Genomic DNA, 72,089 nt, shown 5'->3' with positions numbered 1-72,089 from the left:
AAATGAGTCAATGATCAGACGGTTGAAATATTCCAATGTAATTTTTACAAAAAAAATTAATAATAATTATTAGCAATTCCGGATCCAAAGCAAGGCCATGGCATAAACAGTATGCATCATTAAAAGATGACACTACATTCAAAGGAAAAGTCTAAAATAGATGTATGCCATAAAACTTCCTCCCCCTGGAATATACCAGCGAATCAAACAGATACAATTACTTTTTTCTCTTAAAAGGAGTTTTGAGTGTGGGAACCTTGCCAATCCACACACGTGCCAATAAAAGATGCGGACACCAGATCAGATATTTCTGTATGAGTTTTACTTCATCCAGATGAAATCAGATTGCGTACCGAGTAACTCTACGCTTTCATTGTGGTGAGTAAATTCCGTTGGGCCCACTATTAATATATGTCATTGATCCAAGCCGTCCATCCAATTTTCCTGCTTATTTTAGAGCTGATTGCAAATTTTGAAGCATATTCAAAGTTCAACTGGACCATATCACAAGAAATAGTGGAATAATGATTTCCACCGTTGAAACATTTCTAGGGCCTACAGTGACGATTATTTGTCATCGAACCTATTCATAAGATCACACTGACATGGATGAAAGTAAAAAAAACAAATATCAGCTTGATCCAAAACTTTTATGGCTCCCAAGAATTTTTCATTGGTAGACATTCAATTCAAACTTTTCCCGTGGTGTGGTCCAGTTGCTCTTATTTTTGGGCTCAAACCAAAAAACAGATAAGCCACCGTAAGCCCAATAGAGTTTAGTCTGTATGCTCAGACAAGCAGTACCGAGTTACTCGTTATGAAATCCGCTTCCATTTAGATATTCCGTGTTAAGAATCTAGCTATTTCACAAATCAGGTGGTTACATCATTTAAAACAACTAGGAAGCTAAAAAAATGTTTGTAGCTGTACCCTTTCATTAACTCGGATTGCGCAGTGTAGTACACGTCACCTACCTATGTGGTGTGTTGATGTGGCAAAGTTCTGTGGTTCCCACCGTTATGTATGTATTATATCTACTTCATCCATCGTCTTGCCATATCATTTTAGGGCATGGGCCAAAAAAAAAAAAAGCATATCCAAAGAGCAAATGGGCCACACCACCTAAAGCAGTGGAGAAAATGACACCCACCCTGATTGTATTTTCCATATTCATGAGGTCACACGGACTTAGATGAATTAAAAACACAGATATCAACTTGATCAAAAACTTTCATGGCTCCTAATAAGTTTTCAATGACACACATTTAATCTCTACCATGATGTCCCCTTCGACTTTGATCTTCTTTATTTTTTAGTTCATACTCTAAAATGATCTGTAAAAAAAAAAAAAAGAAAAAGGATGGATGGTTTGGATATATAACACATACAGCATGGTAAGGCTCACCGGACAATGCCACATAAACACACCACCGAGGTGGGGGTTTATGCCTAGAGGTGTACATGAGTCAATCTGAGTCGACTCGGCTCGGCCACTAGGTGACCTCAGTCCGAATTTAGCTCGGCTCGGTCCTCGAGCCTGACTGGCCAGCTCAGCTCGGTTCGGTCAACAGCTCGGGCCAATTCGAACTGAGTTCGCCTGTGCAGCATTTTCACATACACATGTACAGCATCTTTAAATTCTCACTATATATAAAAGAGCAGCAGCGATTTTATAGGTATTTCATCAAACACCACGTAGGCAACATCAAAATTAAGAAAAAATGGTATTAGTTTGATGAAACATACCTTCCTTGCTACCAACCGACACTTCATTGAGTCAATTCATCAAACACTTGATGAGCAGCATCAATACCAAAGTAACCGAGTCACCGAATTAGTTCGATCCGAGTTTGATTTGAGTTAGGTTCAATCTAAGTTGGGTCGAGATCGAGCAAGCTCAAAATTGCTTCGAAATTTTTTTCGAGCTCAAAAAATCAACTCGACTCGGCTCGAACTCAGTTTCGAACTAAGTTAAACCGAGCTTTTTGGAGTCGACTAGGGCAAGCTAACCTAGCTAACTTGGTTAGTTTAGAGCCCTATTTCTGCTACACAAGCTCCAGCCTCCCTCGGAGTGTGCAGCCCTTACCATGGGACCCACTTTATATTCGATATCCACACTGTCCATCCTTTTTGGCAGATTATTTTAATGCGTGAGCCTAAAAAGAAATCAGATCCATATCTTGTGGGCTATACTATACCAAACAGCGGTGAATGAAAAGACTACTGTTAAAAATTTCCTAGAATCCACCGTAATGTTTTAATAATATTTATTTTTCATCTAATCTCTTGATAAGGCAAGACGAACCTGGATGAAGGCAAAAAAACAAATATCAGCTTGATCCAAAACTTTTGTGGCTTACAAGAAGTTAATCACCACTATTTCGTATGATATGGTCTAAGTGAGATTTGGATTCTTTTTCATTTTTGGGCTCATACGGGTGAATGATCTCGAAAAACGGATGAACCGCAGGGATACAGAATACATAATCAATGTGGATAGGTAGGGATCACAAGCGTGTGGATAGGTAAGGGCCGCACCGAATCCGATCCCGTACGTTCTCGCCTAGCGAGGAGTTGAACCGACTTTTTTTTTTTTTTTTTTGTAAGCAGAAGATCTAAACAATATTCCAACTAGATGTGAAAGCTTCAACCTTTCACATATGTTTGACACGTGTGCGCATGTCTGGATAGGTAGGGATCACAAGCGTGTGGAACAAAGAAACCTTTTATCTCATGCATCGCGGTGCACCGTGAAATGGACATGCGCATCCATTGCTAGATGATTGATGAATTTATCCCAACAGGTCTCCGTACATACAGATATTTTGAAGGATCGTTCTCGCCTGACCACAAAAATGAGGTCGATATAAAACTACGGGGAGACGCGCCAAAAGCAATGGTCCAAAATCATACCTACAATCTCTAGATTTACTGTGGATGTGCGGCTCACCCGAGTTTTAAAAGGGCCTATTTACGGAGCTTCATGTCATTTAGCGTAAGCCTCAATGAATTGATTGGACCTAGCGTTCTCATTCCAACTGTTTCTTGAAGTCTGGCCCACCGAATGTCATTTAGTGTAAGCCTCGATGGATTGATTGGACCTAGCGTTCTCATCCTTCCTGAAGTCTGGCCCACCTAATGTTTTTTTGGAATCTGCATGAATTTTAGGCTGTGGGTAAACACGCAGTGAATCCAATGTACGACAGTCGTTCCCTTCTTGCTGCCACAGGTCACCTCAGAAAGACACCTTATTCTGATTAGGATGAGAACCTACCAGCGTAATAGAAATGAATGATAGATTAGGACTCATTTTCGTGTCTCCGTGTCATTCTGACGGAATAGTCTACACCACGAGAAACAGAAAATCTATGTACGGCCCACGATGGTTTACATGATCTCTCTATTCCCTCAATCAACTGAGATTTACTTATTTTAAGCATCCAATATATATATATATATATATATATATATATATATATATATATATATGTGTGTGTGTGTGTGTGTGTGTGTGTGTGTGTGTGTGTTTGTGTCTATGTGGGCTCCACCGTGATGTGTGTCAAACATTTACACCGTGCATTTGATGGGTCCCTTTTAAATTATGGGATATCCCAAAAATCAGCCGTATATGGAACTCAGGTGGGCCATACCATCTAAAATCATATAAAGACATGCCTAAAACATATAAAAGCACTTGTTGGGGCCCACCTGAAATTTAGATGCGTCTGAAACTTGGTCTGACCCCTCATCCAAGGGGGACACACATAATGGATGGGCTGGATTGTTGAACCACATCTCGGTGGGCCCAAAATATGATTATGAATGTTTTAATGGAAGGGTAACCCCTCTCGACTTTTGTATGTGGTGTGGCCTACACAAGTCATGGATTGACTTGATTTTTCAGAACATGGCTCACTATGGAATGTTGCATCTGACTGATGGGATAGATGATCGACTCCCATCATGATGGGGCCCACAATCTCGACCTCATGAGAAGTTCCCATGAGGTGTATATATATATATATCAGCCCGGTAAGAAACTCCCATGGGACACTGATGGCAACAATGTAAAATTTTTCTGAATTTTCCTAAAACTGCTAAATCCACCAAGTGTGCCTTTATACCTTATGGATTAGAGGAATGATAAACATCATGGTGGCTCCCACGCACAAACCTGTGATTGACGGATAGGTGTTGTAATGGATTCCGGTCCATATCATTCTAAACACATGGCATCAATCTAAATGATCGGTATTTTTAAAATTGAATGGACCATGCTAAGCAAAGGACAACAATTTGGACAATTTTAGCCCTTCACATGGATGACAAAATTAAGAATAAGAGATGAAAACTTCAAGAGATACCATGATGGAAGAAAGATTATTATTTTTTATGATTAAGATAATAAACTAGAGAAAGATTTGGTTTGGTTCCACTCATCCCACCGAATGCCTGGTTTGAATCATCGACCACACTGTTGAGGTGGTGATAAAATGCATATGCTTATATAGGAAACAGCTCTCCTCTTATGCAAAAACCATACAGCATTATTTCCTCAAGTTTTGACCAGTTCTCTCTTAGTGTGTTGTCTAAAGAGAATACAATTTTTCATTTCTCTCTTTTCTTAAGGCTTACTTAGATTTGTAAAAAAATAATAATAATAAGAAAGGCCTAATAGTTATTGATATATGTCAAATTAGTACATTTAGCATATATGGAACACAAGAAAATCAACAACTGCATATGTGGCATACACAACATGTGGGGCACTTGAAGTTAAATTTTAGCATATGTGAGGTTCTTAAAGTTATATGGTGTTGAGACCTAAATATTGTATATTTATCCATTTAATTACATTAGATTTCCTAGCATTTAAGTGTTTACCTAATATAATTATGTATATTTTCATCATGCGATGTGGTTTTGGACCTAAAGATGAATATGTGCTTAAAATGATAAATTTAGATATTAGATTGAATAGATTTGGATTTTATTTTAAAGTCTTTGTGTTGTTTCATCTTTGATCCGTTATCAACTCTGGGCACATTGGATGCTTGGAAGTGCGATTACAATGCTTGATCAGGGAAGGAATCAATCTGTAAACTTTTTTGATCAATTATAGACTCCGGGCACAGTAGATGTTTGAATTCCCTGTGATTGATGTCTAAGTGCTTCATGAGAGAATTGTTCAATTAAATTCATATTCTAATATTGTTTATGATTGGTTTAATTGCTTTATTTTTTGATTGGACAGATTAGGACTTCGATTCGAAATGAATTATAATCATTAAATCAGTAAAATAGATATTGTTATTGTTATAAGTGGATTTCTTGATCCTTAGTCATTTTTCTTCTTATTTAAAACTATTTTTATCTCGTTGGATTAAAAATATAGAAAAATCATTAGACTTAGATTAGTTCTAGGCCGTCTTTCTCATTCCTTGTGAATTGGACATTAGTCTCACTGAGTTATTACTATATCGCAACCCTGCACTTGGAATTCGTGAAGAAGATTTTGGCGTCGTTGCAGGGGAGTGGCATTGAACACAATTAGTTTTAGGTTTTCTATGTTTAATTTTTGTCTTAGGTTAGATTTTTCTATTTTCTGAATTTTTCTAACATAGGTTTTGTAATGCCCCGTGTTTTCAGGACCCGAGTATATGACTCGTTTCCCAAAAATCCGAGTGTTAATCTTAAAGGATGGTCAAATTCACGTATTTTTTTTTCTTTTCTTTATCAGAGTAAGCAGATGAGCGTAGAATGGACAAGTAAGCTAAAAGGGAAGTTTAAATTTTCATTTAGAATATACAAGTGGTTACCCATAATGACTTATACAAACCAATGTCCCCATCCTCACGAATACAAAATGAAATAATATTACATGTGAAATAAGTTAAACTACAACAATCTTGAACTGTAAAATCCTATAACAACCCTTAGCAAATAGATCATGTACCCTTGTCAACCATAGCCTGCTCCTCACCAATATACGGGGCCACCTACACTACCTGTACGGTTGTATATTGGATGGATGAGTGGCCAGCTCAGTGTGAATTCCCCTCAAGATTACACACCGCCACATTAGATAAGCATAGTTATAAAACAACAAGGCAATCAAAACAATACATGATGCAATCTTTTTAAATACATGGATGCATGAATGCACATCGGCCTGGGGATGCACATCCAGCCGGACTTGGGCTCGTCACCCATGCAAATCATCGACCTGGAAAAATCATCTAGTCAGACAGGGGTCGATAGTTGGTGGTCTGGGAGCTAGCGAAACAATACCTCGAATATCCTAAGGGCACGTGCTACAGCATCCAGATTAGCCACCCGTCATCGCCAACATGCTATGGATGCATGATTAGCCAAGCCGTTATTAGTCCAGTTACAATCAGCCAATTTAGGTAAGCTCAAGGTCACTATGGGGAGCTCAGAGCCCAGCGTAGGCCGACAGCTCGGGCATAGTGTCCCATTACCACCATCCCCGGCTCATGAGGCTACCACCTTAGGATGTTTAATGGAAAACCGTCGACTAGTGGTCAATCATATTACAACATATGGGGCTTACCATCGCATGGTTACACAGTATAAAATATCGAGCCCATATAGGAAAAATATCAAAACGAAACCAGGCAGGGCGAGTATTAAAACGAGCCACATAGGGCAAATATCAAAATCATGCGATAAAAGACCATCCTTTAAAAAAACCATTGGACACAACAACCTCGGATGGTAGGCCCACATCAATGATCCATCTAGACCACCACTCAATAACCACGAAGTCGAAGGTCCATTACGATCACAACTAGTCAAGTTACATCCCAAGTATGGGTGTACATTCATATGTGGGAATTTCCCACTAATGTACCAGTTTAAGTTCCATAAGCAATCCACAAAAAGGAAGCCACAAGCATGAGCAATTATATAGGATAATCATAAAGCATGTAATACAACAATTCAATTTTCACCAGCTAACACATGTGATTATAAAGGGAGATATCAATTATGAATTTAAATAAAAACTATAACTTAAGGTAATGAGAAGATGGAAAGCTCAAGGGGAAGAATCATCACCTTATACTTTGAATCGCCTACCAGTATTGCTAGAGAATGCATATTTCCTTAGAATCAATCCCTATCATAAATCAGGAACTTATACAATTAGATCCAAGTTCTGCATACTACCTAGGGTTTAAGATCATCGCCTAGGGTTTGAGTTGTCTATGTTAGGGCTTTAATTCTAGGAGTATAACTAAGATGTATGAGCATTTTAAATAATCTAATAGTAATATGGTTAGTTATACTTTAATATTAATAATATAACTAATACTTGACCATGGTAAGTATTACAATTGTAATACATAGTATAACCTATATTAGAGATGGTATTTTCAAGTGATGGACACCAAGCTAATGTCATCAATGGTAATATCGTCCATAATAATTAATATCAGCGTAACATGTTAATAGTAATCATCCTGATGATAGTTAATAATAGAAGTATAACTGACAACACTAACTAATACAATATAGTACTTATTTGAAATTTCTAGTTACTATAATTGAAATATTAGATAGAAAATAATAGTGATACTAATAATGATGACAAATCTGATTAATGAAAAGAGGTGGAAACCCTCACCTGGCTGACTCGGTGAGTTGACTTGGTTTGGAATCGAGTTAATCCGATTTCCCTCCTCTCTCTCATCTTCCTTTCTCCTTCTTCTTCTCTATCTCTTGTTCTCCTATCTCTCACCCTTTCTTTTCTTCTCACAACCCCAGTCCAGCAATATCTGGACCAGACCAGAGCCTGAGTTGAGCTCGAGTCGGCTAGGTCGAGTTGGTGCAGCGGCACCACCCATACTCTTTCTCTCTTTCTCCTTGTCTTCTCTGCTTCTCTATTTCCTCTATCTCTGTCTTCCCTCTCTTTTTCCCTTCTTCTCTGGTCAGCAAGAACACTAACCTAAACCGAACTCGGTCGGGTCAGTGCAGTGTGGCAGCCAGCAACTAGGTGCGGTGCAACAGCCGCACCTACTCTCCTTCTTCTTCCTTCTTTCTGACATCTATCTCATCTTCTCCCACTACCCTTGATCTGCTATAAATCAGGTAGTAGCAATGGACCCTACTTGACTCAGCCCAAACTCGGCCTATAGCAAAATAGGAACCGTGGTTCGCCGAGGAAGAAGACTGGCCATTAATGGTAGATCTCAATGCGGGGCATTTTTCTCAGATCCGACTGCATTGGATGGTCTGATTTGGTGGGATAAAGCTAGGGGATGCTTCAAGTTGAAGCTCCAATGGAGTTTCATTGATGGGTTGGAAGGAAGAAGCTTTCAAATGGGTTTTCTCCCGTAGCCGCAAGAAAGGTGGAGGTGCTGCTTGAACACGGTTTCTAGGGTATATGTATGAAAGAAAGGGATGGGAATGGACGGTCGGGATCGACTGAATGTTCGGGTTTCTGTTGATGAGGGGTATTCATAAACCGTGGGCGCTGCTAAAACCGGTCCGGGTTTCTGGTTTGCTTAAGTGAGGAAAACCTAAACCGCCATTAGAATGGACAGCTGAGATTTCCTTGTCTTGAATGGTGGAGATGCAAAGTTGGGACGTTACATGGATCGCCCTGCCTGTAACACAGCAGGTTTCTATTTATGGGAACTTTGTGTTTTTGGGACTATTTGCGTCAGTTCTCGTGTGTACACGTGTACCGAAAAACTAGATGCAACAGTGGGGTTTTGGTTGTGCTTGTGTCCTCTGTCAGATGGACGGTTCGGATCATCCCAATGGGGTTAGATGGTGGGCCACCAATTCAAACGAACGGACGTCTGCCCGTCCGCTGGCTGCTGCAAACGAGGAGAGAAGGAGACTTTTCTCGTTTTTCTTGGAAAAACACAAGTCAGAGCTCGTCTGACGGTGCAGGGAGTCTGGTGCACCTCGTGTGTAGACCAGTTCTGCATATGTGCACCACTATGTGGGGTCCGCCATGATGTTTGTGATAAATCCACCCTGTCTACCCCACTTAGAGGGCCCAATCAGAGTCTTTTACCAAAGAGGGGGCAGATCCAAGGTCCAGGTGGGCTATACACCAAATTTTCATTTGTTTTTAACTCTAATTGAAGATTCCAGTTAGTTTGATCGTTGGATCACCTCGAAATTAAACATCGATGGTCAAAAGGATTCTAATGATCCTAAGATGTGTTCGGGTGTGTTAGAGGGGTCGATCTGTAACTCAGGTGGGCCACCCTTTAATCACCGTGGGACTGTGTTCACGTTGAACCAGGAATTCATTTACGACAATAAATTTGGACTTGCATGCACGGCTAGGAAAAAAAATCAAGTGGGGCCCACAGTGATGCTTGTTAAGAAATCCACTCCGTCCACCATCTTTGGCACACCGTGCTAACCCATGGTCCAAATTTTGAAATAGATCCAAACTTCAGGTGTGCCGCACGATCTGTTAATGCATTAAATGGTATTTACCGTAAAACCCCATGCACGTCAAAATTTGAATAAATTGAGATATTTTGTGAGAAGTTCACTTTACTACTTGTAGTTGTATGATCCGCTCTGTTCATTGTGTTTAGCATGCCCTGCTAGGGGTGTACACGGGTTGGGCTGAGTCGAACTGGCCTCAGCCCGTCCAGGCCCGTTCAACAGCCGCACCAGGCCCGAACCCAGCCCAGCCTGGTCACCAATCGGGCGAGTTCGGGCCGAGTTCGGGCCAGTTTCGAACCCTCGAGTTCGGGCCAGTTTCGAACCTTATGGCAAGTTTATGGGAAGGGCTTTGGTAGGTAATCCGCGTCCCATTATAATTTATAAGTTCATGAGAGAGAGGATATATTATAATTTTACTACATTTACATACATTTGACAAAGCATAAAATAAAACATTTCATACAAACTGAATACAGTCATACACTACTAACTACTGTCGAGGAGATTTATCTGAGCCCGAGCTGCTACATAAATCTTCGTATACGTACTCATTCACCTCTCCCTCTTCAGAAGGTGGAGATAGCTTTTTATCGCCCTCCTCTTGTATAGTTTGAATTAGATTTTTCAAACTATGTTTGTGAGAAGATTTATACGTAGTTCCCAACGTCCTGTAAAACGCACCCAGACTGGAGAGAAACTTAGCTGAATTCTTACTATTTTTCTCTTTACCCGTGCAGCTTGAACCTGCTTCGACATCATGTGGTCTTGGAGGACATTGCTGATGTGTAGAAGCTTCTTCCATACTGCGCTTTAAGGCGAGTTGAAATTGTTCTTCTTCCAATGTTAATAGTTTAGCTTCCTTCTCTGCCTCAAAAAGTTTGGATTGAGGAGTGGAAGCTTTTTTGTTTGAATCAAGAACTGCTTGGAAAATAACTTGGATTTCTTTTGAGGCTTTAGGACATGGTCTCCACCCCGATAGGATAAGTGTAATCTAAGCCGATTAGTTTTATTAACAAACTTGGCTCCACACAAATTATACAAAATCTTAAACTTTCCAGACTTTGGAGAATGGACTAAGGAACCATAGTCCCAAACGTTAATCGATGGTTCGTTTGAAGACATATCTACATATTGTGTTGAAAAAGTATTTTAGGCTTTTTAACAATAATGAAATATCGACATAAGATAAAAGCAATTTATGGATTAAAAAATAATAAAAGTCAACATAACTGATAAATAAAAATAAAAGTCAGTAAACAGATGTAAAAATGCATTGCGCAGCTTGCATAACATGCATCAATATAACAGATAAATAAAAATAAAAGTCAGCAGACAGATGTAGAAATGCATTGCGCAACTTGCATAATATCCTTCAACATAACAGATAAATAAAAATAAAAGTCAAAAGAGTACCCATTACAACATTTGCAAATTCAAATAAACTAAGAAGATCATAACATCCATCCCAAACATCCATCATATTACTGTTGTTTCATGTGTTGCGGCTTCATTCACATTCTCCTCATCTTCTTCATCAAGAACACCTCCTAGACTCGGACGCAACCAATCTTGTGTACAAATTAATGCTTCTACTGTATCTGGTGCAAGGGAACTTCTAGTCTTACTCACGACCCTGCTCCCTGTGCTAAATGCAGATTTCGATGCCATTGTTGAAATAGGAATTGATAAAATATCTCGTGCCATCGTCGATAGTGTAAGATATTTTCCTTCACTAACTCGCAATTTTCACCATTTCAAAACATCAAACTCTGAATCCTTCCGTAGTATGACCGACTCTTTGAGATACATGTCTAACTCTGATTCTTTCGTGCTTGTGTCTGTATTTTCTTTTTCTAAGAAAGACATGAAATCATCATCGTCAAATCTTGAAGCAACTTGCGATCTAACTTCAGAAACGCTTGGTGTGGACACTGTGATTATGTACGCATTGTACAATGCTTCAATTGCGTCACGAACCTTCGAGGTTTCAGATATTGCCTTTTCAGTAGGATAAATCCTCGTGAAGATATACTTAACATAACTCATCTTGCGCCGAGGATCAAGAACAACAACTAAAGACATTATCAGGTGACAATCATCCCAGTACTTATCAAACTTCATTTGCATACCACCTGTCATGATTTGGAGAAAAAATAGACCGTCATCAGCAGCTTTCTTCAAGGCATCCTTGATCCTCCACACAGATGGAAGAAACATATTTGCTGTAGGAAACTTATTGCCAGAAAATATTTTCGTACAATCATAAAAAACCTTCAAAAATTTGTGAACTTCTTTTACTTTGCTCCAATCATCATCAGTAGGCAACCAAGCATATGTTCTATCACGCGCTGCATATTCTGGAAAGGCATGTTTCAATTCCAGAGCTGAATCCAACATCTCAAAAGTGGAATTCCAACGCGTGCATACATCTAGCTTCAACGTTTTTGGAGACATCAAATTCAAACGTTGGACGATGTCATTCCATATACTCAATCTTGACGGCGAGCCTCTTATGTACTTCACACTCTCCCTCACATTCTCTATAGTTTGGTCAATTGATCTCAACCCTTCTTGTACAATTAAGTTGAGAATGTGTGCACAACACCGAACATGAAATATATTTTCCTCAAAAAATAAACTGTCGGTTGCCTTGAACTAGTTACGTAAGAATTGTATGACACTGTCATTTGTCGAAGCATTATCTAAAGTTAATGAACTGACTTTTTTTCAATGCCCCAATCTCGTAGACAGTTGTAAATGCAATCTGAAATAACCAGACCAGAATGGGGAGGTGGAAGGTGGCGAAAGTTCAATATTCTCTTACAGAGTTTCCAATTTTCATCAACATAGTGTGCAGTCAATGAAATGTAACCCTTTCTTTGATTTTGCGCCGTCCACATATCAGACGTCAAGCTTACCCTTGAAACCGAATCTAAAACTGCTTTCAGCTTCATTTTCTCACTGGCATACATCTTCATGCACTCCCTCTTCACAGTAACACGGGAGACCTTCTCAAACTGAGGATTAAGGTATTTACTGTATCCCATAAATATTTCACTCTCTACCATCTTAAATGGCTGCTCATCAATGATAATAAGCTTTGCAAACCACTCCTTTAGTTTCTCTTTTTCAAACTTATGAGTGGTAAGCGTACCTTCAGAAGCAGATCCTTCGGACTTTGTAAATGATAGCAATTGTTGGCCTGAACGTGGAAGTCTAGGTCTCCTTGCACAGCTTTGTCTATGTCTGTTTAAATGAGACGTCGACCCCGATACTTTTGGTATATAGACTTTTGCAGTGCATACATCTAATCTTGGGGACATTGTTAACTACTACTTCTTCAAAATCATCCCAGACAGCTGACCGTTTCTTTCCTTTGTTTGCAGCTGAAGACCCCTCTCCCTCAACAACAAGTGGTGAAGTGGCTGACGCACCGGCACCGGCACTAGGGTTAGGTTGGACTTCATCCTCACTAGCCATATCTAAAGATATGAAATAATTTCATTTATCCTTATACCTTAGTAAAGAATTTCCTAAGCTGATAAATCAGTTATTCAATGCTGGATAGATAGTAATGTTTTCATTATTTAATTTAAATGCTACACCAAAATTTCGACACCATCTCCCCTTATCTCTCTAGAATATATTAATCTTGTATTTGATTCACACGTCAACTATCCACACAAAGTGTGGATATTTGATGAGGAAGTAAATGCAAGAAATATATCCAAAGAGAATTAGGAGAGACGAACCGAAACAAGCATGTGCATTTAAATTAGAATAAATGAAAATATTAATATCTATCTAATATTGAACTGTCCAAAAAGGGACAATTACGTAAGAATTTCTATGCATCCATGAACACACTCAATCTATGTCTGGCAACATAGAAATCCTCAAATGGGTAACTGATTATCCTATATTACAACAAAAATATAAAAAATAATTAAATTAGTTACCCATTCAATGTTGAATAGATAGTAATACTTTCATTATTTAATTTAAATGCCACGCCAAAATTTCGGCAGCATCTCCCCTTATCTCTCCAGAATATATTAATCTTGGATTTGATTCACACGTCAACTATCTACATAAAGTATGGATATTTGATGAGGAAGTAAATACAAGAAATATATCCAGAGAGAATTAGGAGAGACGAACCGAAACAAGCATGTGCATTTAAATTAGAATAAATGAAAACATTACTATCTATCCAACATTGAACTGTCCAAAAAGGGACAATTTGAGAATTTCTATGCATCCATGAACACACTCAATCTATGTCTGGCAACATAGAAATCCTCAAATGGGCAACTGATTATCCTATACTACAACAACAAGAACAAAAAAAATAAAAATGTATCTAATAGGTAATTAGTATAAGCATAGATTAAGACTAACTAACAAAAACAGAAAACATTTGTGATAAAAGATTTCATGTGGAGCTTTCTAGTATATACTATATACTCATACATGAAGTCCTATTTAAAAGTAAAAGAAAGTCAAGCTACATTCCATCCAGCGTAGATCCAATTTTTTAGACGGTTTAGATTTAGGTACATGTGTGATGCATACAGAAGCTGAGTGCGTACCAAGGCAATATCCATACCGCTCATTTTGAATGTTAGATGGGCCACACGACACCAATGACACACATCAGGGATCCCCCAGTCCATAGAAGGGTGACTTCAAAACAGTTGGCAGGAAAATCAGTAGAATTTCTCCTTTACCAGGAGGAAAATTTAAAGGAAAAATAATTTTTTACCACGAAATTTCTTGGGAGTTGTCATTTCATTCTATAATGCTATCAGGGTAGTGTTTTTTGGGAGAGAAACGGCCAAAATGCCTTCATTATTATTATTATTATTTATTTATTTTAAATAGGGAAAAATTAAAATTTGTAGGGCCCATGTGGCATGTATATGACTTCCAACCCGTTCATCATATGAGTTACATGTGAATTTTGAATAGATAGGGTGGTGTATATTTTTGTGGACCCACCTTATGATTAAATCACACATATTTTCAGTTCATCTAATTGTCTTGGTGGATTGTATTTGTTGGACGGATTAGATGTCATACATATACCATACAGCCCACAATTCTCGATTTTACTACTTTGTTAAAATAAGAATTACTATAGGATTTTAAGGTAAAACTGCCAAGGAGTTATGCAGGATACTCTCTTGGTTGCTGGAGAGTATAATGATTCATATACATGCACTAAGAACTTAAATATTGCCATGTGCATAACTCAAGTTAAATTGTCCAAATCTACATACCAACTGTAGATTGGTCATAATTTCAAAATTAGATTGATCAAAGAGTTCTAAACTCTGATTAATGGACCATTTGTTCAGTGAATAAGGACCATTGGTTATGTTTCATTTTAACCATATTAAATTCACAGCAATAAGCCGTTCAGGTGAGGATGTAATTTCTTTATTTTATGTGACATGTGTCATGATCAGTCATCAATTTCAACCGTTTATTCATTCTTTCACCTGGGACAAATGTTAGATTGTAAAAATCATGCTATACAATAGTCCTAGCGTCATGAAAAAATGGAGTCACTAGCAAGTAAAGAAACGAAATAGTTCAAATCATCATCTTGAAATGTCTATTCTATATATCAAAAGAAGCAAGATTTGATCATGCCATGCATCCGATCTATAACACCTAAAAATGGATGGTTGTAAAAGATGGCCCACTTCAAAAGGGTTAAGCTCATCCAATCAAGGTGATGTTTTACCATGGGCTTTCAATGAACGGCCATGCCGTGTTTGGCATCTTGGATTCAGAATCTCCTATTATTATGAAATAAACACAAAAAAGAGAGAGATTTGAAATTCACACTGAGAGAGAGAGAGAGAAATCATACTCGTTGCAGTTAGACGGAAAGATGAGCGAGCTTTGCTGGACGGATGGTGAGAAGAGTAGAGAGGCGGAGGTCCTCTGACGGTTGGACGGACGGACGAGCAGAGAGAGGCGGAGGTCCTCTGGTGGTTGGACGGACGGACGAGCAGAGAGAGGCGGACGGCCTCTGGTGGTCGGACGAGTAGAGACTGAGAGAGGCGGACGGCCTCTGGTGGTCGGACGAGTAGAGACTGAGAGAGGCGGACGGCCTCTGGTGGTCGGACAAGCAGAGAGAGGCGGACGGCCTCTGCTGGTTGGACGAGCAGAGAGAGGCGGACGGCCTCTGCAGGTCGGACGATTAGAGAGAGCGGACGGCCTCGCACGGCGGACGACTTCTAATGGTCGGACGAGCAAAGAGATGTGGACGGCCTCTGCTGGTCGGACGATCAGAGAGAGGCGGACGACTTCTGGTGGTCGGAAGAGCAGAGAGATGCGGACGGCCTCTGCTGGTCGGACGATCAGAGAGAGGCGGACGGCCTCTACTGGTCGGACGAGAGAGAGAGAGAGAGAGAGCTGAGAGAGAGAGAGAGATTTGGTGGGGTCGGGCAGGGAGAGAGCGAGCAGGGGAGAGGGTTTGGTGGGGATGGCTGGGGTCGGGCGTTTTCTCAAAAGGGAAAGGGAAAGCGACCTAGGGATTTTCTTAAAGGGGTATATATATACACGTATAGCGAGTCGGGACGGGCCGGGCCGAGTCGGGACAAGTCGAGTCGGGCCGAACTTGGACGTATCCGAACTCAGCCCGAACTCAGTTTCGGGCTGCAGAAACTAGCCCGTCCTGACCTGAACTCAGTTCCGGGTCGGGCCGAGTCGAGTTTTTTCGGGCCGGGTCGAGCAAGTTAACCGGGCTAGCACGGTTTGTGTATACCTCTATGCCCTGCTAGGATTATGGTCCAAAAATGGGGCAAATCTGTTGATCGGGTGGGCCGTACGGTATGTTTTAGCTTCAACGGTAGTATGTAATGACATTCATGAATATTTACAATCTTGCCATTCATTTCTCAATCACCTTCCGACGTCCATTACGTCGAAGTACGCCGTCCGAATTTCTTGAATTTTGGCGGACATTATTAATTTTTCGTGCTCTTTCTCTTGGTCCAATTTGGGCCCCAATCTCCCAAGGATGTCCAAGATGCTCCTTTAGTGGTTTGTATACTTCGTAATTCAAAATAACATTTGTACACCTCCGATTGACAAGTTACCAGGTAGTTGGGACTAAAACCCGAAGATCTTCACAATGACCGATTCATCCTGATATTCGGATGGCTCATTTGGCGGATCCAAACCTGATGGACGGTCAGGTGACTTGTTAAAAATAAGAAAGTTTTATGGTTAGCACTCTAACCATGCATATGAGTGGATGTATGGTCAGTTTTGTGAATAAGTAAACACAAAGTGGGTTTCCAAAGTGATTAGGAGTAAGACTTATATAACGTTAGATTCAAGTGACTTTCTTATACACGAAAGTTTCTCAGATTGTGATTCTAATTGTCGGCTAAGCATATTCATATGGTGTGAATAAGATGGACGGATCAAAATCTTGATCTGATAAGTGTACGAACGGATGTAGAGGTCAAGTAGTTGATTTACTGTGATCTAAGGCCTGAAATTCGACGTGTACGGTTAATTTTTAGTAATTAGGCATGGTATAAAATTTTGCATTAAACAGATAGTGAAAACCACGTGATCTAGAATCAAGTGGCCTTGGCAATGGCATTTTCGTAATTATTATTGATACGAGAGTTTTGTGAGATCTAATGGCTCCACATGGTTTTAGGCATACTTCTAAGCACTTCTTAGAAAAGAATGTATATCTAAATTGTTATGGATAGGAAGTTGTTTGTCAATTCCTTTAAGGGAAGACACATACTTTAGATCTCATGACAGAGAGTCTTACCTTGAAGTCTATGGTCAGATGACTTGATCTATGAAAGAAGATCATTCCCAATGCTTCAATTTTTATTTTTTTTGTTGGGGAATGGATGTAGGGTTAGGTTGACTAGATTGGTACCGTACACGTGTATATATATAATAGGTTAAATTTATGATAACACTCGAGGACTTTCAACACTCGGTATAGAAAAGTTCGGGGTGTTATAGGTTTTTTAGGATTTTCTAAATTACAGATTTTTTTTAAAGGTTTATTATTGTGTTTTATATTTTGTTAACATTACTAACATTATTTATTGTTTTTGTTTTATAAGATCTTCACTTTAGTTTCTCTCTTCGGGTAACATCCTTCTTTACTCTATCTACTTGCTTTCCTTATTGCTATACGAATTTTTTTAGTAGGGTTTTATCATGTTCATGCAAGAGTGGACACGTGAATACTCTAATCAACTTCTAGATAACGAGAGATTCATTGAAGGGCTATCAAATGACTATGTTAGGAAACGCCACGTGTTTCGTAAATTAATTAAATTTATGATCGAGAATCGACCGAGGTATGATGCTCCACCGGTTAAAAAATCATTACGTGAATATACGAAGGAGTACAATTATCATCCACGGGTTAAGAAGATAATGTGCGATTATTATATGGATGGTAACGCTTACCAACAACCATAAAATACTCCCGCATATGACCCATATGACTACAATTGGTGGAAAAAATCAAAGCTTAAATTAGAGAGGTGAACCAACCATGGACTCTAATAACTATCCCTTTGGATCACCTACTTATGAGATCGAACTAGAAACAATCCAAGAAAAGTCACGTCAAAAATTCATAAGTGCTCCAGAACAATTCAACCAATTCATCATGCAATCATTCGTAGAGATTAGAACATCATTAGAGTTATTTAAATCCTCCATTCAAAGAATTCAGTCAAAGGCCATTGATGAGGAAGAGGCTTGTCTAACCCAACCTCAATCCAATTCAAAAGTACAATGCGAGGAGAGTCATCCTTCTTCGTTTGTTGAGCAAATTGAATTTGAGAATGAGGAAGAGTTCGAATATGCTTAAGAGCATACGGTTCAACTTTCTTAAGAGTCAATCTCAATTACTATCTAAGTTAATGATCGAGAGGTATAGGGAATTTCCAAACATAGTGATGTTAATCCACTCCACCTACATGACTAGCTTGATTCCAATGTGGAGAATGAGCCCCTCTTAATTGAATTTTCCGACTCTATAGAAGTTTGCTTGGCACACTTGGAGGATTTTAATGATAATATGATTAAAGATATAATGGATGCCTTGCAAAAATGTACCTCGGTAGTTGACATTGACCAGGGGAATCATTATTTTGAAGAGCTCCCTTCCACAGATTCTGAATGTTTGCCATTAATGGTCGAGGAGCTAGAATTTGTACTGATGTCTGAAACTTCGGAATATGTTAAGACTACAATACCTTTTTTAAAAAAAAAATCTCTAATTTATAATTAATTGTAGTCTCTGATTCACCGTGATGTACTAACATTGATAATTTTTCTATCACAGGTGAATATTAGACAATTTGGAAACCTCAAAATATTAATCAAAGATTTTTCGCTAAGGTTCATAAATTTCTCTGGACATTCAAGCTCCAGGACATCCAAGCCTACTACAAAAAGAGCTTTTGGATTATCTTTTTTAAAAAGTTTGCTGAGAAATATGTTGAGATACTACTCATGAGAGGAAAACATCTATCAAGAATGAGTAGTTTTCCCTTGCATTCTTAGTTTAGGATTATGAATTTATTGTTTTCTTAGGATTATTTTGATTTATATTAGTTTTAGTTTAGTTGTTAATATATCTTTTGATAGGAAGTTCACACTTGCTTATCTATATGTCGCCTTTTAGGTAGTTTTCATCTACTCTTCTTTATTTTCGTTACTCTCAATATTGCTCTAATTGCAAATGTTTAAACATTGAGGACAATGTAGATTTTGGGCTAGGGGATAGGTTTCCTTCGGATATTCTACGGATTTGTGCTGAGTTGTTGAATTTTTAAGCTATAAAATTTTTTTTTTATGAATATAAGTGATTTTAAAGATAATCCAGAGATTAGAATGACAAAATACTTATTGTTGAGGATTTTTAAAATCTGAATTTTAGTTATTTGATAGATTTCAAAAGTTAAGTTTGAGTTATTAATATTTAATTAGAAGTTTTTAAACATTAATTGATTCATGTAATTCACATGTCACATTTAGCTTACACATTAAAGTTTAAGTTTGATATTGAATTGTTAACTCGATGATTATTAACAATGATAGGAACCAAACCTAGGGAATTTGTCCATCATGTTCAATGAGAAGAATTGGAAAAAGAAATAAGAAAAAAAAATACCCAGCTAAAAAAATGGTTGTCGTTGAAAATGACTACCTATTAAAGTTATGTGAAAGGACTATAAAGAATAAGAAAAAATAAAAGTGAAAATATTATGAAAGCCATCGATGGAAAAATCAAAAGCTAGATGAGTAGAAGGTTGAACTATAAGGCAAGTTTTGGTTTAGGTTTTGATTATCCTAAATGTTCTTTTAGATCATCAATATTATCATGAAAGAAGAAAACTGAACCTTTAGTTGTGACAAGTCTAAACTTCACTATGCACCCATGAAACTCAATGTTTAAAATTGTTTTAATTATAGGATTAACTATTTGAATTTATTTAGGATATTTACAAAGTGCTAGATTTTAGGAGAAAGTAGTGCTTAACATTAATGTATTTTAGATTTCTATAATCTCAATAATTTTTAAAACTACTTGAGTTTATGGAAAAAATTTTATTTAGTTTCAAAATATATTTCGCATGTCTTGCTCGAGACTAGCAAAATGCTCGTTGAGGGGGTGTTGAGACCAAAATATTATGTATTTACTCATTCAATTACATTAGCTTTCCTAGCATTTAAGTGTTAATATAATATAATTATGTATGTTTTAATCATGCAAGGTGGTTTTGGATATAAAGATGATTATGCACTTAAAGGATGAATTTACAGCTCAAAAGAAGATAATGAAGATTTGAAGATTTGGAAGTTATTAATGAAAAATTCACATGCCAACGATCCAAGAAAACTAAGTACAAATGATGGAAAAAAGACTAGCAAAATCATAAGTCCAACAAGAGAATAAACAGACTGTTTGGTCCCACCTAAGGTCGGTTTGGTCTGACCGAAAGTATACAAAATAGTCTAGCAAGAAATTGTAATTTCACAATTAATTCAGCTCAACCTTCGGTTCGACCTTCGGTCCGACCAAAAATAACTTCGATCCCACCTAAGACAGCTTAGATGGAACATAAGTTAGACAAACTTTGCACAGATTTTTCAGATGAAATTCGATACAACCGAAGGCAACTTTGGTGCAAACGAAGTGTAACAAAAGTGCAGAAATTAAAGTCAGTTTCAAGTCGGTGCGGACTTTTACTATTAAAGGATTTTTCTTAGTTGTTTTATATATAAATTAGAGCTTGGAAAAGAAACCAAGGGGTGGCGGAGTCTGTAAGGCCCGTATCCTAGTCTGTACCATTTCTTCCACTTCAGCGATCCTCCCCATCAAATTCCAGCAACCCGCGACTTGTAGTCAGCGTTTGCGCACGACCTTAAGTCGCATCCCGAAGATCTGAGTCAACTCGAACCAAGACTTGTACCATTACGACCACGCCGTCACCATGGTTCCAATGCCGCGACTTGCACACCTATGCGATACCTAGGCTAAGAGATGTGGTCCCGTGCATATCTCGAGAAAACGCCGCACGTTCCGAATTCCAGAAAATCTCTATCATCTATCACATCAATCAATCAAGTACAAGTCAAGTACAACCCATCATTCCACCCATCCCTCTCTTAATCCCCAAAGGCAACTCTCTCTCACTCCACCCATCCCTTTCATACACACACTCATCCCTTTCTTACACACAACCCATCCCTCTTCATCCCATCACATCTCTTCTCCCTCTCATTTTCTCTACTATTTCCAAGCAACCAAGGGAGTGGACATCCAAGCATTTCCCAAAGAGAGCCAAGTGTGGCCCACTTCCTACCACCAAACCTCTCATCCTAGCCCTTCAATCTTCATCATCATCCATCAAAGTAGAAGCCAAGGAGCCAAGAAGGAGATCTAACGGTGGGTGATCTTGGGATTTCCACCCCTGATTTCTATTTAAGGGCCCACTTGTAGTGGGACCCATTTGATGTATGTTGTATCTTGTAAAGGGAGCTCATAGTGGTGGAGCTCCCTTTGCCACTCGATTCTCTCTCTTCCTCTCTCTCTTTCTTTCATGATTGATGACCCACATGATAAGTGTATAAGATTTCTCCACGCTGTCCAAATGGTGGACCACATGGCTGTCCAAATAGTGAGACCGACCCACCTTCCAACCCACCGTCCAGCAGCTTTGCTGCCTGAATTTTTTGGGCCGACCTGGCTGAGGAAAAACCTCAAATATCAGCCTGATCTAGGGCCATGTGGCCCACCATATGGACTCCACTATAATGTATCTGATGTATATCCACCTGACCATCATCTGGTCACTCAACAGCGGGCCAGATGGGCTATGACCGACCAGGACGGATGTTATCCTGACCGTCCAGTAGGTCTGAACACAAGAAATACAACTACCATCCTGCTTCAAAGCAGTGGGCCACGTACACGTGGACCCCACCTGATACATGCGTTCTATCCATGCTATCCATCGTCCAGCAAGGGACAGTGGAGTCTACTGTAAGTGCTATAGTATATATCCCTGTCTGTTGTCAAATTTGTGATGACAAAATCACTGTTATGTTATATATAACTTGCTTAAGTGAAGCTCTTTCAAGGATCAACATTCATGAACAAGCTAAGCTCACAACAAGCAAAGCTCTCAAGTACAAAGGATCAATCTTGAATGAAAGAACTGCTCACAAGACAAGACTCAAGATCTTGAATGAAAGAACTGCTCACAAGACAAGACTCAAGCTGCAAGACTTCAAGAAGAAGTTCAAGGCAGTTTGTACACTTTCAAGATTGAGCTACATCAAGGTTTGATCTACATCAAGACTTCAAGGCTCATACTTCAAGGTCTCTTGTTCCTAATGTTTCAATGTCCATACTTCATGGTTGAGGTTTGATTGACCATAGGTTGACCTTAGAAGTAGGTCATTTCGGATACATAAACCGAATGTTTATTTTACATGTGATTGGTCTGTTCTTCGACTAGTCCTAGGCCTTCTTCGACTAGTCCTAGACTTACTTTGACCAGTCTAAGAAATTCCTCAACCAGTCGTGAGTTTGTTACAAATTCCGGATAAAATCTGTTAGCCTTCGACTAGTCCAGGAATCTGTTCGACCAGTCGTAGGAACAGTGTCGACTGCTCTTCGACCAGTCGTACAATCTTCGACTCGAAGTCCAGCGAAGATTTTCAGGACCTACGACCAGTCGAAGGAAACCTACGACCAGTCGTAGGAAAGCTTCGACCAGTCGTAGAACGGTCAGAGCATATCCCGCTGGATTTTTCAAATATCTATTGTTGCTTCGACTAGTCGAAGAGCACTCTAGACCAGTCGAAGACCCGATCTTCTCACCTATAAATAGTGCACGAATCTCAGAAGAAATCATCGAATTAATTAAAGTATTCAAGCCAATCTTCGTCGAACTTCTGAGAGATAATTCTGTGCTTCATCTAAGCTAAGTGTGCTTATTTAATATTCTCTTTCCTTAGCTTTATTTAATTGATTTTGTTTCTGCTATTCCAATCTGATTTGATAAGAGGAATTGTTATTCCCTTTCTTTGGAATCAAAATCAATTAAGGCAAGCCCTATTTGGTTTAATTTAAAATCTATTAGAATTAGAACCATTGTAATCGAGTACTGGACATTGAACTTGGACATTCAATCATCTACTTTGATTTGGTTCTACCGGGCTGCTACAACGAAGGAGATATCCAGGTATTTTACATCTTATTGTAAATCCCTTTCTATTTTGGTTTCTTTCAAGATTTGCCAGAAAAATCTTGTTGTATTGGTTTTCTGAGGAGAGCTAGGAAAACTCAGAAGTGGGGTTTTTTAATTGTGTAAGCCCACAGACAAAGACACAATTGTAAAGGTTTTGGGTGAACCTGGGAAAACCTATTTTTAATGAACGCTAATATCCCCTGTGTGAGGATATTAGGAGTGGAGTAGCTTTTTGTGTGGCTGTTGTAACAGTTGGTGAACACACAGGCGAACCACTATAAACCCTTGTGTTTGATTGATTTATTCTTCTAATTTTTAATTATTCTTTTGTGGGATGTATGTATGGTGGTGAATGTTGTAATTATTTAATTCAAGCTTTGTGAGAATGTTGTAATAGCTTAGAATTTATTTTCTGCTATTCCTTTATCGCTTGATTTTCAATTTCATTTGAAAGTTGTTCCAGCAAGGTTGCCCTGCCATTTTTATGGTGTATGGCTGTCCCTAGAACAATACATTTTTAATTACAAGTTATTTCAATTCAGTTTATATTTATTATTGTATTCCTCTTCGGTTTGAGACTTGATACAAAGATCTTTCTAGGAATAAGGTTGTCCTACCATAAACTCTGTTTTTGGTGTAAGGTTGTCCTTAGAACAACGTTTGTATCAACCTCTCAAGATCTGAATTTTGAGGTTATTTTAATTTACTGCATTGTGATTTACTTTGGCTATCATATTCATTTTAATTCCGCTGTTATAAGTTTTAATTTGGCACTGTCCTATTCACCCCCCCTCTAGGACATATAACCTGGCCTTTTCAAATGGTATCAAAGCCTAATAGCTCTTTTTTATTCTTGGATTTAATTCCTGAGCTAACGATTTAAGCTATTTAAGATATCAAATTTTGATAGCCTTTCAGTCACTAGGCCTCCACCCTTTGATGGCTCCAACTATGCCTATTGGAAAGCCAGAATGAGGATCTTCCTCAAATCAATGGATGAAAATGTGTGGCAAGCCACAGTGACTGAATGGAATCCTCCTATCAAAGAAGTAACTGGGGTTGATGGTTCAAAATCAATGAAAGTAACACCATATTACCAATGGACCACTCTTCAGAAAAGTGAGAGTAGTGCAAATGCTAAAGCACTAAATGCAATTACTTGCGCACTATCACCAGATGAGTTCAAAAGAATCATTTCCTGTGATACTGCAAAGCAAGCTTGGGATATATTAGAAATGACACACGAGGGTACTACAATTGTCAAAAAATCTAAAGTCCAACTCCTCACAACTAGATTTGAAGAAATTCATATGGAGGAAAATGAAATGTTTATGGACTTTTACACTAGATTGAATGACATTGTAAACTCAATGTGGGGTCTTGGCGATAAAATCCCAGAAAGTAAAGTATGTGCAAAAATACTACGCTCACTTCCTGAACGGTTCAATTCTAAAGTAACCGCGATCCAGGAACTTCGTGATACGGATAATATGAGGGTAGAAGAACTAGTTGGTTCACTACAAACCTACGAGTTAAACTTTAAAGCTCCTAAAGGAAAATCTATCGCACTAAAATCTTCTAAATGTAATTCAGAAGAAAATTCTGATTCAGAAGATGATATGGCTCTTTTAGCTAAAAAATTTTACAAGATTTTCAAAAGCAAGAAAAGGGTTGATTTTCAAAAATCAAATGACAAAAAGAAGTTTAGACCCAAATCTCGAAAATCTTTGAAAGATAATTAATGTTACAACTGTCTAGAATATGGGCACTTAGCAAATAGATGTCCTAAAAGGGACAAACCCAAGAAGAAGGGTATGTTGGCTACATGGGATGAATCATCTGATTCTGAACGTTCTTCTGAATCAGAAGATTCTGAAACTGAGTCGGGCAATGAGGTTAAAGCTCTTATGACTCTAGCCAAATTCACATTTTCAGATAATGACTCTACAAGTGAAGAAAATCTGGATAGTGAATGTGAAAATGAAGATGATCTTCAAGACGCTTACAATGCCCTATATAAGGAAAGTTGTATAATTGCTGTCAAACTTAAAATTCAAAAAGAAAAGTTTTCTAAACTCAAAAATTGTTTTGAATCACTTGTCTTAGAAAAATCACAAATTTCAGATTGTTTTGAAAAATCAAAATGCGATTTGGAATTCAAAAACTCACTAATTGTTGATTTAAAATCTAAAATTGAGAATCTTAAAACTGAAGTATCTTCTCTTCTGAGTCTAAAGGACACATGGAAATATGCCCAAGGTGATCCAAAGTTAGAGAAACTTTTATCCGGATCAAGAAAATGTGGCGATCGATCCGGGTTGGGCTATGATAAAAATTTACCTCCTAAACAAAAGTATACTCCTCCTATGTTTGTTAAAGGAGAGTCCTCAAACTCAAAAGGGAAAAGTACTTATCAAGATTTTTCTAAAAATTCAAAAACTTTTCAAAAACCTAGAAACAGCCATGTCAACTTTAATCAGAAACGAAATCCACTAGCTGAAAAGATAGTTGATTTACTCAAGGAGCTCTTAAAATCTAACTCTATAGGTCATTCCTACAAGTATACACAAAAGAAGACCAACTATGTTCCTAAACCCAAAACAGTTATGAAATGGGTTCCTAAAGTCACCTGCTTGGTTGCCCACACTGCTTTGAAAGCAAGTCATTCAAAGTAGTACCTAAACAGTGGATGCTCCAGGCATATGACAGGTGACAAAGCTTTATTCACCGATCTGAAAGATATGACTGATGGTTCAGTCACATTTGGTGATGGTAGCAACTGCAAGATTATAGGCCAAGGTACGGTTCAACTTTTTAATCTTCCTGTGTTTAAAAATGTTTTATACGTTGAAGGCCTAAAGCACAACTTGCTTAGTATATCACAAATATGTGATAATAACCATAATGTTCGGTTTTCTAATCAAAGCTGCGAAATACTAAACAATAAGGGTTCTGTAATATTAACTGGACGTAGAACGTCTGAAAATTGCTATATTATTAGTGAATCCAGCTCATCTAATCAAACATGTTACATGGTCCATACAGACGAGACTGATTTATGGCACAAACGTCTTGGACATGTACATTATCAAAATTTATATCGATTGAGCAAACGAGAACTTGTAAGAGGTTTACCCAAACTTCAGAAATTAGATAAAATATGTGGTGAGTGCCAGATAGGCAAACAAACAAAGAACTCACACAAAAAGGTGAATTCAAATACCACATCAAGACCACTCGAACTTCTCCACATGGATCTGATAGGACCTACTAGAACAGAAAGTCGTGGTGGGAAAAAGTATATCCTGGTAATAGTTGATGACTTTACTAGATATACGTGGGTAGTCTTCTTAAGGGACAAATCTGAAACCCTTGAAGAAGTAAGAAAAGTTCTCAAAAGGATTCAAACTGAAAAATCTTCTCAAATCAGTAAAATTCGTAGTGATCATGGATCTGAATTTGAGAATAGCAATTTTGAGAAGTTCTGTACCGACCAAGGAATATTACATGAATTCTCTGCTCCCAAAACTCCAAACAAAATGGAATTGTTGAAAGAAAGAATAGGGTGCTTCAAGAAATGGCTAATGTCATGTTGAATAGCATGAAGCTCTCTAAAAATCTTTGGGCTGAAGCAGTCAACACAGCTTGCTATATTATTAACCGAGTATACACTAGCAAAGATAATAATAAAACGGCTTACGAATTGTGGTTCAATAAAAAGCCTACTGTTAAATACTTTCGAGTTTTTGGCAGCAAATGCTATATTTTACGTGATCGTGAAAATTTGGAAAAGTTCGATACGAAGAGTGATGAAGGTATTTTTCTAAGATATTCTTTAAACAGTCGAGCTTATAGGGTCCTGAACAAAAGGACTGGTGTGATTCAAGAATCCATTAATGTTGTCATTGATGATTACTTAAACACACCAATTTCTAATTCAGATAATGATGAAGTACTAATCATTGATAAACCCGATACTTCATCGAATCAGATTGATTCTGAGTTGAGGACTGTTAAAGATCATCCAACGACACAAATTCTTGGAAACCCTCTCACCGGTGTTTGCACCCGTAGACAACTTGAGGATATATGTAATTATGTATGTTTTACATCTCAAATTGAACCATCTAACGTAAAAGAAGCTCTGGCTGATGAGAACTGGATTGTTGCGATGCAAGATGAACTCAACCAATTCGTAAGAAATGATGTTTGGTATCTCGTACCAAGACCTAAAGATAAACACATCATTGGAACAAAATGGATTTTCAAAAATAAGTCTGACGAATGTGGAAATATAATTAGAAACAAGGCTAGACTGGTGGTACAAGGTTATACTCAAATTGAAGGGATTGATTTCGATGAAACCTTTGCACCAGTAGCACGTCTTGAATCTATCAGACTATTTATATCCATTACATGTTTTAGAAAGATAAAGATCTATCAGATGGATGTGAAAAGTGCTTTTCTAAATGGCGATTTACGTGAAGAAGTCTATGTTGAACAGCCAATGGGATTTGAAGATTCCAAAAATACTGATCATGTATATCGGCTTAAAAAGGCACTTTATGGATTAAAACAAGCACCTAGGGCATGGTATGAGAAACTAACGAAATTTCTTTTAAGTCATAATTTTCAAATGGGATCTGTTGATAAAACTCTGTTTGTTAAGAAACATAATGATCATATCTTAATGGTGCAGATTTATGTTGATGATATTATTTATGGATCAACTTGTACTGACTTGACTACTGAGTTTGCAGATTTGATGAAATCATAGTTCGAAATGAGCATGGTTGGGGAATTGACTTATTTCCTTGGATTGCAAGTAAAGCAACAACCTGAAGGAATATTCATTTTTCAATCTAAGTATGCCTTGAATCTAATTAAGAGATTTAGATTTGAGAATGGCAAAAATTTCGATACTCCTATGAGTACTACCCTGAAACTATCAAAAGACTCTAATGGTAAAAATGTTGACTCAAAACTTTATCAGAGTATGATTGGTAGTTTGTTATATTTAACTGCTAGTAGACCTGATATTTCTCTAAGTGTAGGTATTTGCGCAAGATATCAATCTGATCCAAAAGAATCTCACTTGATTGCCGTTGCGAATTATTAGATATGTCGCAAGCACTGTAAATCTTGGTCTCCGGTATCCTCATGAAACCAATGTCCAATTAGTTGGGTACTCGACTGGGACGGTAATCTAGATGATAGAAAATCAACCGGTGGTGGTTGTTTTTACATTGAAAATTGTCTAGTTTTATGGTTTAGTAAGAAACAAAATTCTATATCACTTTCAGCTGGTAATGCATGTACACAGCTTGTTTGGATGCAACGAATGCTAAGTGATTATGGAATTAAACAGGATTCTATGTTATTACATTGTGATAATTCCAGTGCGATAAATATTTCAAAAAATCCTATTCAGCATTCTCGTACTAAGCACATTGACATTAGATTTCATTATATAAGGGAATTAGTAGAAGAAAAAGTTATATCTCTAGAATATATTCCTACTGAAGATCAACGAGCTGACATTTTCACAAAACCTCTCGATAAAAGCAGGTTCAAAAAGATGAAATTTGATCTTGGCATGTGCATTTTAAATTGATTATTTATGCCTACTTGTATTATAGTGTATATATTTGCTAGATTGAATTCTAATTTTTGTATAATTTGCAAGAAATATGAATTTTTTTGGGCATTCTTGTTCCCAATGATGATCCATCATTTTTGAGGATCTGGATTCTGACTCAGCAAATGATCCAGATTTTGTACCATCTGATGTTGATGCACGTCTGAGTGCATTAGAGGGTAAAGTTGAGAATATAAATGTATTGGAAAACATGTCTGTTGCTCATGATTTGCAATTCAAGTACATGCGCAAATATCTTAGGCGCTTGAACAAAGGCATGCACCAACTTGATCCCTCTATTCCTGCTCCGTCATCAAGTTCTAGTTCTGACTAGTTTTTATGAGACTTCTGGTCTGTAATAACTTTATTACTTAGCACTTGTTTGCTTGAGTTTGAGTTGGATTTTATGCTAGATATTTGTTCTTGATGTAATATTTATGCTGGATATATGTGATGCTATCTTGAGTATCTCTATGACTCTTTTGCTATACTCTCTTACTTCCTCATGTTTCCTCTCATGACTTCCTTTATTTAGTTCTCCTTTGTCATATTGTGACAAAAGGGGGAGAATGGTTTGTTCTTAATGTGATTATGAGAGGAGTAGCATTGGTTATGTTACTCAGGGGGAGTGGGGAGTCAAGGGGAGTATATGTTTGATCTTGTTGAATGAAACTAGTTGAAACTGGTTGAATGTTGAATATTGAATATTGTTGAAGATCAGATGATGGATAGGTGCCTCATCAACCGGCATATCAACTAACATATGAGTAGCCAATACAGTCATAAAATAGGCAAATGGAATGTCACTATGACCAGGATGGAGTCGAAACTGAAGAATGAAATGACAGATTAAGGATGGCAAACAAATCTGAGTACCATTGGAAATAGCATGGATAACACGAACCATAAACGAAGTCAAGTCAAATTTATTACCCGAACGAGGATACAGATTAGACACAAAGATTCTGTGGAAAATTCTGTATTTGGGTAACAAATACCTTGCGGGGAGCGCATTCCCTTTTTGAGTCCATTGAACATCCATATTGCACAAGTCTCTAGTGAGCATGCGTTTTTCAGCCATTGAGGGTTTATCAGTTAAGTTATGAATTGGAATACCCTCATCATTCACAGGAATTTTCATAAGGGCTGAAATTAAATGACGATCAACGTCAAAAGGCCCTTCTCTAGTAGAAATTTGAAAAGTTAAATTATCCTGTGAAAATGTACTAATACATGTAAACATGGATTGGGCAATGGACCGGTATGCAAGCCCACCCCAATGTAATAAGTTAACCCAACGTTTGTATCAACCTCTCAAGATCTGAATTTTGAGGTTATTTTAATTTACTGCATTGTGATTTACTTTGGCTATCATATTCATTTTAATTCCGCTGTTATAAGTTTTAATTTGGCACTGTCCTATTCACCCCCCCTCTAGGACATATAGCTTGGCCTTTTCATCTACCTCGATTATGTGTTTCATACCCACACATCCACACATGGGACCACTTGATGCAAGTTTTTTATCCACCATACACACGTGTGGACCCACCATAATTTATGTATTGTATCTGCACCGTCCAGCAGCAGGCGCTGCTGGAGAGGCAAGACACAAATATTAGTTGATCTAGAACTTTGGTGGGCCACCATGTGGACCCACCTTGATGATGTATATCCTCAACGTGCAGATCCTGGACGGTGGGGCCCCTCGTCATATATGTGTTTTATCCCTGCCGTCCAAACATGGGGGCAGTGGGGCCTGCTGTGTTGTGTGTGTCTGTCCACACGTGAATAGTGGGACCCACATGAAGTAGGTGTTGTATTCACACCGTCCGTCCATTCTGTTGGACGTGGACCCCATCCACGTGGCCCACCTGGGTGTATGTGGTGTACCCACACCATCCAGCAAGGACGTGGGGCCTACCTTGATGGTATGTGTTTTATCTGCACCGTCCAGTCCCTAGATGGTGGGACCCATATGCTCTAAGTGTTTTATCATCCTGTCCATTCATGGACCCCACATGATGTATCTGTTTTATCCATGTTGTCCGTCCATGGACTGGACCCCACCTTGATGGATGTGTATTTCCACCAGGTCGTCCATGGACTATACGTCCAACAGGCCCACCGTGATGTGTGTATTGCATACACACTGTCCATTTGATGAGGCCCAATGTGATGTATATGAGGCCCATGAGGTGAGGCCTAATGTGATGTATATGTGACCCTTGTGTGAGGCCCAATGTGATGTGTGAGAGGCCCATGTAATGAGGCCTACTATGATGTACGTGAGGCCCAAAGTGATGTGCATGAGGCCCATGTACATACCACGTTAAATTCATAGTAACACTCGAGAACTTTCAATACTCGGTATTAAAAAGTTCAAGGTGTTATACTGCTATACAGGAATTGAGAAATACCGATGTTATGAAAGTTAAGGAATTAGTTAGATCTCTCCAAACCTATGAGCTGAATTTCAAAGCTGCTAAAAAATAAGTTCATAGCCCTTAAATCCTCAAAATCTAAATCCAAAGATACAAATGTAAATTCTGATAATGAGGAAAATGAGGATAATATGGGAATGTTGGCTAAAAAGTTTTATAGAATTTTCAAAAATAAAAATAAATCAGATTTTCAAAAACCGATTGACAAAGGAAAAGGAAATCTAATTTTTTCTAAATCAAAATCTAAAGACACCTAATACTTCAACTGTTCTAAATATGAGCATCTAGCTTCAAAATGTCCTAAGAAGGATAAATCTAGAAGAAGAGGCATGATTGCCATTTGGGATGAATCATCATAATCTGAATCCAATTCAGAAACTGACGAATCGGACCAAGAAACTGAGAAAGATCAAAAGGCCTTCATGACCATAGCTAGAATCACTTCCTTAAATGAATGTGAAACTTCTGACTATGAAACCCATGGAAGTGATTCTGAAAATAAAGAAGATCTTCGAATCGCTTATGATGCTACAAAGAAAGTTGTAAGATTGCATCTAAACTGAAAATTCAAAAAGAAAACTTTGCTAATCTGAAATTATAACTTGAAAAATCAGTTTTGAAAAAATCTCATTTTTCTGATTGTTTTGAGAAAACCAAACTAGATTTAAGTTTGAAAATTTCTGAAATTCAAAATCTCAAAACTGAAAATGATAATTTAAAATTAGAAATTGCTTCCCTTACAACTTCAAAAGATACTTAGATATACACCCAAGTAGTTACTTGAAAAATTAATAACCGCATCTTGACGAAGTACCAACAAATCTTGCTTGGGATATATCAAAAGTCACACAGAAAAATATAAAAATTCTGCTCCCATATTTGCAAAAGGTAAATCTTCAAAATCTAAAGTAGAAACTATAAAGGAAGTACAGAAGAATGAAAAACCTTTTCAAAAAACTTTTAATCCAAAAACTAAGGCCAACTATCATAAGTATCAAAGGAAAAATAATAATCCTCCTCTAGAAGATAAGATAGTGGATTCACTTAAAGATCTCTTGAAATCCAACTCTAGAAATAACAGAGTAAGTAGAAACAAGAAAAACTCTTGCTCTTAAACACATCGAATGGTAAGAGATCCTCTTAAACCCAAAACTATAATGAGATGGGTTCCAAAATATAAGTATTTTGTTATCCACACAACTTTCAAAGCAAGCAGTCATTTAAGATGGTACCTGGATAGTGGATGTTCTAAACATATGACAGGTGATAAGACAATTCTATCAGACATCAATCAAATCGATGACGGCTCGCTTACTTTTGGAGATGGTAGCAACTGCAAAATCATCAGAAGAGGTAATGTAAATCTTCCCAATCAACCTATCTTTAAAGATGTTCTGCATGTTGAAGGTTTAAAACATAATTTGTTACGCATATCTCAAATATGTGATAATAATCATAAATTACACCAAAATCCGTATTCAATAATGGAAACGATTTTCAACCGTGGTTAAAAAGGGCGTCGCAAAAATTACGGACGGTTGAAAACCGTCGCAAATTTTCAATTTCATCACACTTTCAAATCTTTCTTAATTTTTCTTATTTATGATTTTTTTTCTCATTTGGAACCAGTATTTTTTAAAATATTTGAAACTCAAAGAATGTTACAGTACAATTAAAAATAAAAGAATGACAGTAGAAATGTAAGATACAAAAATCAAATCTTTATTAACCATAAATATCCTAAATATCACAAATCATATAAGATAAATCTATCAAAATATAAGCTAGTTCGCACTTTTCTTAGTTAAGATAACAATTAAATTCAAACTAAAGTGTAAAGCAAAGTTAGATCAAGAAATAAATTTTGGACAGTTTGGACTAAACTACCAAAATGATTAATGTAGTTGAATTCTAAGTCTTGAATGGGCCTCGGTTTTGGGATATAAGAAAATGTGGTGGAGAATGTGATGGACATATTAGATATCATGCACACAACATGATGAGCTTTAAACCCACATTATCAACAAACGACACTTCATGGAAAATGACAAAGAACCACAACTCCCTTCATAACTCCTAATAATATCAAGATAGTCTTTGTATAATTTACTAAGAATTGCCGCAGCTGCTAAAAACTGGAGTGGGCCACCATGATCAAGCCTCAAGAGGATCAACCCACCTATACAATTAAGAAAAAAAAAACCCGACGTTAGTCTCCATTCAATGAAAACAAAGCCAATAGTGAAATGGTACCCATCAAACCCATTATCTCCATTCGATGGGCCCCATATGTGTGAGATCGTAAAATCATACATGCTAAGGCAGGGGACCTGCATATTAGCTTGTTGCACACTCCTTAGAGTGTAATGAAGGGGCATGAAGCATGTGATCACAAACATGTGAAAGTGCAAAAACTCACAAGCAACTAGTCCTAATATCAATGCTCGAAGATAAGAGTTAACAACAATAAGAAAAGGAGTAGAAACTTGTTTGACATAGGAATCAATGTATATTGAATTCAATAGTTTAAAATTCAGGTGATGTGGGGATCTTATAAGCCTCAATGTTCAGTTGGGTCTCATCCATCTCTATCTCATTGGCTGAAATACTTCTGTTTTTGGATATTCAAACATGCTGTTGATGTCCATTTTTTGTTCTCAGACACCAAATGCGCCAATCTGAAGCAATTAAAAACTAATATGGAAATCTAACTGATTAATTATTTTAAGATTGAATCTCTAAAATCAAAGAAAAAATACTTGAGATCATGTTCTTCTATATGAATTCCGATATAAACTTTTAAACACCTGAAGTGCCAACATAATTGGACAATGAACAAATAAAATACAAATTCAACAATAAGTATATGCTTAATTTTTTAATCCGAAATCTCAAAAGCACAAGAGAGCATACATTTTGAGCCAACATGGACAGTTCTGTGCACAATCAAAGATCCAAAACTGTACAGATTTGCATCTCACTGGAGTTGTCCAACATGTACAGTTTTAAGGCAAATCTTGTTGTCCCAAAATGGATAGATTTGGGGCAAATTTATGGACTGTCCAGCAGTCTAAGATTGACCAGATTTTGTGACATCCAACAATATAGATTTGGGACAGATCCAACAATCCTCTTTGCATATATAGTAAAAATCATATATATACCTAAGCATCATACATGACAATGGTAGCAAAAACAATAGACATCTCGAAAATTGAGTCCAAGAATCCCATTTCTATGCAGAATTATAAGCACAATAAATGCAAGATGTAAGGTTAAGCACCTACCCATACTGAAAGCTCAAGGCTTTCCTACTTGGTTCGTCATATTCAGCTTGTGTCATCCAACCTCGCTCAACTATCTGAACCCAATGCATTATATATATCAGCAAGATCAAGATCAATAACATGAGATGCAAGCAACAAAAAAGATAAACAAAATGAGTAGCTATTGCAAAAAATTCCAGGGTCTAAGTCAATCCACTTCAAAATATATACCTTCTACACCTACATCAGCTTGCTAGTGTATTGCAGTCCTGGTGCTAGTTTCACCATGGCCCTTGCAATGGAAAAATAGTTTAAAGAAGTTTTTTCCCAAAGAATGATACTAATCACAAGAAGAAAATTAAAAAGTTGAATTTTATTACCAAGCCTCACATCCATTACTTAGTCCATTCAAGATGGGACATGAGTGGTAGAACGGATGGATTATCTAGTCCATCAAAAAATAGTTTAGATATGCTTTTCCCAAAAAATGCAAATAAGAAAGGAAGACATTCTTGTACCTGTGTCATTACATCATCCATTACCAACATTTGTATCTTACTCAACAATTCAACAATGTACATGTATAAAAATAGGAGACAATGTGTAATACCCGACCTGAGTTCATGTGTGTGCATGTGTGTGTAGGTATGCATTTCGTTTCTCTGTTCCCGCGGTCCTACCGGTCGAATTCCGGCAACCCGCGACTTTCGATTAGTGTTTGCGGTCATCCTCAAGTCCGGTCATGTAGACCTGACCCGGATCGACCCAAATTTAGTGTCATAGTGACCGCATCGTCGCCGCGGTTCCATCGCCGCGTCTCGTGCGGCCATCCGAGTTGTAGATCATGAGTTATGGGCCGCGCTCATTTTAGGCCGTTGATGTGTGATTTGGTGGGACCCACCCTAGCATTGCACATTTTTTCATGATTGATGACATCATCCTATGCATAGCTTTCTAAAAAGGCTACTCTATAGCCTACCCTATAGCCTTCCTAGACTAAGCATGGGTTGCTTCTCCCATGATTATGATTGCTTTTATCTTCTCTAGACAATCATTGCTAGCCTCTTTTAGAGAAACTAATCATTTCTCTTGGTTACATCTCCCTAGCAATCCCATTTTCCTCTCATTTTCTCCTTCCCTTCTCCTTGCTAGAGCCCAAACCGTCCCCACCCTCTCCCTTTCTCCAGCCCTCCTCTCTAATCCCCTCCAATCTAACCATTCCCAACTCATCTTCACCATAGAAAGCTTTTCCTTGGAGCTAGAGGATCATTGTGGTGTAGGATTGAAGATAGATCTTAATGAAGGGAAAAATATATATATATATATACTCGAATTTGACCATCCTTTAAGGTTAATACTCAGGTTTTTAGGGAACGAGTCATATACTCGGGTCCTGAAAACACGGGGCGTTACAGTTGGTATCAGAGCATAGTTTGGACAAACTTGACCTTAGAAAATGATCTTATACAAACTTTAAATATCTCAAGTTAGGATGTTTGAAATTAGAAGTTTGAACTTAGGTGAATTTCCCCTAGAATTAGAAGAATTGTTGAGAACATAGAGATCTAAACTTAGGCTCCCCCATAAATTGTTATGGTGGCCATTTGAATTGATGTGAAATTCCCTGGTAGCTAGGAGGAATTGAGAACAGAGGTACTTCAACCTTAGGTTCCGTTGAGAATTATAAAATTAGTCATTTGAATATATGCAGAATTCCCTTAGAATAAGAAAAAAATTGTGAAACATAGAATTTTCAAAACTCTAGATTTCCTTGAGAATTTTATGTTAGACAATTGGACCCTAAGCTTATGTAGAAATTCCTTAGAAATGATTTGAATAACCATTTGAACTTATGTGAATGTCCATTGTAGTTAGGAGAAATTGAGAATATAGGAACTCAAATTTTTAAGCCCCTAGGGACTTGTTTGGATGACCAAAAGACTTAGAAACGAACTTAGGCATATGGGAAATCCCTTGCTACCACATTATAGATGAGATCAAACATAAGAATTCCCTAAACTTAAAAAATCATGCTAAGAATTTTAATTTGAATCCCCTAATACACTTCCTTGCTTAGGAAAAATATCTCACACAAATACCAACACGAAAGCTTGGTTAGAGGAAGAGTAATATAAATTTCTGTAAGCATTCAACCCTAAACTGAGTATGTCAAGACTAAATTCGAAATCCTAGGTAAATTCGGCAAATTTCAAACTCAAGCTTCCACATAGAAATTTTTATCGTGAAATTTTCTCTTTAGTTGGGCATTAGGTGACTAGAGTGCACACTGGAAGCGTGATGGTCATTTGCATTCACGTAAATTTCGGGTGCTCTCATTGAAAATTTTGAAGATCACATGATATTTCCCATGAGTCTAGAATAATCGGGATCACGAGTTGATGGAACCATACTTAAGCGATGTTGCGCTGTTTGACTCAAATTCTAGGTCCTAGCAAATCTCATCGATCTCGATGCCCTGATCAAACAAAGGATCGAGATCTAATGGGACTATGAATGGGTACTAAAATCCTCTGTCCTGCACAGACAGATGATCGAAGTATTGGGCTCAAACTTACTACAACCATCTATCCGTGTTAACCCGAACGTTGAAAATGAAAAATTGTACCGTACTGTAGACAGCGGGGAACTATCATTAAGGTAAAGGAAGATAAAGATAAGATATTATTATTAACCACACAAATGAACTTGTAATCCTAGTAAACATAATAACGTTAGTAGTTAGGTGTACATCATCACGTCTCAAGGGTTAAAAAAAATCTTAAGGGGGGTAGATTGTAGTAACCCCAGTTTTTATAATTAGTTGTATAAAATTGTACAAACACACAACCTTTAAGGGAAAATAGTGAATGCCTAGGAGCATTGTAAATTAGACTGTCATCATTAATATCCACGGTAGAAGTACTAAATTTTAGGGACGAAATTCTCTTTAAGGGGGGTAGATTGTAACACCCCGTACTTCCTAGTACTCGGGTGTTACCGCATAACCTAACTCAGTATGAACGCTAAACCTAACTTACTTGAACAGTCGCCCTAAAGCTATCCATCTTAACCATTTGATTTTGACTATGACAACAAGGTCTTAAGAGTCTAGTTCAATCTGCCCTGGACCCCTAGTGACCTTTTAACCATCTGATTTTGGACTATGATTACTCATTGCACAATCGTAAGATTTGAAATCGGTCTGTCTATTTAACCACCTCAACATGATTAAATTGACCCTGTACTCAAATAAATAAATAAAGAACCTACTTTAGAATCTCGATCATGATGGTATTTCATCATCCAAAATATACCTAATTAGTACAATTAAATCACAAAGAGTAAATTAGGGATTAAAGTCACAAAGCCCACCGTTCACTAGGTTTACAATGTCGTGTTGGACGACCCATCCCTTGAAAACATAAATCAGATTATTTGGTCTCATAATCAACCCCTAGACTACACCTAAACACTCTTCAAGATCCCATGTTTATTGATAACTAGACATGAATCGATCCAACGGTTGGATCGGTTGAATGGTCAGGAGGTCGAATATTAATAATTAGACATCCATGTAGTGTGTGCCACTTGACACTTAAGGTTAGTTAAGGGTTAGATACGTGACTCAGGAGGGTTGATCTACCATGAGTACAACTCTATTTAGAAGTAAGCACTACAAGTTTAAGTTGAAATAATAACAATGATAATAATTCATACCACAAAAGATGCTATAATAAACGAATTGATAGGGAAGTCTCATAAAATAAATGTTCCAACCATTTGGACAAAGTCCTAAGACCCTTCTGGCCATTGGACTACGGATTGCAATTAATTCGACCAGTGGATTGATAAATGTCAATAGAATAACATGAAATCAGGTTGTATGGCCCACAAAAGCTTTGGATCCACCCCATCTAGGATCAGATGGTCCTCATTGGGCCGTTGAAAATCAGGTGGTCGAAGTGGATTTCCTACGAGCATGATCGTGGGGCCCATTTTAATCACGCATGTGCACCAAAGGGTGTGCACTGGCATTGCACCGGGCAGCAAGCCCGGTCAAAACAGCGCTGACCCGCGCTTTCCCTAAAACAGAGTCTCTCCCGCTCGTTTTCATTTGAACCGGACGCCGTTCGTGTGATTGGAAATGGCCCACCATGATCATTCTCTTGGATGATCCGAACCATCCATCATGTTTGGGGCATGGCCTCGACCAAAACCCAGCAGTTTGGCATAGCGAAACCCACAGGCATGGTTTTAGCCCAATCGAGTCGACGTGCGAACAGAAGTTGTGTTTCCAGCCTCTCCAAATCTGACCCATGGTGATCGAGGTGGACCACCTTCAACCAATCCAAACCGTCCATTGAGTAGAGGACTCCCATTTGACCAAACCCATCCCATCCGTTCGTGCTCTTGTACACTTGCAGGCACTCAAATCAACCCAAGAAGAGCTGCGTGCGGCACTTCTAAAAACGGAAAAAGTTCCGTTTCCATTTTTGTTGCCAGCGGGCGATCCACGTGAAGGGGAGCCTCTCAATCCCAGCCTTCTATTCAAGCACATCTAGACCCTTCATTGCTGCCACACAGATCGTGGTTTTCAGAGAAAAACCAGTGGTCGATTTCAGTTTTGGGAGCGTACTTAACGGTTTTAAGCAGGCTTAATCTGGGCCGTTCGTTGCCCATCTAAGGGTTGAGAGACAGAGAGTTAGGGAATGCCTAAAAGGCCTAAGGGTCGAGCAACAGGAGCTCACCCTCCATTGTTACAGCCGCACTTGAGAAAGAACAAACAGAGAGAGAGAGAGAGAGAGAGAACAGGGGGTGATCGGTCGGGCCGTGGAGCTGCACCACGCTGACGTGCAGTCAGCTGAGACGAGTTCTGGTCAGGTCGGACTGCTGGCCGTGGTTGAAAGAAAGGAAGAAAGGAAAGAATGAGATGGTGAAGAAGGCGAGGAAGCATAGAGAGAGAGTGCGGCTGCTGTGCAGCCCGAACCGAGCTCGGTCTAGTTACAGGCCCTGCTGGTTTGGGTGCTACTGGAGTTCCAGCACACGCACACACACAGAGAGAGAATGAGGAGAGAAAAGAAAGGTCTAAGGAGGAGAAACGAGAAGAAAAAAAGAGAGGCAGGGGAGTAGGGTTACTGCTGCCGCACCGAGTCGAGTTGAGGTGCAGTCCAACTCGGGTGAGTCTTGTTCAGTCCAGATGTTGCTGGACTGGGGTTGTGAGAAGAAAAGAAAGGGTGAGAGATAAGAGAACGAGAGATAGAGAAGAAGAAGGAAATGTGAAAAAGAGAGGGAGAGAGAGGAAGAGAGTTTCAGCTTGAGTTATGGGCTGACTCGCTGCCGAGTCAACTGGGTTGAGTCAGGGTGGGACCTGGTCCAGGCATTGCTGGATTTCCAGCATGTGGAAAACAAAGAGAATGAGAAGGAGCAGGAGAGAGAGAATGTAGCAGTGGTGGTTGTGTCGAACCGAGTCAAGAGGCGAGGTTTGTCTCCAAGCCACATTAAAGCATGCCAACTCGAGTTGTTAGATCAACTGAGGTATGCCAACTTCCCATCTTCATACATTGGAATTGTTAAAAATCAAAGTACCAATACCTTACTGTTTTTAGGGGCTATTAATGGACGTTAATAATTCTAATACTCGATTGCTCATGGTAGATATTAACATTTGTTATGACTAATATTATTCCTATGTTGTCATTAGTAGACTATTTATGATAAGATTAGAGTTGATAGTATTGATTGATGATTATCACTTATCATTACTTCATTTCAAATATTGTTACAAACTAATTGTATGGGTTAGATCTTAAACTCTAAAACCCTAAACCGAGGTAATCCAAACCCTATGTTAAGACCTTAACCCTAAATAGTGTGTAAGGATTGGATCTAACTATAGAATTTCATAATTCATGGTAGGTCATAGTATCCATTACCTCGACTGGGATTGATAGTTATGATTTAAAATCATTAGAAAATGTTATCACTTGCCTTATGGGATTAGTCAAATACTTGTTGATATAATTATTACTATTAGTCCTTATTGTATTATCATTAGAAAATATCCTATTATTATTACTCGTATTATTTAAGAGATTATTAGTTATTATGAGTATATTAGATAATATCGGTACGTTTAAATATAAACTTATGAACCATCGTTACTAATATTAATGGAATGATACTCCTACTATGAATATTATTTAACCCATTACACAATAATAATAATAATAATAATAATGATAATAACATGAATAATAATGATAATAACATTAATAATAATAAGTTATGATTCAAATCCTAAAATCTAAGTATGGGGCTAGACCATAGAATAAAACCCTAATTCTACATTAAAACCTAAAAGATAACCCTAGGCTATGATCTTAAACCCTAAGTGGTATGTAGAACTTGGATCTAATTGTACATCCTGATTTATGGTAGGATTTGATTTTAAGGGAACACGCATTCCCTAGCGATGCTGGTAGGCGATGCAAACTGTAAGGTGATAATTCTTCCCCTTAAGCTTTCCATTTCCAAACTAGTTTGAGTAATAGTCTTTATTAAAATCACTGATGTTATCTTATAACATGCGATCTTTTATAAATTCTTAAGGCATGGCCTATACTTGAATTATGTTTGACAGTTGTGAACATGATTCCATACAATAACTGCTTATATGATGGTTTCCATTTAAATTTAAATTGATAGTTCCTATCGTGGCTTATTGCGATTATCATGAATTAACTTATGTTGGGTATGCTATAATTATATGTTTTGTCGTGGATTGTTGTGAGTCACTTATGGATCTCTATTCACTACACTTAATGGTGGGTGATCCCCTACGTGAACCCATACTTAGGATGTAGCAAGATGGGTTGGTGAGGAATGGGCCCTCGATTTAGAGGTTATGTGGGATATGGAACATTAATGTGGGGTTTACCATCCATAGGGCATACGGCTTGAATGGCTTGAAATGACCTCTTTAACCGCTCTGATTTAATCTTACCTGACCCTTGCCATCTCGATTAGTATTTCGAGGATTATATTACTGCTGCGATTTAACAGGTATCCCATATTTTGATGATTTCCTTATGTGCCTTTGATGGCCTATACCATGCAATGGAAATCCTCACTTATTGAATTTGATTGGCCACTGATCGATGGGTTTCATTAAGCATCCTAACGTGGGGGAATCACATGAGCCGAGGATGGTGGTCATGGGACACTATGCCCGAGCTGTTGGCCTACGCTGGGTGATGAGCCCCCCGTAGTGACCATTGAGTTACTTAAATTGGCTAATTGTAACTGAATTAATAACGGTTGACTAATCATGCATTCATAGTATATTGGCGATGACAGGTGGCTAATTCTGGATGCTGTAGCACATGCCCTAGAGTTACTGGGGTATCGTTTCGCTAGCTCCCAGACCATCGAATATCGACCCATTGTTCTGATTAGATGAGTTTTCCCAGGTCAATGATTGCATGGGTGACGAGCCCAAGTCTGACTGGATGTGTATCCCCAGGTCGATGTGCATTCACGCATCCATGCATATAAAAAACTGCATCATGTATTATTTTGATTACCTTGTTGTTTTGACAATGCTTAGCTAAGGCGGCGATGTGAAATCTTGAGGGGAATTCACACTGAGTTGGCCACTCATCCATCAAATATAAAACCGTACAGGTAGCACAAGTGGCTTAAGTGATTTTCAGGTTCAGACTGATGAGGAGCCGGGTACAAGTGCCAGGGATGCATGGCCGTATTGCTGAGAGGAGCTGCGCGGTCTTGCGGCTTATGTTTACATTCTTCTGTTATTTTTCATGTGTTAAATTTTGTGAATTCTTATATTTGTTATATCGAGACATTGGTTTGTGTAAGTCATTATGGGCAACCTCTTGTATATTATAAATGTAATTGCAATTTTTCTTTTATGCTTACTTGTCCATTTTATGCTCATCTGCTTACTCTGAATGAAGGGAAAAAAAATATATACTCGAATTTGACTATCCTTTAAGGTTAACACTCGGGTTTTTGGGAAACGAGTCGTATACTCGAGTCCTGAAAACACGGAGCGTTACAATTCCTTATATAGAAATTTCTGATTTCTTTGATTCCATAGATGTTCTTTTCCATTTCTTTCATTTTGAAGCTTATGGGGCCCATCAAATGATAGTTGTGGCCTCCATGTCTTCATGGATGAGGCTTATAGCCCATCCTTTGTGCATACATGATCCACGCAAGGGGCCATTCTCCATGGACCCGTACACGGTTTTCTTTCTTTGATCACGGATCCTTAGGTCATCTAGACCCTTGATCCTTAGTGGAAATGGCATCTCCACCATAAATCTTGAGTAGGACAAGTTATGCTCATGTGGAACCATGTAAATCATGATATAGTGGATGATTGTGATTGTGTTGTCACGCCCCAAACTCGGAAACCGGGCTCACAAAATTCCCGATCGCCGAATCTAGCGCCGACAGCCTCCGTAGAACCCCATTCTCGGCTCCCAGCGCCCATTCGCCAGGTTCCGATCCTGGGATGCTACAAGGAGGATTTTCAACATCAGTTTGATTCGTAATAAGCATAACCAAAGGCATAACCCACAAACAACAACCAAAAACTCCATCACATTTTCACTATAATCAAAAACTTTACAAGTACAATGAGCATAAGGGAAATACAACGATGATAGACCAAAAGCTCCAAAAGAAGATCAGCTACGCGCCCAAGCCTCAGCGCTGCTGCGAACCAACGTCACCTGCACGCAACGGTCGTGCATAAGCTTATAGAAAGCTTAGAGGGTGGTGAAAGTGTATGCTCAAGGTGATAATATAGTCATGCAGTATCAGAGTAATGCGGAACATGCTGATGAATGCTAAGAATCCCATTGCCGTACCAAGGCCATGCGGTGCAAAGAATGATGTCGGCCATACCAAGGCCATGCAATGCAAAATGTAAGTCAAGCATACAAATCCTCATCTAAGTCCACATGTCAATACGGCTCAAATCTGGAATATCACCGGGGTCTAGTACACTCCAAGCCAGATTGCCGCCCCATCGCGCGCAATAAGGTGAGTGGAAAAGACCTCACTATCCGCCTGCCAATATCGGGCTCGGCTCGTCAATAGCGGACCCATTCCTCGAGCTGGTCAGACTCAGCCTAGCATTGACCCCTACTCTCGGGCGGGTAAGGCCGCACCCCCTTCCAACCGACCACGACACAGTGGAAAGCGCAACCGTCTGGTAATCGGCACCCAGCGCTCATGCACCCACTCGGTCTAGATGTTGGAACAACCTCCTGGTACCATAAGGGTTTAGGGACTTTCACCCAGGGATATCTATCGCACCCCATGTAGAACAGTATTTCCGGTATCCAATCCTGCCAACCACGATACGTCTGTGGAGGCTACGGCCCTGATGTCGCTAGGGCGTACAGTAACCATATCACACAATGCGAATGCATGAATCACACTAATCAGTCATGCAGCAATCCTGCGCGTATCGTGCGCTCATGTAGGGCAACACCCCCTATACGGGAGTCCCTAAACAATCTACCCAAAGACTTATGCTATGATCAGTCATCTCTCATATCAAGCATACATATGATGCATATGATCATGAATCATGGAATTTAAACATGCTATATAGGATGGATGACATGCATAACGAAGGTGGGCCTAAACGACCTGCACATAACACGCATGGGCCTGCTAATGGGCCCTAGGGAAAGGCATAATGCGGACATTTAACCAACATTATACTTGCAATGTGGACGTCAAACCAACATTGCTCCCAAGGCACGACTGTCATAAATCATGTCGGGATTGCACATTGCAATGGACCTTTGGTATATCCCATTGGGCCTTCAATACATCAAATGAGCCGTATCATATGGGCCTATATTCATTAAGCGGGCCGCACCAATGGGCCTTATGTACATTGCAATGGGCTACAACCCGGGGGCTTCAGAACATATCAAATAGGCCTAAGCTTATGGGCCTTACACGTGTCAAATGGGCCTCGACAGTTGGGCTCCATATGTACATCAAATGGGTCTACTCACCTGGCCTTATATGTATCAAATGGGCCTCACCAATTGGGCCCCATGTGCACATCAAATGGGCCTCAACTCATTGGCCCCATTACATCAAATGGGCCTCGACCCATGGGCCTTATATATACATCAAAGTGGGCCTCAACCATGGGTCACAAGTACTGAGGTGGGCCTCCCACCATCAATAAATTATATATAATATAATATATATACACACACATATATATATATGTATATATAACATATAATATAACATTATATATATACACATAACATATATTATATATAATATAATATTATATATATACATATAACATATATTATATGTAATATAATATTATATATAAATATATATACACACACCAGCACACACATGCATCCACACACACGCGCGCACACACACACAGTGGGCTCCACCGTCCAGGCGGACGGTGGAGATAAAACACTTACATCACTATGGGCTCCATGTGGGGCCCACCATAATGTTTATATTCCATCCGGACCGTTGATAAGGTCCAGCAGACCTAGATGAAGGGTGAAAATAAATTTCACCCTGATCCAAAACTTCTGTGGGCCTAAAAAAAGGTTCCAACGGTAGAGTCTAATTCACACTGTTTCCTTTGATGTGGGCCGCCCGAGTCTTGGATCAGTCTGATTTTTGGGGTGGGCCCACGTCAGATAGTGGCCCACCCGATGAACGGGTTAGATGGCACATAAACGTCAAGGTGGGGCCCACGGCTACAGCCGTGGGTGGCTGTGCGGACGTCCGTCCGCCCGGACGCCGTGCGCAGGCGCTGCCTGCTGCGCCTACTGACACAGCAGCAACGCTGTGTCGTTGCAGTTTTATTTTTTTTTAATTTTCAAGGAATTAGCAGGTGGGGTCCATATCCAGGGAATCCACACCATCCAGCGTTCTTCCATGGCTCACCACGAGCAAAACAAGTCCAATATTGGACATATTTCAATGTACAACCAATCAAGGAAGTTTTCAATGGTGAAAACCACCATTTGCTATGGTATGGCCTGCCTGAAGGTCTGATAGATCCCACCTTCTGGCTCAACGCCTAAAATCATCTTGGGAAAGGAATGAACGGCATGGATTTAATACATACATCAAGGTGGGGCCTACATGAGTGGACCACTCCAAGGTTTTAAAAAAAAAGATATTTGTGTTCCCTTCCAGCAACGTCCAGCGTCCAGGGACGCTGGACTTTTCAAGTACTTAGGAGGTGGGCCCTGCTTAGGTGGGCCACCAGGGAATGGATGGCAGGGTACTTACACATAGAAAGTGGGCCCCACTTTTAAATGATTTGGATAAAATGCCTACCTCATGGTGGGGTCCATTCAAGTGGGCCACATAATCTCATTATTACAAAAATAAAATAAATAAATAAATAAGATAAAAGGGAGAGAAATGGAGAGTGAGACCGTGTGATGGAGGGACCCCGGCACTATGGGCCCTCCCTTGCACTAAATCATACATCAAGTGGGTCCCATTTTATGTGGCCCATTAAAATTAAATCCAACGGTGGAGATCCCTTCTCCACCAAATTAAACGGTCTAGATGACCCTAAATATACAAGAAGATAAACATCATGATGGGGTCCATGGAGGATGGCCCCGTCATGGAATGATCATGATGATCCAAGTGGGCCATCGGCCACATCTTAGGGTCCAAAGCGAGATCCAAACCATTGATCGGTTGGCCTCACTTGGCCCATCAAAAAAAAATATCAAAACTATCCTATCCAAACACCCACCGCTTGATCTTCTTGCTCCCTTGGCTTCCTTAGCTCCTTGAGCTCCTCTTTGATGGAGGAAGATGAGAAATGGATGGTTGAGATGAGAGATGAAGGGGTGGGAAAGGTGGACCTCACAAATGAAGTTTTCTCACCATGGGAGGACCATACGTATAGGACTTGCTATGGGAGAGTTTGAATGAGAGAGAGACTTGTAAGGGAGAGAGAGAGAGGGAGTGAGATGGGTGATGGAGTGATGGGGGATGGTTTGGGTTGAAAATTGTAAAAAGAGGTATGGTTAATGTTGAAAATGGGAAAAAGAGGAGTGGTGAGGTGGAAAGAGGGTAGACTTTTGTGAAAGGTGGAGATGGGTTAATGTACTTGAGGTATGGGATGCTTTAATGGTTGATTGATGGGACTAATTGTAGAGATTCCCTCGAAATCCACAACGCGCGGTGTTTCTTCGGAATAAACGCTGATCGGCATCTTCTTGCCTGGGTATCGGTTCGGTGCGCAAGTCACGGCGTTGGAACCACAGCGACGACGCGGTCGCTATGATATAACTTTCAGACTAAGCCGACCTCGGTGCGCGGGACCTGGCTTAGGATCATGCGCAAACACCGAATACGGTGCGAAGGTTGTCGGAATTTGACCGGAAGGACCGCGGAAGCTAACGGAACAGTACGGATTAGGACACGGGTCTTACATGTGTGATGAAGGGAAGGGCCTCAATGTGGCGGAGCTCCTTCCCTTGTGGCCAGATTCTTTTATTTTCCTTATTTATATCTCTGAAATCAAGATGTGTGTGGCCCCCTTGCAGCCTGGAACCATCCAGACCGTCCAAAGAGGGAGGACGTCCTTGACAATCCACCCTTGGACGTTGGGGCCCTAAATGTACCCAAAAAGGGTACATGTAAATGGTATTTATTGATGGGAATGGTCTAGATGTTTGTGGGGCCCACTGGGGTGGTCCATACCATAATTTCCATGGACTGATTTCCTCTTTTTATAGTGAATATAATTATTTTATTTCAGTATTATGTTGCTGTCCAGAAACTATCTGGACAGATTTTTAGGTTGTCTTGAGCTTAGTTTTTGGGATAATTGGCGGGGTGTTTGGTCCCATTTGATATATGCTTCTTGAAGGTGGGGACCCCACATAGATTTCTCCTAAATTTCAGCCCTATCCGACCCCAATTGAGGCCCTAAATGTGTGGCCCAAGTGAGGTGGATAGTCTGGATTTTCTGGACTGTTTCCAACAACATATCAATGTGGAATTTCATAAATATAAAATAATTTTTCACTAGTGGGCCACATCCGTGGACCCCACCTTGTAGTACATATATGAGGGGACCTAAAACCTATTTTTTCCAATTTTTTTGAGGCCATTGATCCACCCCATTGGAGGCTCAGATCAGGGTCTATCAAAATTCTGCACTTAGCAGATTTTCTGGACTATTTGAATTCCTTAAACTAATTAAAATACTTTTGCTAATCCCAAAATCATGAAATTTTACATAGATGTGACCCACCCATGGTATGATCCACCTACCAATTTTTGGGGCCAACGAACCCCTGTGCACACCGTGGCAAGGGCTAGACCAGCCCACCAGGCTGGGATGCCCAAGTTAAACAGATTTTCTATACAGTCTGTTTTCTTTAAATTAATTAAAATACTTCTGCTATTCCAAAACTTCTGAAATTTTATAGAGAGGTGGCCCACCCATGATAAGACCCACCTGCCAAGTTTCGGGGCCAACGGACCCCTGTGCATTTGGTGGCTAGGGCTGGACCGGCCCACCAGGCTGGGCCGTTCACCTGGGCCCATCTTGATGTATTTGTTACCCCGCCGTCCATCCATCTATGGTCCACGTGGGACGTGGCCAACCTCCCTGAGAATTTTCCATTTTTGGGACCTAATTTAATGTGTTTTTGGGCCACTTGCCCAGGCCCATTGGACTGTTGCTGGACTTCCAGTCCAGTAGCATGGTCCACCTGTTTTATGTGTGTACTCCAATCCTCCCATCTGGTGGGACCCACAGAGATATGTGTGGGCCACCAGGGAACATATACCTAATTTATATTAATTATTGCTGGGCCCCAGCAGGCCGAAAATATAGGCAGGCTAGAAATTCAGCAATGGGCCCAAAATGGCTGCCCCTAGTAGCCTATTATGGGGCAACATGGCCCACCAGATTAAGAGTGGATTGTGTACATAAGATTACCATTTTCTGAGGTGTCCTTGGGCTTCATTTATGTATGCTTGGAGGCCCACCTCCATTGGATTTTATTTTGGATCTATGTTCATAGTTTTGATTGGCCTTGGTAGGCCCATTTATCTTGGAATCTTCTAGTCAGGTCCCTTGACCTTTGGGCCTGAATCTCACTTATTATGATGGATTTGTGGGCCGTAATGTGCAAGTAGTTGGGCCCTTAGCTGCCCACCAAAATAACTTTGTACCTGGGCCAAGTTGTGAGGCCCAACTCACTTGGATAAAGGATAGAAAATGCCCACATGGTTGGATTACCGGGCTGCCCACTGGGCCCACCACAATATCTGGATTGTGACCTTCATGGTTGGGCCCAAACCTTGCTTAAGGGCCCACCATATTGCCTATGTGTTGGGCTTTGAGTATAGCCCACTAGGCCATGGATGTTCTTAGGCCTTGGGCCTTGTTTCATGCTCGCGTAGTAGTGAGTTGCCTCTTTGGGACCCAGTTGAGGTTGGATGTCCTCCTTGGTGACCCTAAGGTAGGTCAATAGGGTTGTTATAGGTGGTTGAAGGCCCACCTTGGACCCTTGCTAGGACCGCTTAATCCTCTTAAGACTTATGTCTGGTCTTCCTTAGCTTGTGGGCTACCCCAAAGTACCGGGCTCCCACTAAAGGATTGCTCCTTAGAGTACCTGTCTATATATCTAGACCTAGTCCCTCCTTAGGAGGGAGTGTATTCCACGTCATCATCGCCGTGTGGCGCACCCTTTTCACCCTCATGACCCATATGCATCATTTACGTGATTGGATTGCATTTGTGTGTGGTCATTGGGTTGATACGATAAAGGGGTGGAGTTTCCCTTCTCGTGCACATTGTGTGCTTGGAGCTAGTGCATGATTGTTATGCGTGACTCATGCATCTGGCATCGCATCTCATGGACATTGTTGCCCTTGCTTCATCAGGGCCCTGCCTCCACAAGGGTATTCGTGGATGGTCGTATGTGGACACCGAAAATGTTACTTGAGCATATGGGGTGCATAGGATATCCCTGGGTGAAAGCCCCTAAACCTTCAAGGTACCTAAAATATGCCTCAACGCCGTGACCGAGTGGAAATCATGAGCGCCCGAGTGCCTTACACCGTTAGGCCGCGTCTCCCACTGTCGTGTAGTCAGTTGAGATGGGATGTGACCTTATCTGCCTGAGTGAGAGGGCATGATTAGGTTGAGTCTGACCAGCTCGTGAATGGGTCCACTACCGTTGAGCCTTGCTGGTGGTTGGTTGTCCACAAGTGGGTAGTGTGGTCTCTTATGCTCGTTGACTATGCGGTCTTGATAACGACAGTCATCCTGTAGTGCATCAGACCCCGATGATATTCCTTATGATGGAACTGTATAGGATATATGGACTGGTTATAAGCATTGACATCACTTCGCAGTGCATTGATATCGGTTGTATAGGCCTTGTTGCATTGCATAGCCTTCCTACATTCATGACTTAGCCTTGGTTAGGCTTGTGGCATTGGCATCGATCATGTTTTCCTTCTGTATCTCCTATTATTCTTCCGCGCACCATTGTCACACACCTTCACCACCCTCTAAGCTTCTATAAGCTTATGCACGATTGATGCGTGCAGGAGATCCTAGGTCGGCGTCATAGCAGTTGAGCTTGGATAGGAGTTGAGCCAAGGACCCCAGTGTTGTAGATCTCTCCCGCTTTCTTCTGGTATCGTATGTATTTCCTTCAGCCATGTATCTAAAGTTCAAACTTATAGTGGACTTTGTGATGTGTGCCTTTATTATTTCTCAGATATATTTGTTGTGATCTTGGGTATGCTCTTATTGGAATGGATATATAAACTATGAAAATCCTCATTGTAGGATCCCAGGATTGGAACCTGCTCCAGGAGCCGAGAATGGGGTACTACGGAGGTTGTTGCGGCTAGAACCGGCTATCGGGTTCCTTATGAGTCTGGTTACCGAGTCTGGGGTGTGACACAATGTTTGGTTAAAGGCATGACTTGTTAGTGAAATTTTATTTTTTTAAAAAAAAAAATGAAAATGAAAATGAAAAAGGTAAATCAATATTGTTTAGAGCAAGTGTATAGAAATTAACCAGGGTTCAGTAACCTCAATCTGATGAGCACGGTCCCATCATGGATAAGGGATGCCCATGAATCTTTCTGATTAAAAAATATTAAATAGTTGATTTGCTCTGCATTCCTCCTTCCCACCTTCACTCTATCAGGGAATAGTCAGTTTGCTCTTTCGAAGGGGCACAAACCTGTGAGACACTTTATTGTTGGTATTGTATCTGTTTAGAATATTCATTGGTCCACCTGCAATATTGGAAAACCAGTAGTGGAAAATCACACACTTAGAATGTCATTTCTCACCAATTTATAAAGAGTGAAGGTACGCACATTCAGAAGCGACACGAGGTAGGGGGGACTTTACCATTGGGAATGGTGATGGAATGGGATAGATTGCAACAAAGTGACCATTGTCAACTTCCATGCCTGCAGTTGGAAACTATATCTTCTCAGAAGTTGAATTCATTTCCTCCTTTCATCTCTATCTGTGCACTATAGTGTGTGGCATTTTATTTCAACCAATCATTTTTCATTAACCACCATTCAATGGAGTCTCTTCAAATAGCTCCTGCAATTTAGGTCTTTGAGTGGGAGCAGAATATGGAGCTAGACATCCACCTCACGATTTGAATAAATCACGACACAATCAGGCTCCTTGTCCTAACAAATATTTGTAAGTTCCCTCCAAAATAAGCATGTAAAATAAATTCAAAAAAAAAAACCTCTGCAATCATGATCGGTGACAGGTTTCAATGCCATTGCCAGGCCCTGAAGAAATATAGTTATAATAAAACAGATCATACAAGGTTTCCTAGAGTAATACGTATCAGTTTTTCAGGCCAAAATAGACCAAGCATGTTTGACCAATTGGACTGAACTGCCAACAAAATCTGGTTGAGGTTCATTTTCGGTTTACATTTTCAAACTCAACAAATGCAACTGCAGCTAGAAGATATCAATTTCAGAAATGAAAATAGAAAGACCGGTTGACAAGCGATTCCATACCCTTCTACAAGGCCAACTACAAGCATTTTTTTGGAAAGATGAAGAAAATTTTATTGGGAGCACAATAGGCTCAAAATGCAAAACAAAAGAATTATGACAAGTCGAACATTACAGACCATGTCTTTAATCATTAAAATCCAACACTGCCAAACATTACAGGAACCTTAAAGATGACAAAACAGATTATAACTTGTTAAAGACTCGTGCTGAAGATTTTCTGGAACATTGGAAGCAAATACTCACGTGTGGAAACATTCTTCTTTGGAAACTTCTCTTTCACATTGTTCTTGGTGCCCTTGTGGCACCTAGGTGTGAGGTTTCACTTCTTGTGAAGGTTTAGGGCAATATCATTCTCATCTGAAGTGGAAACGATTAGTCAGATGCAATGTTCTAAAAGCCATATCATATCTGTAATCATGAATTGCAAGATCCTAAGTATTGGAGCCAGCCATTGGAGTCAACCATATCAGATCTGTAATCATAATGCAATGTTCTAAAAGCATTAACATCTTCAGTTCTGCTATAACCATCACCATTGGAGTCAGCCATGTATGCTGTAAAAGATACAAAACTCAAAAATGCCCACACACGTGCTTAATGCAAGTGCAAGGGATGGTATTAGACACAGAAAACCCCAAATAACTTTGGAATGAAAAAAAATAAGGAAAAACATTAGCAAATTTATTAGTCATGGTTTAGCTCCCACAACCATGGCCCTTTCTTTTTTCTTTTTCTTTTTTGTTTTTTTTTTAATTGAACCATACGATTTAAGTAAAATAGTATGATTACCAGTAAATCGTAGGATTCAGCTAGGGTTTTTGGGATTAAAATAAGACTCAAATAGTTTCCCAAAATATTTGAATTGAATCATAAGATTCAAATCATATGCAGTAAGATTTTAACAACAACAATTGACAATGATGATGAATAAGATTCTCATGCTTGATAATGTTAGGAGTTACCAACTGTTTGGAAGCATATGTTTCAAAGATAATGCTTAGAAATGATGAATAAGATCCTCATGCTTGATAACTTTAGAAAGAGTTACCAAGTGTTTTGAAGAATACATTTCAGGTGTTGGGGGAAGAGGATACCATGGATCATTTTTTCATCTATTGTAAGATGGAGACGGATATGGACTTATCATTCATCATACAGATCCCCTCAAAACAATTCATTCCCCTGATTTGATAGTTAAGGGTAAGATTCGATTTGAATTGGATGACTCAAAAGGTGAACTTCACGATTTTGATTTCATTGGCACTGCACATTTAAGGAATTGTGTAATTGTGTGCACCTGCATCAAGCATGACCTTATAAGAGTTCAAAATTACCCCCATCCTCACCCAAGATAAGGTAAAAGAGTTACTTTAGGCAGTTTAGATAAAGACTCAAAGGCCTTAGGTGGCCAAGAGAGCACTTAGATTCTCAGAATCTTCCAAAAAGAAGAATGGAAAGAATCCAAAAACTTACTCCCGAAATGGAAAAATAATGTAATATAATATTTAGACTATAAGAACTTACATTAGGCCCATTTTTTGGCAAATGTGATGCTTGATGGTTGCCCCAATTGCTTGTTGTGGACTCTTCACAGATGTAATATAAGGCAATATATATGAGCCAAGTGTTTTTTCAGCATAGCATATCCAACCTGGATGCATAGAAAGATTATTAAATTGTTTCTCCCTGGTGTTATTTGAGAAAGATAAACAATGGACTTGTATTTCAGATTTATCTGCGCCCATGTTTTTGTTTTGGAATAGTTTGTCTTGCTTGTTTCAAGTTAAGCAGCCAAGAAGAACGATTTTAATTATATTTGTTTATTTTGGATCTGTACACACCCCACTTGACGCTCGATGTCCCTAAAACCATCTGATCAGAATGTATCAGGAGGGTGTTGCTCCCAAACTCCCACCTTGCAAAATAACCTGAAACGACTGCAAATTTTCAGCAAAAAAGCTTGAGAGGAATGGGAGCAGGCAGTGCCAAAGTTTAGCGCCTCCCTACCTTTATTTTTTATTTGAATATAGAATCTGATCTCAGTGAGCACTATTCGCCATGGAAATCAGATTTTTCCATAAACTACATAATGATTCAACCATTCAACTCTATTAAGGGTGATACCTTCACTTAGATCACAGGCTATGAAATCAAAATAACTATTAAATAAGGGTAGCTAATGACCAGCTTCTTCTTTTTCAGCAACTCCTCTGCAACAGCTATCTTATCTACATTCTACACATGCTTTCTCAAGATCAGATAGCATGCTCTTTTCTCTCTTCCCTAAAAACCGAAGCAGTCTCGTCTATCAGTTAACAATACTTTTTATGTGTAAAGTAAATTTCTGAAGGGAGGAGGTAAATTTCTCAAGATCAGATAGCATGTTCCATCAGATGCCCACTTATCATAATCGTATCCATGCTCATGCATAGTTTCATTTCATAAATGCTTCTTTGAATCTAAGGCAAGAACCATATGAAACAGAGAATGAAAGTTGGAAAAAATATTGGCCTAAACCAACAATACACATGTCTAATAAAACATGGGATTACCTGCTTAGGACAATTTGCTATCTTTTTCACTTCTGGTTTTTTCTTGAAGTATCTCTCCTTCCTAGTGAGTCAATTGAACTGCTAAAGCTTCCACCTACATAAAGAAAGTACATCTTGACATGCTTAGTACAAACCATAATTGAAGGATAACATAAAGCAGGCCCTGCTAATCCGTTTGGGTGTGGAAACAAGAGGATTGGACCCAATGGAGATGTGGGCTGGATTGAGTATCTCCACTTTCAAACCAATGCCAGTTCCAATATTTCTCAGAGATCTTGGGCCATTTCTAGAGAAAACCCGAAAATCTCAGTCACTACAACTATTTCTCTTCTTTGATATCAGTGTCTTAAGTAAATCAGGCCAAGCAGACCATTCATTGGTCCAACATGGATCTTAGGAACGCTTATGAATTAAAAGAATCTCTATTAATAGAACTTGGTAAAACATTAAAGCATGAAATCTTTCGCCTGTAACAGAAGATGATCATCGTCTATCCATATCCTATTTTGACTTAGAATGCAAGACAGCTTTGCATATTGCAGACTCTAGAAATTAGAGATTTTTTTTTTTAAAGTCACAACACAAAAATTGTATCAAGGGCCATAACTGAAGTTGTGGCCCTTGATAGAGTGGAATGGCAGAACAGGATTCATGTAGCCAACACCAATTAATTGAGAGGCTTAGATGATGCGGATGATGATGAAACGATAGGAAGTGTCTTCTGGTTCATTGTAGAAAGCACAAGCCACAATAAGTGAAATATCATGTTTGACAAATTGCGTACGAGGATCTTTTCTTTCAACGCCATCCAGATGGAAGCGAAGGCTTTAGGCAATGAATCAGAACTCCATAATCAATATATTTGAGAAGTGCTGTAAAATGATAAGAGGAAATAGAAATAGAGATTTGTCTTAAGATGTACAGAAAAACCCAGCTCAGGGGAAAACCAAAAAATGAGAAAAACCATCATTGTAATACTTGCTGCTGCTGCTGCTCTGTGTGTATGTGTGTGTGTGTGTGTGAAGATGTCAGGGAAATCAGATTAAACCAAGAAGAGAGGTGAAACGAAATCAAACCCACCATCTTGATGAACTGGCACATCTGTATCTTTCAATGGAGACTGCTTTTCTGCACCAGATCTTGTGGGCCACTGGTCCGTGGGACGAATAACCAATGCCCTTGGATTCTCCCGAGGAATGAAAAGAGCATCTGTCTTCGGCGTACTAGGTGTTTCTTCATCATCACTGAAGAATGGCACCTGCATTGAAAGAAAAATTGAGAAAAGGCTTAAGAGGGGCTATCAGAACGATGTATTTTAAAAACTTTTAAAATCTGACCTTCAGACCATCATTTCTAAGATGATATTTCCTGTCTGGCAACCTAATCCTTCTCTGATTCAAGTTTCTACGAGTTAACAAGGGTGAAACTCTGACAAGAGTGGGTTTGTTGCCAACCTTGTGTGTGTTTGTGTGTATCTCAAATTCATACTCACAATGAAATCAGGGAGGGGACAACTAGTTTTATGGAAAAAAAAAAAAATCTAACTAGAGACAAAGAAGCTAACCAAATGTTCAAAACAAAAATAAAAATAAGCCACACACATATACACCTAACAGATTAAATCAGTCAAGTATTTCTTTCTCCAAACTTTCAAAATGAATTAAATGGATCTATTAACTGCTACATTGTCAAAGCTAAGAAGACTAGCTGCTCCAATTCAATGTCTATATGAAATGAAAGCCGACCAGTTAAAATTCACAAACTACAAAATAAAATAGCAATGTCGTCCAATAGAATTATACGTATGTCTCCAAATATAAGGAAGGTTTATTTCACTTAAGTGGTCCAATAGATCATATGCGACTAGGATTCTCTGGTCCTTAAAGAGCTGCTCTACCTGCAGAGAATGGAGGGTTCAGTGTGCTTTACAAGACAGTAGTAAAGGTTTAGGGCCTGTTTGGATGCCTGTAAGTTGGGTAAGTGGGAAGTTACTTACAGGGAAGTCACTTACAGGTAGTGTTTGGGGGAGAAAAATCACCTGTAAGTAACTTACAACCTGTAAGTCACTTACAGGCAAATCTACCAAAAAACTGCAGGGGGATGGGGGTGGGAAGTCACTTCCCTATAAGTCACTTACAGGCTCAACGGTCAGATTTTTAAAAAGAGGGGAAGAAGGAGAAACGCACCAAAGGGGATTGAAGGTTTTGTCTCTCCATCCCAAGCACTCTCCTCCTCCCTCTCTGCAATCTCTCTTCCCCTCCTTCACTCCCTCTCTGCAATCTCTCTCCCCCTCCTTCCCTTCCTCTCTGCAATCTCTCTTCCCCTCCTTCACTCCCTCTCTGCAATCTCTCTCCCCCTCCTTCCCTTCCTCTCTGCAATCTCTCTCTGTCTCTGCAATCTTTTCCTGCAATTACCGCCTTCCGTCTCTTCTCCCCCTAGAACGTTAGGGTTTCATCAACCCTTTTTTTCTCTTTGAAAACGGTAGGGTTTCATCAACCCTTTTTTAATCTTTGAAAACGGTAGTGGCTTGACGTTACACGATAAGGCACGCTCACTTATACGCACCTGCGCATGTGTGCATTTTTTCACACGTGTCATGGACCTCTAATCCGAACGGTCCATGTGATGCAGCATCCCATGAAACCGTCAGGGACTAATTTTCTCCGTGATTTAAAACTCTGGTGGGCCATAGAAAAGAGAGATACAAATCAAAGTAGGAAAATGTTTTCTTTTGTTATGGCCCACCAATGTTTTAGATCAAAGTAACAGTTGGGTCATAGGAGTTTCATGGGGTTCAGCATCACGTGGACCGTTCAGATTTTGGACTCAAGTCACGCGTGATGAGTTCTCAAAAAGTTCTCAAGAGAACTCTTGCCAACCTGTCCGCAGCTGAGTAATCGGCGGGAAGGGATTGAGTGCTGAGTGATGCTTAAAATATGTGGGATCCACCATGATGTATGTATTTGATCGACACCGGTCATCCATTTTAATACTTAATTTTTTAAGTCCTGAACTTGAAAATTAGCTATATCCAAAGATCGAGTGGACCACACCACAGGAAATAGTGTGAATTGAATGTACACCGTTGAAAATTTCTGGGGGGCCACAGAAGTTATGGATTGAGCTGATTTTTTTTCCCCTCATTCAGGTGTTCGTGATCTTATGAACAAGTTGGATGACAAATAAAGATCGCTATGGGCGCTAGAGAGGTTTCAACCGTCCAAATCAGTACTTCCATTGTTTCTTGTGATACGGTCCACTTGAGCTTTGGGTATACATTTATAGTGGGCCCAACTAAATTTATTTAGTGTAATAAAAGTATACCAGCAACTACTGGGTACACAATCTGATTGCATTACTGGTAACACAGTAGTGGGTGTTACCCCTGCTGTGGGCCCACCTTGATGATGTGTTATATATCCACTCTGCCCAACCGTTTCTCCATTGGAGATTTTAGGCCCACCTTATTTGTGTTGCCGAGTTTTTCACTGAGGAAGTTTATTCTCAATGTTTAAATTGAGTTATTACTCCATATTATGGATATTTTGAATTCGTGGGCCCACTTTTATAACTCACTTGATGATTGTTTTAGCTTAATAATTATCTCAAATATTCATCTTGATGGGCTTAAGAAAATAACATATTTGATCCCATGTTTTTTTTTATATGATTATAACATTTTATAACAATTCCCTAATCTAAGTTCTGCTTGATGTGAATATACAACTTTCTACCTATAAGTAACTTACAGGTTATCCAAACAAAAAAACTAACTTATCTGTAAGTGACTTACAACTTACATCCAAACAGGTTACCTATGAGTAACTTTCACTTGTAAGTGACTTACAGGTAAGTCACTTACAACTTAAAAGAACTTACAGGCATCCAAACAGGCCCTTATATGGTAAAGAGACTTTAAAGATAGAGATGAAGAAATAATCAAATTATAAATAAATAAATAAAAAGACAATGAAATAGATGGAAAAAAAAAATGCCCTGAGCATATCAAAAGGTTATATACTACATGGAAAGTGATGGAAAAATTAATTATTTACAATTAAAAAAAATATACAGAAAACAATATAACAGGACACAGAAAATGCTGCACACAGCACTTTTTTTTTATTTTGGAAAATGAATTTCATATATGGGAGAAAACTATACAGCCAGCTACACATTCGGGCTGGACCACCTCAACAAAACTGGGGGCCAGCCTATCGTAAAGGCCACCAAGGGATAAAGAAGAAAGGAAAGAAAATTTACTAGAATCTCCCAACCGAACCTAGACCCGACCGGTCCAAAACCAATTCCCCTCAGGCGAGGAGCAGAAGGTCAGAGGAAACTGTGAAGATCCTATTGATTTGTGTGGCGCTGGCCATGCGAGCTAGAAAGTCAGCCACCTTATTCGCCTCTCACGGGATGTGCTTCATCACCATATTGACACTGGCCCGGATCGTCCTGAACCTATTCTTCCCGTAGTGGGAGGTCCACGAGGCCTGATTGTCTGAGGAAAGATGGGCCGCCACCACCTGGGAGTCGCTATCTACTTGGATCCTATTAAAGCCTTTCTCCCAACAGAGATGAAGCCCATCGATCACCGCTCTCGACTCAGCTAGGAAGCTGGATCCTGGGCCATAGCCTTTGGAGAAGGCAAAAATAAACACGCCTCTGTCGTCTCTGCAAACAGCCCCGCTGCCTGATGGGCCAGGATTGCCCCTGGATGACCCATCCATGTTAAGCTCTACCCAACCCTCCATGGGTCTGGTCCATTTGACAACGGATAGGGGCAGAATGTGGCCATGGATAGAGACTAGAGTGGCTTTAGCTATTGATTGTAGAAGATCATCTACTATGGCCTTTATCTGAAGAGGATTGTCTGCACATGTTTGATGGTTGCAAAGACATAGTGGCTTATTAGTCTGAGATAAGGCAAGGTTTTGTTTTTTTCTTTTCTTTTCATTATACCTCACTGGCCACCTCTACATAAAAACCATGTTACTAAATCATTTCTGTAATGGTTTTGACCAATGAACATCTCTTGATCGATCGACCCATGCTTCCTTTGCTACCAACACATCCATATATCTTGTTTAGAGTTTTGATGATCCAAGCATTCACCAAGAGAAAATCAGACGGTCCATTCACCAGGTGATTAACACGCAATGTTGGATATTGACTGCTGGCTATTTTTTTAAGCATTCATATTTTCCTACACATGGCCCACCTGAATTATGAGCCAGGGCACAAACATCATGGGCCTCATTGATGAACGGCTGGGAAATGGCACATACACCTACTCGTAGCTATGTAGCTACAAAACTCACCTTTCTAATTCTGTAATCATGTCCAATCCTGAAGTTGAAGCCTCAAAATAGAACTGGTGATGAAATGACTAAATTGTAGTGAATCTACTATGAATCTTTCAAGAAAAAGATAATAAAATAACAATGCGGTTAGTTTAATTCTACTATGAAGAAGTTAATAATTAAGAAATAAAAACTGCCCATAGACCCATCTTGAAATGATCAGTTGAAAATTTTCAAAAAATAGTTGTGTATCTTCATTCCTAATTTCCATAAAGTCCATATGCACGGTTTTAAAATCCAAACATACAAGACAGCCAGCTAGCCAATAAGCCATTTGTATTTTGCAACAAAACTAGGTGGGGTCTGCAACCAGCTGAATTGTTTTATATTCTGCTTGCATTAGAGATATATATATATATATATATATATATATATATATATATATATATATATATATATATATATATATAAAAGCCTTTTTTTTTTTCAAAAACAATTGATATCTCAGCCCCTCTTGCATACGTGCATATGACCCTCAATGCTCTCAGTGACAGACCCAATTTGGTTCACCTGTCCCGCCAAAGAAACAACCCAGCTTGCCCTTCAAATCAATGCACACTACTATTCTCTAGCATCATAAATAATAATAAGATGGTGGCATGGGCAAAGATACCATAAAAATGGGAAAACTGCAATAAATAAATAAATAAATAATCTTGATGAATCCAAATGACTTGAAACTCTTGTCACAAGGCACTTTTCCCTTGAGTATGGATCCAACGTGTATCTATTCATTGTAGGAAGAACTGAAGGAGCATAAGAAGCATGATGAAGCAACATGTTATTCCAAAGCTGAAGAACAGAGTTGCTAATGATAAAACTCATACCATAAAGGATGCACAAAGTGAAGAGGTCAGATAACAGGCAAATGCTAATCACAAAGACATAGCCATGACCAAGCCATCAACAACTCCATTGAGAAGAGAGGGCATACCTTGGGGCCGGATTGATTGAAGGAAGATAAACCAGAATCGGAATTGGACTTGCTTGAGGCCAAACCTCCGAATTGATGGAAGGACACCTCCAAACTACAGAAGATAACTAGGTTACATTTAAAACATCCATTGGCAATCCTTCTAGATGCCTAAAGCCAAGAAAACGAACTCAAACATGACTCCCTTTCCTGAACTTTTTATCCAGCTTGCAGACTTCCTCATTGGCCACATCAGATATCTATGACCTATAAAAGAAGAATCTTTACATTTTCAGCCTGGGTTGCAACAACAACAACACCAGAAGGATCTTTAAATATGAACCAATCACAAAAAAAGAAGGCAATTCCTTCATCAGTAAATTAAGAAAAGCTAGAGAGGAAAGAAATCAAAATTAATGCATGATTTGGTATCTAAATTTACGTTTGCAGGTGCATTTGGATGCTCAAATGAATTGATCTGCAATAACTCAATCCAGTGGAGTAAATGGAAAATGTGGGTCTACTACTTTGGTGCACTGTGGGAGGAAGTTTTCTACATACAATATATATATATATATATATATATATATATATATATATATAGGGAAAAGGTACTATGCGCTCGACCTCACGAGTCCGTCCCATGAGGTTGAGCTGTGTGAGCCCCACCGTGATGCGTTTTGAAAATCTACCCCATCAGTCAGATGCACCATTCCATCATGGGCCTAGGTCTCAAAAATCAAGTCAATCAGTGATTTGTGTGGGCCACCCCATATACAGAAGTGGGGAGGGGCCGTGCACCATTAAAACATTCATAATCAGTTTTTTGGGCCCACCGAGATGTGGTTTGCAAATCCAGCCCATCCATTATGTGTGTCCCACTTGGATGAGGGTTCAGATCAAGTTTCAGCGGCATTAAAAACTCAGGTGGGCCCCACCAAGTGCTTTTATATGTTTTAACGGTGTCGTCACATGATTTTAGATGGTATGGCCCACCTGAGTTCCGTATACGGTAGATTTTTAGGATATCCCATAATTTAGAGGGGACCCATCAAATGCACGGCGTTGATGGTCGACACGCATCACGGTGGGGCTCACACAACTCAACCTCACGGGAGCTTATCGTGAGGTCGAGCGCATGGTACCTTTTCCCATATATATATATATATATATGTTAAAGTATAAAGAGGCAAATAGCTTCTAAACATGAGAAGTCATCCAACATAAGTAAGGATTCTCCAATCAGTGTATTTTCCTATGTGGGTAACACAAACACCCACATAAAATTATTCTTCCTATGATCTGTAAATTGATGCATGTTGGGTGATGTCAATAGATGGCATCATGACAATGAAGACATCCTTTAAACAAGTTCTTGGCCATCTTGTAATGGCTGATTACCTACAACCAGCAACCCATTTTTTCATGCCTCAGGAAATTTATTTCCAACTCGACTCTGGGACAAAATGCTTGTAAAAGTGGATTGTATGGTTAGGTAAACTACAGCCAGTTGTAGGTCATCAGTACCCTTTTCAACGTCTAGCCAAATAAAAGAAATCAATCATCGTGAAAAAAAAAAAAAAACTAAATGGAATGATTGCATTGGATTAAGCAATTGGAATTAAAAACCCAAAAATCCAAAACAAACTTAATCCACTTTTACAAAGATGAGACCGAATTTCCAGATTCTCACCTCATAAGAAGAAAGAAAGATAGAAAAGACTTGAATTTCTTCAAGAAAGAATCTCCGAACCCTAATTTCTATATTAAAAATTTTTTTAAAAGAGGAGAGAGAGAGAGAGAATCAGACAATAGTGAAACATGTCACTGAATCGCTCTTTTTACAAGCATAATGCCCAAGTACCAATATTCTTATTTTAAAAAAAAATCTGCAGTGAGTAAAGCTAACAGTAGCAAGGACCCGGTATTTGTGTACATGGAAAGGATGGAGAGATAATACAAATGCACCGTGATTTTACCAGGCTAAACTCTGTAGAAAGAAGAACACGCTATTTCAACAATTCAGAATAAGATCGAATTTATGCCAAAGCCATTTGTAGTAATCCAAGTCATATGTATAACAAACAAGTCTAAGGACCCAAAATAATTGTGTACACATCAAAGATGTTGGCATTGCCAAGGGACCAGACTTTGAGATCAATCAAGCCAATCTCGATTCTATTCTTGACTTCATCAATTGAAGCATAAGATAAATAATTCATTCCAATAAATTGCTAGTCATTCCACATCAGTAAAGGCCCAATAAATTTCCCCTAATAGCAAGAACAAAATCAATATGAAGAATGCATGGATAGTCTCAAGTCATATTCAAGATTTCCGTACAAGATTTTGCAAAATGTAATATTTCCAAAACAGAAAAAGTAAGATTTTAGAAACATATTGCATATGAATTTAAAAGACTGACATTTTCAAGGTTGCATCCAAGTCTGGCTCCTCTTTGTAATTGGAAGATTCATCAAAGCCTAGCTCATTCTTCAGAAGATCAACCTGAAATATATCATTGAAATTTTATCCGCGTCATAAAGGGAATATGCCTCGATGCACATAAGGTTGTAATTCCAACAAAAGATGTGCCTTCTGTTTCTTGCCAGCACTTCCAACAACATAATAACCAACTCAGGTGAATTTTTTTCCTGGTTTAGAGCAAAATGGGACTATCCCCTCTTTATTGTTATCATGAATTCTGATCAGGGGCAGAAAAGCAGGGAAATGCTAGCCATCTTCAGATGGGTTCCATTTATCATGCTGTCCCAAAACCATTTGTACAAAGTACAAAGTACTTTAAATTCTTAAAAAGCTTTGCTTCATGAATGCGGATGGTTCAAGAAGAACTGGAGAAGTTATGACATGATAGTTAAGAATGGGAAAGCTTTCTAAACTTAATTGTGATCATTTTTCAATTGGAAATCCAAGACGGACCAGCAGGAGGTACATTGACTCTTGAAAGATCAACTAGGTGAAGTGAAAGCTGTGTGTTCTTGCCCGTTATGTATTCAGGATTCTAAAGTAGAAGTGAGATACTATCAGTTCTACAAGGCATTAAAGATTTCCTGATGCATTTCTAAGAACAGTAAGAGGTGTAGGGAGTTTTGTTATGTAATGAAGAATTACAAGGTCCCAAGTCCTAACATGTGTAGAGTCCGCAGATATCCATAAAAGGCCCATGTTTTGGTGAAACGGGCTGCTGATCTGATGAACTTCACCATTAATCTACGATGCTACGGTAGAAGATCTCCTCAACAGTACAATCTTAACCACTCAATTAATGGTGTGCAAATAGATGGTTAAGAACAAGAAAATGCAAGAATGTCCATATTCAATTATGGAAGAGGCCAAAGTTAAAGATCTTCGAAATTGGGTGACTCTTGCACCCACTAGATTGACTACTTGAACAATTGTATTTGACTGCCAATAGACCTGATATTTCCTTCAGCATAGGCATATGTGCTAGATACCAATCTAACCCTAAAGAATTTCATTTAGTTGTGGTTAAAAGAATAATCAGATATGTTGCTAGTATGGGTAATTTAGGCTTATGGTATCCTCATGATACATCATTACAAATTACTAGATATACTAATGCCAATTGGGCAGGTAATGTCGATGATAGAAAATCCATAAGTGGTAGATGCTTTTACATTGGAAATTATCTTGTTCCTTGGATAAGCAAGAAGCAAAACTCAGTATCTCTATCGAGCACTGAAGCTGAATATATTGCGGCAAGAAATGCAAGCAAGTAACTAATGTGGATGAAACGTATGTTAGTCGACTATGGTATTGATCAAGATACCATGAATCTTTATTGTGACCAAACCAGTGCCATAAACATATCTAAAAATCATATTCAACATTCTCGAACATAACACATTGACATAAATAAATTCAAGAATTAGTTGAAAGCAAGACTCTCATGCTAAAATAAATTAATATTGACAAACATCTTGCAGACATTCTAACAAAATCATTAGACAATCTCAGATTCTCCAATTTGAAAAATAATATTGGATTATATTGTATTGCTTGATTAACAATCCTTTATTGCAATTTATTTATTTATTTTGTATTAAAAGAAAATATAAAAAAAAAAAAAAAAATTGGGGTTATGTCGGCCAGCCCATAGCTAACCGACCAGATCAGCCAGCCGAGCACACACTCATGCTATCCGATCCGAGCGTGGATTGAACAAAAAGTGGGGAAAACCCACATTTGGTCATTCTCACTTCATCTTCCTCGGCTCGCCGGTGCTTCCTTCGGTCAACCCATTGTCCTAGTCTTCTTGTAAGTGATTTATTTGCTATTTTCTTTTAGATTTAAGTTCTTGGTTGTGGTTTATTTGAGAATCTTTCATTTTTCTTGAATCTAGATCTTTCATTTTGGTGGGTTTGCTAAAAAAATCTGATCTACTCAAACCCATCAACTTCTTTGTTGTTCTTTACTATTATTTGATCATTTTTCTTTCATGGCGCATTGGACCAAGCGTATCGTTTGTTGTCCTCACTCTAGTTCCTCATCACCCTCTGCTTCATGGGTTGTGCCGACCATACTCACACCGGAGGATGATCCGGAGAACGTATGACCTTCGTAGTGGCCAGGATTTCAATTGGGGCGCACGACCAACCTGAGATCAGGAGCTTACCACATTAAGTCTGGCTATCCAAATTTAAGTATGAGACTGGTTTGGATAGAAGTCCCTTGTGATGGACCCCATAGCTTGCGATACTACGTACTATCATCCCGACTCCACACTCCAGCTTGGTCATTTCATTCGTACCGCACATTGCATTGCATCCTCAGCACATAGCATTTGATTTACTATGCTTCTGTATTGCATAGCCTGAATAAGGTTGATGGTATCATGAACTCGCCAGGATCTGCATATTATATTACATCCACAGCATATGGCATTTAGGTAGCTATATTTTTGCATTTATATGCCTTAGATGGGGCTGATGGTATTCATGGTTCGTCAGTAATTGCATATCGTATTGCATCTTCGGCATTTCATATTTGACTCACCACGACTCCGTATTACATAGCTGATTTGCGTTGTATACTTTGATATTGAATGACTTATATACTTGCCAGTATTTCCACTTACTCTGATGTTTATGTGCTTGGCACTTATGTTACACACACACTTACACCACCCTCTAAGCTTTTTTTAAGCTTATGCACGACTGTTGCATGCACGTGACGTTAAGTCGTAGTAGCATTAAGACAGGAGCTTGTGGCAGATTGCTTGGAGTTTTTATTATTTATGTATTTCCCTTTCAGCATTGTACTTGAATGTTTATATTAATGGATATGTGGTGTTGATGTTGTTCTTGTGATTTGGGTACACTTGTGGTTATGCTTCTTTACAAAAAAAAATCATACTGAAAATCCTCCTTGTAGGATCCCAAGATCGAAATTTGGCGTATGGGTGCTGGTAGCCAAGAATGGGGTACTACGGAGGCTGTCGGCACTGGATTCGGTGATCGGGAATTCTGTAAGCCTGGTTTCTGAGTTTGGGGCATGATAGAAGTTGGTATCAGAGCATAACTTGGGAATACCTGAGGATAATATCACATATCTATTGATAGCTACCTTACAATTTATGATTGTTGAGAACTTAGAATGATTAGGTCCCCGAGTTCGAATAACTTAGGGACTTTCTGATATAGCTCCCCATCATGTGTATAGTGTTCAAGGATAATAGGCCCTTGTTCCATACTGTAGGACATGGCACCTGAGAGCGTCCGAGACCGATGCGCCCCCGGCCGTGTCTGTGAGCGCAGATCAGCTCCATCAGATGCTTCAAGCCATGACCGCCATCCTTCAGGGGCAGGGAAGGCGACCCGCCGAGACATCCACACAGGCTGAGTAGGAGCGCGTGAGCTCCCTTCTGCGCAACTTCAGGCTGTTCAGTCCCATGTGCTTCTAGGGAGAGCTTGACCCGATAGCGGCATAGAGATGGCGATCCCGGCTGGAGAAGATATTTAACACTATGAGGTACACGACCGAGCAGCGAGTCCCGTTGGCAGTTTTCTACTTCAGGGTGAGGCCGAGCACTGATGGGCATCAGTCACCCAAGCGGCAAGGGACGAGTTCGAGTGGACGTGGGAGGATTTTGTGGACCGATTCAACCAGAAGTTCATCCCTGACCACGACCGACAGCAGCGCGCACTTGAGTTTAAGACTCTTGTGCAGGGGGATATGAGAGTGTCCCAGTATGAGGCTCATTTCGTCACGCTGTCAATATTTGCTACGTATCTTGTTGATGACGAGGAGCAAAAGGCCCACCGTTTCGAGAAGGGCTTGCACCCTGTCCTTCGAAGTCGTGTCGTTGGATACACGCTCCCGACATTTGAGGAGGTCGTGCACCGGGCACAGATTTATGAGGCAGATTGTACCGATGCACAGCGGGCCCGTGATCAGAGAGGAGACCGGAAGAGGAAGACCCCCTTTGATAGTCCTCAGCAGCAGCAACATCGACGGCCTAAGAGGCACAAGAACCGTTCATCCTTTTGAGCACCAGCAGCTCCTTCAACACCACCACTGAGGTCGTTCGTGGGTGTTTGCTTCAGATGTGGTGAGACTGGGCATCGTAAGCGTGAATGCCCCCATCTACAGTAGCAAACAAGAGTACCCCATTAGCCTCCATAGCAACGGCAGCAACCACATTAGCCACTGAGACACCCGTAACAGCAGGGGCAGCAGCATATGTCACACCCCAAACTCGAAAATCAGGCTCACAAATTTCTCGATTGCCGAATCAGGTGTTGACAGCCTCCGTAGTACCCCATTTTTGGCTCACAGTGCGCATGTGCCAGATTCCGATCCTGGGATCCTACAAGGAGGATTTTCAGTATGATTTTTTTGTATGGAGCATAACCATAAGTTTACCCAAATCACAAAGGCAACATCATCATCACATATCCACTAATATAATCATTTGGATATGCAGAAAGAGAAATGCATATATATCAAAATCAAAGCTCCAGAGGATAGCTACATGCTCCAAGCTCAACGCTGCTACAACCTAACACCACCTGCACGCATCTATCGTGCATAAGCTTACAAAAGCTTAGAGGGCGGTGAAAGTGTGTGCATAAGATAAGTGCTAAGTATATAATAAAGCCCATAAATCATACACCATCAGAATAAGTGGAAATACTGACAAGGTCATGAATCATACAATATCAGAGTAATGCGAAAATATGCGGTAAGTCCATGAATGCTATCAGTTGTACCAAAACTATGTGATGCAAGGCATGAATGCTATCGGCCATACCAAGGTCATGCGATGCGAAACATAAAAAGACAATAACAGATGCTGAGGATGCAATGCAATATGCAAATCCTGACGAGCCATGAATACCATCAACCTCATCTAGGCTATATAAGTGCAAAAATATAGTAACTAAAAATACTAAGTACTGCAGATGCAATATAATATGCACTGCAAATGAAATGACCATGCTGGAATGTGAAGTCAGGATGATAGTACGTAGTTTCGCAGGCTATGAGGTCCACCACAAGGGACTTCTATCCAAACCAGTCTCATACCTAAATTTAGATAATCCGACTCAATGTGATAAACTCCTGATCTCAGGTTAGTCACGCGCCCAACCGAAATCCTGGCCATGTGAAGGTACACGTAACAAATAGTTACGCACCACCAGCCTGAGTGGATAATGAATGAATGAATGAATAGATATGTAATTCTTGCTCAATAAGTCCACATTTCAGAACGGTTGCTCTCTGGGGAAATCACCGGGGTCTATTACACTCTACTCCGACTGCCTCCTCCCTAGCTGCATAGCCCAGTGAGTGGAAGAGACCTAACTATCCACCTGCCAATATCGGGCCCGGCTCATCGATAGCGGACCCATTTACAAGCTGGTCATACTTAGCCTAGCTTATAGCCCCCTCACTCGGGCGGATAAGGCCACACCCCCTTCCAACCTATCACGACACAGTGGGAGACACAACCTCATGGTATAGGCACCAGCGCTTATATTCCACTCTATCTAGACATTGGAGCATCTCCTGGTACCAAGGAGGTTCTGGAATTTTCACCCAAGGACATCTTACGTGCTCATAGTGCTAGAACCAAGCATTTTTGGTGTCCCATCTGGCCATTCACGTTGTGTCTATGGAGGCCACGACCTTGATGTCGCTAGGGCATACAATGATCAAGTCACATATATGTGAGATGCATGAGTCACACTATCCAGTCATGCAGCAATCCTGCGCATACGGCGCGATAATGTGGGCACTCCGTCTCATAAGGAGCCCCGTAAATAGTCTGCCCAATGGCGTATGTTATGATCAAACATTCCTCATATCAGGCATACATATGATGCGTATGGGCATGAATCATGGAGTTATACTAAGCATTTTATATGGTGATGAACTATCCTCACAAAGAAGATGGGCCTTGATAGCCTACACACAACAAGTATGGGCCTATCAATGAGCCCTAGGGAGAGTTATAATGCAGACATTTAACCAACATTATTCTTACAATGTGGACGTCAAACCAGCATTGCTCTCAAGGCATGGCCCGCCATAAATGTCATTACATAACCCATGGTGGAATCACACAATGCAATAGACCTTGTATACATCCCATTGGGCCTCAACCCATGGGCCTCCAATACATCAAATGAGCCTCATAAATATCAAGGTGGGCCTCCTCAAATGGGCCTTAACCCATGGGCCTCCAATTACATCACAATAGCCTTCAACCCATGGGCCCTAATACATCACAATGGGCCTTCACCCATGGGCTCCAAAATACATAATATGTGGGCCCTGCACCTGGGCCTCAAAACGCGCAACAGGTGGGCCCCACTCATGAGTTAAAGATACATCCTGATGAGTCACATGTATATCAAAGTGGGCCTCTCGATTGGGCCACAAAATACATCAAAGTGGGCCTGACGGATGGGCCATAAAGTACATCAAGGTGGGCCTCACAGATGGCCACAAAACACATCAAAGTGGGCCTCAATGGATGCTCATATCACGGAGTGGCCCGCCTGATGTGTTTGAGATCCAACCAATTTATAAGTTAACATAGAGCTAGATGAAGTGGAAGTAAAATATAAGCTTAATTGGAAGCTAATGTGGCTCCTAAGAAGTTTGTACGGTGGATGTCACTGTCCCCACTATTTTCAATGATGGGGTCCACTTGAGCCTTAGATCTGACTCATTATTAGTCTCAAGCCTGTTAAGACAAGCTCGCCAAGTGCTTGGACGATTTGGATGCAACACATGCATCAAAGGTGGGGTCCACATGAAGGCCCATCATCAAGTATATATTATATATAACATAATATATATAATCTACATATAATATATATAATATATGCAATATTATATATCATGTAATACAATATTATATCTAATATAATATACACACACACACACACACACACACACACCGTCCCACACGTGGGGGTGGGTCCCACCGTCCAGTGTGGACGGTGTGGATAGAACACATAAATCAAGGAGGGGTTCCACCAAATGGGTGACAGTGTGGGTATACCTGCATACGTCAGTGGGTCCCACGTGGGGCCCACCATAATGTTTATCTGCAATCCAATCTGTCCATAAGGTCACGCAGACCTGGATGCTGAGGAAAAACAAATTTCGTAATGATCCAAAACTCCTGGACATCTAAGGAGTTTCAATGGCAGACGTACAATCACCATTGTTTCCTATGATGTGGGCCACCTGAGTCTTGGATGTGGTTGAACTTTGGAGGGGGCCCTCTTCAGGAAGGGGCCCACCCAATGAACGGGTTAGATGACAAATATACATCATGGTGGGGCCCACGGATGGAGCTGTGGGTCCCTGCCTACACGGCCACCCGCCCTCCATGCGGCAGGCGCTGCCTACGCCTCTGGCAGCAGCAGCGTCTGCTGCCATATATATATTTTTTATTTTATTTTAAAAAAAAAACCTATTTTCTGAGGTTTTTCGAGTGTGGGGCCCGCATAGGAGAATCTAACCCCGCCATTGCTCCCCATAGCTCAAGACAAGCCCAACAAGCCCAATATTCAATATGTTTTGGGGTATAGAAAAGTCAGGTGGATTTTTAACGGTGAAAACCACCGTTTGCTATGTTATGGCCCACCAGAAATTCGGATCAGCTTCATTTTTCGGATCAACGCCTAAAATGGCCTGAGGGAAGGGATGGACGGCTTCGATTGAATACATACATCAAGGTGGGGCTTGCATGAGCAACCCACCCAAAATCCTCAAACCAAGCTAATATTTGTGTTCTCAGTTGATGTCCAGCGTCCCTGAACGCTGGACAGTTTGGGCCTGCTCAGGTGGGCCATCAAATGGTGGATAGTGTGGGTACAACACATATATAAAGTGGGCCCCACCTACAAATGGCTTGGATCAAATACATGTTTCATGGTGGGGTCCATCCAGGTGGGCCACATGGCCATATCATCACATAAAAAGAAAAAGAGAGAAAGAGAGAGAAAGTGGGAAACACGTGATAATGGAGGGACCCCGGCACTATGTGCCCTCCATCATGCATTCAATCATACATCAAGTGGGCCCAATACATGTGGGCCCACCAAATCAAAGATCAACAGTGCAGATCCCTTTTTGTAACGCCCTGAAATTCGGGGGTCGAGCATAACTCAGCTCCCGAGTTCCAAAACATCACTTATGCAACATATTTAATGAGGGATGTATGTTGACTGTATTAGTGCATAAAACATGGAATAGATTAAGCCAAAACACAGATATGATTCAGGGATAAGTGAATAAAGCAAGCGGAAGACTTATAGAAAATTATGTGTACAAGTGTGAGTCCCTGAAGCACATATACAAGCCAGGTCGAATAAAAGTGTTATTTAACAAAATTATAAGTATCAATTACATCACTTCAGTTCCCAAAATAATCCCAGAGATCCCGCACATCAGACCGAGGCTCGCTAGAACCCGTCTGAAAACTGCATATAGGAGAAGGCAGCCTCGTCATCATCCAGCTCCCGCTCTGCCTCAGAAGTCGCATCCACATCTGCAACATCAGATCCTAAGACAGAGTCTGGTGGGTGTTTAACACCGCCCCAGAAACGTGGGAGTGAGTGATCAACTCAGTGGAACAATAAGGCACTGGTTAACATGTTATCAGTTCAATCAAACAGTAATGATAAAGCAGGACAATTAAATAAATCCTAAGTACTCTTGTTAATGCAAGGATGAATGCAATATGATGCGTGCCCTCACGCGTACACCCTCAGCGTCTTCATCTTACGTTACGCATGACACCACCTCAAAGTGCGCCACATCTACAAAGCACATACAAATGAGGTGCATGGATATGATTACCAAGTTGTTATTAGTCCTTTTCATACAGAAGGATTGGGAAGCTAAGATACCTTCCTCATATCACCATCCAAACAGGGATCCATTCTAGGGTCGGCAGTCCTAGATATCTCATACGATTATATGGTTTGAGGTCGTTGCAAAGGGCTCGTCACCAATCAATCCACGCCTATCATACCTTCGTCACCACAATAAGGCTCATCACCTCAATGCGGTATCCAGGTATATTCGAG

General features: G+C 39.7%; 2 long non-coding RNA genes across 4 annotated transcripts; both read right to left on the bottom strand.

Annotated features, from left to right (window-relative positions):
- Positions 1 to 32,996: 32,996 nt before the first annotated feature.
- LOC131251355 (uncharacterized) lies at positions 32,997 to 52,033 on the bottom strand. Of its 3 annotated transcripts, none has more exons than XR_009173765.1 (4): positions 51,908 to 52,033; positions 34,793 to 35,006; positions 34,579 to 34,656; positions 32,997 to 33,474 (listed from the first exon to the last, which is right to left on the bottom strand). It is a non-coding gene; the product is annotated as an uncharacterized LOC131251355 (long non-coding RNA). The 3 variants fall into 3 exon arrangements; XR_009173766.1 differs by lacking the exon at positions 51,908 to 52,033 and adding an exon at positions 35,080 to 35,154; XR_009173764.1 differs by lacking the exon at positions 51,908 to 52,033 and having other exon boundaries at positions 34,793 to 35,158.
- A 1,645-nt stretch (positions 52,034 to 53,678) lies between these two features.
- LOC131251356 (uncharacterized) lies at positions 53,679 to 56,158 on the bottom strand. The gene is made up of 3 exons (XR_009173767.1): positions 55,297 to 56,158; positions 54,217 to 54,310; positions 53,679 to 53,947 (listed from the first exon to the last, which is right to left on the bottom strand). It is a non-coding gene; the product is annotated as an uncharacterized LOC131251356 (long non-coding RNA).
- Between the last annotated feature and the right edge of the window lie 15,931 nt (positions 56,159 to 72,089).

Source organism: Magnolia sinica, chromosome 7 (genome assembly GCF_029962835.1).
Source record: "Magnolia sinica isolate HGM2019 chromosome 7, MsV1, whole genome shotgun sequence".
In the NCBI taxonomy this organism is placed as follows: Eukaryota; Viridiplantae; Streptophyta; class Magnoliopsida; order Magnoliales; family Magnoliaceae; genus Magnolia; species Magnolia sinica.
This window is presented reverse-complemented; position numbering and strand designations above follow the sequence as displayed.